Source organism: Diabrotica virgifera, chromosome 2, assembly GCF_917563875.1.
Source record: "Diabrotica virgifera virgifera chromosome 2, PGI_DIABVI_V3a".
NCBI lineage: Eukaryota > Metazoa > Arthropoda > Insecta > Coleoptera > Chrysomelidae > Diabrotica > Diabrotica virgifera.
Window position 1 is genome coordinate 254,187,091 of NC_065444.1, and position 72,089 is coordinate 254,259,179.

The 72,089-nt window shown below is 33.4% G+C and overlaps 1 protein-coding gene across 3 annotated transcripts; it reads right to left on the minus strand.

Moving 5' to 3' along the window:
• Positions 1–3,657: 3,657 nt before the first annotated feature.
• Positions 3,658–58,193, minus strand: LOC126880549 (flightin). 3 transcript variants are annotated; one of them, XM_050644482.1, is made up of 3 exons: positions 58,036–58,193; positions 54,095–54,345; positions 3,658–4,147 (listed from the first exon to the last, which is right to left on the minus strand). In XM_050644482.1, the coding sequence occupies exons 2-3, from the start codon at positions 54,328–54,330 to the stop codon at positions 3,856–3,858; spliced, it is 528 nt and encodes a 175-aa protein (XP_050500439.1). In that variant the 5' UTR covers positions 54,331–54,345; positions 58,036–58,193; the 3' UTR covers positions 3,658–3,855. The 3 variants fall into 3 exon arrangements, with proteins under 3 accessions (XP_050500439.1, XP_050500437.1, XP_050500438.1); XM_050644480.1 differs by lacking the exon at positions 3,658–4,147 and adding an exon at positions 13,681–14,266; XM_050644481.1 differs by lacking the exons at positions 3,658–4,147; positions 58,036–58,193 and adding exons at positions 13,681–14,266; positions 57,954–57,974.
• Between the last annotated feature and the right edge of the window lie 13,896 nt (positions 58,194–72,089).

Here is a 72,089-nt window from a genome sequence, read left to right on the forward strand (position 1 = left end):
TTAAGAAGAAAATGTAAAAAACATTTTTTTCCTAGAATCACTTTTTCCATCGAATTTCCCCCAAGGTTTTAGCGTATGATAGCGGCATGATATAGAAAATGATCCTTGGACTATTCCCTACCTTCTGTGAAAAGTTCAAGTAAATCCATGCTGGACGAAAGAATTGCGAGCCAAAATGCTTCATTTCCTCAATCGACTATTGGGGCCGACCGACCGGCTCTGTCCCGTCATACAGCTGTCCGACTATAATAACTTTTATTTATATTTAATTTAGAATGTGTGTCCTGATTTTCAGCCTTAGTAAATGGATTTAATTACCTTCGTAGGAAAGCAACTTTGATACCCTCTCAGTAAGCCCTGTTCTACGTTTCGCTTGACTGACCGAAGTATGTTTCTCTACAAACTCACAGCAATAGACTGTGAAAAATCTAGCTTTAGTAAATTCAAAGAGATTTTTCAGTGCTGCCTCTTGGTCTATAATGGGATTAAGTGAACAAGAGTGCCTGGATTTAATAAAATTTAATTTGATGAGGCCAAAGTATATTATGATCCCTTTAGTATAACGCTGTATTCTTTGTACTATGTAAAAACTTCTTTCTATCTATCGAATACAACTTACCATTGGTCTTGGCTTTCATAGATTTTCGCGAAGCATTCCTCCACGATAGAAATTAACAGCGTAATGAAAGAGTTGGAAGAAAGTCGGATAATTTATCTAGTACGTAGACGTAGATTATAACTATCGGTACTCGAAAGTGATCGGAAACATACAATAATCGACCATGACCAAAAGATTGTACAACGATACAAAATGTATGCCTAAAAATCAACAGAGGAATCAGCCAGGGTGATACGTTATTTCCCAAACTCTTTACCGTAGTTCTTGAACATGCTTTCAAACAATTTTAGTGGAACGCCAAAAGAGTCAATGTTGAAATTGCTCTCCAACCTATCATTTGCGGACGACATCGTTCTGTCGTCCTGAACTTTCTGTCAAGTTGATATATTTTAGTAAGGAAGTTACTAGCATGCGGGCCGAAATAGCTCAGGCGGTAGGATGTCTGACTTCCACGCAGGTAGACCGGGGTTCGAAACCAGGGGCGTAAAAGAGGCCCCCGCAGCCCGCAGCATGAAGCTTACGGTGGGCCCCATCTTGCTGTCTAATATATGTAAAAAGTGTTGTTATATTATTTGCATACATACCTTTTTTAAGCAGTCAAGTACAGTAGACTCCCGTAAGTTCGGCCACCTCGGGACCGGACCCTAGGCCGAACTTAAAAGTGGCCGAACTAACAGATGCTTATCTAAAAAACGCCCATTTATTGTTTGTATGGATCTAGCAAAAACAAAACACTTGTACATTAAGTAGAAGATAACACAGAGGAATACTCTGACATATATTTAACATAATAATATATGAAAAGATAGACCGTTACAAAAATACTATAAAACAATACTTACAGAACTCTAGGTCTAATAAAATTTAAAAATATTATTGCACCTTGGTGGTTTGGCTTCTTAAACACTTAAAGAAAGTCAGTAATTTTTTTCTGAATTTTCTTTTCTAATGATTTTTGATGTGCAAAGTGTGTGACTAATGCTCAGGGAGCCGGCCGGACTAAGCGGAGACCGAACTAACCGAGGCCGAACTTACGGGAGTCTACTGTATTGAAAATGAAGTTGTCCATCCGAATTAATAAAATTGCAGATATATTCGCTGATATAGTAGATAGTGCACGAAGAAAGATGTTCATAATGTAATCATTTAGTAATTTTTGTTCTATTTTATTCTATACCAATAAAGATGAAAAATGTAAGTGGTCATAAACAATGCATGAATACACCAATAGCTCAGTAAATGACAGTTTTGGAGTGAAATTATCAGCGTCACGACGGACGTATTTTCTTGACAATTTGGATTTAGTTTCTAGTTACACTCCACTTCAAAGTTGGATTTATGCCGTTGGTTGCTTTTACTTCGGGGGGTGACACCACTCCTTGGGGTGAAAAACATCCGTTTAAAATAAGTCCGGAAATGTATAAATTAACTAATTATGCAACTTTTGTTCTTCTATAGAGTTTCTTTATCTATGCTAATACTTTTCAAGTCCTTTGAGAGTGAAAATGTTCATTTAAAAAAAACAACGTTTGCAGACGGATTTTTTCGCAAATAACTCAAAAATAAGTATTTATCGAATTAAATATTAGATATCGAAAAAATATTTGGAGCAAAAATGTAGCTTATAAGATACAGAAAATGGTGTACTTATTCATGAAGTCTATCGACACAGTAAAAGTACAGTTGAAGCTCATGAAAAATTGTTCTTATTTGTCCAATTCCAAATCGAATATTTCAACCTGAAATAACCAAAAATTGAAGCAATTTTGTGGGAAAACTCTTAAAACTTTTTTAAATGTTTCAAAAAAAGCTTTATTTTTATTTTTTATAAAAGTTTCTAGCACCAAAATTATACGAGTTACGCTCAAAATAAAGTTGGCCCCTTTTTTGGTAAAAACAATCGTGAAAATCTGCTCCTATTTCGCACCCCAAATAAAATTTATCATTAGCGCTTTACCATTTACTTTAAATATTTATTGTTTATACGATCTTTAAGTTTGACCGGTTCGAAGTTCTTATTTTCGAAAAAATTTAAAAGTTTTTTATTTTGGAAAAATGCCTTTTTTTTTCAAAATAACTTAAAAAGTATTAGTGATACGAAAAATCTCAAAGAGTAAAGAAATGTAGCCTGTAGGTAGGTCTTGCTTTTATAAATATTATGGCTTTATTTTGTTTTTCTGTAAGACAAAAATGGGTTAAGACATGGCTGTTTAAAATTTGCATATACTCGTGATTAGTGACTCGTTCAAACCGTTCAACTAGAATCCTTTTAAAAATAAGCACTTTGAACAGGCGAAACTTACAGGTCGTATAAGTAAGTTAGGTAATTTGTAAGGCGATAATGATTAGTTTCATTTGTGGTGCTAAATAGGGGGAGATTTTCACAATTTTTTACCAAAAAGTGGGATCAACTATACAAAGTGAAACTGGTCGTGCTGTACGTTCCAACATGTAGTTTTTAGGGCTAGTATAAAGGGTAACAAATTGTGTAATGGGGTTCCACATATTATAGTCTTCCTTTTTTACAATGCTCTCATTTTTGAGCAAGTGCTTAATGCTCAACTATGGTTTGTTTTTAAACTAGGAGGAGTAAACTAAAAAGACAGATTCACACCCAAAAAAGTCACTATAAAAATCACCAAATACATCTTCTTTTTTGTTGATCATATCGGCTTTCGACGATAATCCATACATATTAGATTATACTAATACGTGGCTAAAGAGTTCTAAAAACAACTGTTTTTTTATATAAAAGGAGACTAAAAATCTAAAAATTAAATAAGTATCGCAGAAAACACAAAAAATCGCCGATATAACTTAATTAACCTATAAAAATGACAAGAAGTGTCAAAATTTCATAAACGTCATTAGTGTCAAAATTTCGTAGCAGTGGAGTAAACTTGCCGGAGGTTGGATCAATTCACGGACCAATTACAAACAAGCATTACGGCGCGGTAAATTTAAATGACTCCTCTTGGTTTAAAAACAGACCATAGTTCCGCTCACTCCTACTAAAATTGAACAAAATAAATAAACAGTGGCTTGTTATACCTTTAATCTTGCGGTTCCTGATTTCTACGAACAACACAATACAAATAATAATTTCTCTATTAATTTCACATTTTTGTCCATTTTCATTTTATTAAAAACTGTTTTATTTGCTTAATAGTGAAAGAATGTTACACAGTTTTTGAGGGTCTTATAAAATGGCAGTTAATTGTATCTAAATCGTCTCATTAATATAATAACTTCGAATATCTTTTATTAAAATGGTCTTTAGAGTAATAACTGTAAAAATGTCCGCTAATTTGAGTTCTAGTTACTAGTTTAACATCTTCTAGGTGCTTATCGAATTTGTCTAGCTTCCACAATGGATCACTTCGTTGTCTGCATATCCTTTCTGCCCAGGTTTGGGCACGTGGAATATCCCTCCTCACTCCTCGTTTGCGACTGTCGAGTACCTCCATCACATCATCGTAGTAGTTCCTTCTATATTCGTGGATGTATCTGTATGGTAAAAATTTGGGTCTGGAACAAAATAGATTTTAGTTAGATACCAAAGTTGAACAATGAAAAGCTAAAATAAAAAATAAAAGTTCCAAAATTTTTCCACATAGAAAAAATGCTTGAGCTCATCGTGAGCTTCATCAGATGTTCATACATTTTAAACAAGCATTTGATAGAGTATGCAGGGCTAGGCTGTGGACAGCCATACAAGAACTTGGCTTTCAAAAAAAAACTAGCCACTTTGATACGGATGTGTATGGAATGGTAACGATGTAAGGTGAGAGTTCGACAACAATATTCGAAGATATTCGAAGTAAACAAAGGACTAAAACAAGGAGATGCACTTTCATCACCACAACTCTTTAACTTAGCTCTGGAACACATATACCTAATCAGGAGTGCAAGAATCGACAAACCGACTACAGTATTTCATTGAAAAGGACCAAACTTACTGTTGGCTTTTGCAGACGATATCGATCTAATAGGAAACACAAGATTAAGGACGAAAGAACCTTTCGTCAGGTTCGAGAAGAAAACAGAGAAGATGTGGCTCCTATATAATCAATGAAAGTAAAACGAAATATATGTATATGAGCCGCAATAACCAAAGCAGAGACAGGATCGGTCAGAACAACACCATCGATGACTTTAAGTTTGAGCGCGTTAAAGAATTTAAGTATCTTTTAACAACAATAACTGAAAACAATAATAGATCACAAGAAATAAACAATAGGGTACAAGCCGGCAATAGATGTCTGTATTGTATGACCTTTATAACTTTGTAAAATCGAAACAACTAATAAGACATACAAAGATGCAACTATAATATATAAGACAATCATATGACCCGTAGCATGATGTGCAGCGAAACGTGGACCATAACAAAGGCAAACGAAGAGAAACTACGTGTTTGGGAAAGAAAAATCCTAAGTACGATCTTTGGGCCTGTGCTTGATGAAAGAGCAGGACAATATATAGGAAAAGAACTAACAAAGACCTCGAAGAACTATACCCAGACGCCATCGTAACAAAAGAAATTAAGTCCAGAAGACTCCAGTGGGCAGGACACCTCAGGACACCCTTGGCCAGCATTCTGACCAAAGCACAGTAAGACTGGTATGGAAAGAAGTCTCTACTGGAAGCAGGAGACCTGAAAGCTATGGGCGTGGAGAACTGGATGGATATTGCTCAAGACAGAGAAGAGTGGAGGCATGTTGTCGAGTCGGCTAAAACACATGAAGGGTTGTAACGCCACGGAGTAAGGATTACTCATCATTTGCGACTGTCTAGTACCTCCATTATGTCGTCATAATTTCGTGGATGTAATACCTTCTATATTCGTGGATGTATTTGTACGGTAAAAATTTGGGTTTGGAACAAAATAGATTTTAGTTAGATGCCAAAGTTGAACAATGAAAGGTTAAAATAAAAAATAAAAGTTCCAAAATATATTTGGATGTAATTATATTGTCTCGGCGTTATGCAATTTTGGCGAATGATCAGGAATCTGAATTAACATTTAGAGTTACCAAAAACCAATCGATGAAATTGTGATAGTTGCACAGGGCGATTTATAAGGGAATTTTATAACGGAAATAGATTTTTTTCATTACCTACTAAATAAATTTCAGGGTATAAATATATTATTATTGTAATACCTTTAATTGCGAAGTAAACGTCGAAAAAATTGATTCGTTTTTTTTTATTTATAACAAATGGCAATTGGGTTATTAAAAGACCAATGACAAAGCCTTTGAAAATGGTAAAAAGTGAAAAAATTAAATACTAAATGAATGAACGCCATTGTAAAAGGAAGAAAATGTAACAAAATTTAAAGCTAAACATTTCAAAAGGAAGTATATAGGTTGGTTCTAGGAAGTATGGTCATACACGTTGGTGGGCAAATAAGCTTTTGTACCGAATGCCCTTTTGATTTTTGCATCAGGTGCCTAGTCGAAAAATGGTTGAAAGAACAATGCTCAGTAGAAATGCTCAATATAATTCAGTGTTCATAGACGAACATCCCACTGAACCTCTAAAAATCATACGCACAAGCTGAATTTTGCCTAGAATGTCAATTTTGGGGCTCCAAAAAAAGGTTTGCCACTCGTACTCCCCGGCTTTCCACTAAAAACCCCTCTTGGGCGGAAAACATCGGCTTACCAAGAATATATAGGGGAAAGAGTTCTACATTCGGCTATAGGGAACATTCGGCTAACCTTAATAATTTTGAATTCTATTTGAATTTCGCGCCAGTTTTAGTATAAACGGTTGGAAGTATATCAGTATTTTACCGGGCTAGTTGTTCTCGGTGCTCCCACGATTTTTAGATATTTTTTCCGAGTGAAGTGTAATATAGTGTCTTCAAGGTAAGTTTTTATATAAATTTATTTTTTGACTCGTAGGCACAGTTTTTGTTTTAGATCTTTGATTTGTATAATACGTACTAGGTTACTATGTTACCTATATTATATCTAATGGCATAACATAACCTCAAATACTTTTTCTCCTAAATTTTTCTGCACAAAATAATTCTAAAATGCAGGTGGTGAACATTCAGCTGGATTGTACGGGTAACATTCGGCCACCAGCCTAATGGTTCCCACGTAAAAATAATAATTTTGTTTATTTAAATGTTTCTATAAACATCATTTAAAATATTTAACAAATTATTTGTTCATTCTAGATGCCTAAAAAGTATGTTAAAAAGACCAGCCGGTGTGACATAAGTGAAGAGAGAATGAAACTGGCTATTAAAGCAGTTTTATCTAAAAGCCTTGGTGAGTATAAAGCTGCCCAAGAATATAGTGTGAAACGACAAACAATGCAATCACCTATAAAAATTATTCTAGAGAAGAAATCAAAAGAAGAGATTCTGACTGCCTGGGATGATTCTGGTAGGGAAAGTGACGAGGATGTGTCGTTTTCAAGCAAATATACATCAAGACAAATATTTACAACAGATCAAGAAGAACAACTTGTATCTTACATAAAAAATTTAGTCCATAATGAATTATGGACTAAACTACAAGCAAATACGAAGTCTTTCCTTCGATTATGCCAATTCCATACCACGATGTAAGGTGCCAACATCTTGGAATCTTAACAAGATCGCAGGTTTGTGCCATATGATGATTATAATAATGGTTTTATATTAAAAGTTCCTCTTTTAGATCTTGACTGGTTAAGAGGCTTTATGAAAAGGCACAAAAAAGATATATCTTTACGCAAGCCAGAGAACACAAGCATCAGCAGATCAATGACATTCATAAAACCTGTCGTTGATGATTTTTTCTCCAAATACATATCCATTTTTGATAAGTCCATGTTTAGACCAGAAGAAATATGGAACTTAGATGAAATTGGCTTGACGACAGTGATGTCTACTACGAGGGCTGTTGCTCCTAAGGGTAAGAAGCAAGTTGCTCATATATCTTCTCAAGAGAGGGGGGAACTTGTTACTTTTGTTGGTATTGTTAATGCAGCAGGAGGAGCAGTTCCACCGGTTTTTGTATTCCCCAGAATAAGAAACCCAGTAGAATACTTAGGAGATGAATATCCAGCCTCAGCTATTGCTTTTGGAAACAAGAGGGGATAGATGAGATCAGAAGTTTTTCCTGGGGTAATAAAACATTTTGTCAGTCACGTGAAATGTACTCAACAAAATAGTGTTTTGCTGCTTCTAGATAACCATGAATCCCACATTTCTGTGGAAGTAATAAGACTGTGTCGAGAAAATGGAATCGTACTGCTGTCGTTCCCCCCTAATACCACTCACAGGTTGCAGCCTTTGGACGTTGGAGTGTACGGCCCTTTTAAAACGTATCTAGCGGCTGCGCATCATGACTGGTTGCTAACAAATCCAGCTAAGGTCATAACAATTAGACATTTAGGTGCTCTGGCAAAACGTGCATATGAAAGTGCTTTTTCTATTAAAAACATTACAAGCTCCTTCAAAAATACTGGACTTTATCCTTTAAACCGCCAAATATTTAACGAGGCGGACTTTATAGCAAACGAAGTGACCGACAAGCCACTAGCTGAGAATCAGTCAGAAATTAATGCATCCACTGAAAATGGTGATGGTTTTGTTCTCAAGTAACTCCCCCACCTCTTGTAGAGTAGAAAACTTAACATAGTCGTAACCGGGAGGGGGGTTGAGGGTTATAACCCCCCCATTGGGATCTATTTTAAGCTCAATACGCTTAACACCATTATGTGTTGTTGACAAATCAAGCCATTTTGAAGTTGTAACCCCCCCCCCTTAGGATCATCCTGGTTACGCCTATGAATTAAAGAGTAATTCTTCCATTGGATTCTCTGTAGAACCAAATACTCTCGTTCACAGAGAATCAACCCCAACAGCTCCGGCAGAAATGCTAGACCCTACTATCGAGTAAATGAGAGCTCCAGTACCCTCTTCTTCAAATCCTTTGTGTTTAGATAAAATCAGACCCTTCCCAAAAGCAAATGTCGAAATTAAAAAAAGTAATTCCCGAAAATCTAAGTCAACAATACCTATATACTGACTCGCCTGAGTATGAAAACAGGCAAATTTTATAAGAGGAGAGGAAAAGAAAAAAAAGAATAAAAGCGAAAAAATCAGTAAAAAGAGATTTGGTAAGAAACAGTGCCAAAAGAAATATATCCAGTTAAAGTGAATCGAGTATCGATCTTTTGTTAGATGAGTCGTCCGACGAAGATTTTTTGCCGGATATGAAGTTTATTTCTGACAAGGATAATCTTTCTATAGATGCCTTTATACTTGTAAGATTTGTTCCTAAGAAACTAGAAATTTATTACATAGGAAAAATTATTTCCCTACAAGATGCCGATTTTGTAGTTAAATTCTTACGAAAAAAAGGAAATAACAGTTTTTTGTTTCCTGATATTGATGATATTTCAGTTATAGAAAAAAAAAGGATATTGCACAGTGTTACCGACCCCGATCAGTAAAGGAACTTCAAGAACTTCGAATGTGTTTAAGTTCAATGTTAGCTTGTCGTCTTTGAACGTGAGATAAATTTTTGACCACATTAATGATGATTAATTTTAGTTTACTTACCTACTATACAGTATGGTGTTTAACGTAATGGTAATAAAAAACTTTTGTTGACTTATTTTAATGTGTTTTTTTTTGTATCAAATAAGCAACTTTTAACAAACCAGACTAAGGGCCGAATCATCCCTACATCGTAGATGAATGTTCCCCACCGGTGGTTATCATTCGGCAATATGTAAGACAATCTATAAATCGATTTTTCTATATTTGCTTATAGAAAATTAGTGAATTAGTAACATAAAATATGTTTAATATAATACCTCCATTAGCACTGAAAAGTGGATCAAATCATCGTTAGCTATATTTTAGATTTTGATCGCCAGAGTCAAATGTGCCGAATGATCCCCACTTTCCCCTACGCCGTAGAAAAATGTTTCAAACAAGAAATGTAGCTAAAATAATTTTGAATAAAAATGTTTACCATTTTTTGTGTAGAATGAACCGTCCTCTCCTAAATAACGCTTGAAGCGATTGGCGATTTTGACAGTCAGTTACGTGAGTAATATCAATTTTTTTAAATTAAATTTGTGTCAATTCCACGGGAAAAAATCGATATCTTTTAATCAAAGTGCCCTCTATCCGCAAATGTTATTGCTCTATCGAGAAACGTAAAAGACGGCAAAAATGGTAAGTACAATGATTATTTATTTAACAGCTTTATAGAAAATGACGTCATTTGCGGCAAAATGCAAAAATTTCGTACAAAATCTGCATTCTTCACGTTTAAAATACATTTTGATTTTTGTCGATTTTTTGCCACTCTGATCAAAATATAACGAATTTTTGGTACAGGAAACAACAAATAATACATTTTAAAGCCAATGGAAAATATACTTCGCTCATAGTCCTGTACCTGATCTGTTCTGTACTATTCGATAGGGCCCAAAATATCGATAATATACATGAACTAATATAGTAATGTTGATCATGTGAGTTGCTCTAAGATATAAACATGCATTGTGCGCATACTTTGGCAATCGTTAAAATTATTCTTTGTCAACAAGTGTAAAAAACGTTGCAAGAATTTAATGGCAACGCTTTAAGGATGCCTAGATTATAGTGGCAAAGATTTAACACTCAAAATATAATTTAAACGATCCTACTCAACCCTGACTTCTAGTCCAAGTAATGAAGCTTAAAATAGGACAAAACATCGCAATTTTTACAAAATGGATCGATTTGCTTGAAATTTTGAGAATAAGTAGTGGATAGCCCAAGGATCAAAATCTATATCATGCCGAAAGGCGCTTTTACCATGGGGGTGGCTGGTTGCCACCCCATCTCGGGGGTGGAAATTTTTTATTATATTTTAATCTCAATAAAAGTTGGTAAAACGTTCATTTAAACCAAAAAATGTTCTATACATTTGTTTGATAAAATTGATAGTTTTCGATTTATTCCCTATCGAAAGGGTTAGTTTTATATCGAAAAAATCCATGTTTTTAATGAGTTTTCTGGTAATAACTCCAAAAGTTTTCGTTTTATCAAAACAACTTTACTTAACAAAAATGTACCTTTTGAAAAGATAAAAAAACCCGTTTTTTTTTTAATTTTCTTGAAGACCAATAGAGTAATCGAGCTATACTTTATTATATGTTGGCTCTTCTTCGTCAAATGCTAAATATTGTAGTTTCAAAGTCAAAAACGGGAAAACTATGCATTTTTCGAGGACAACTTGTTCAAACTAATTTAAAGTACTTAAAATTATTTATCTCCAGAAATAAAAAAAGTCTCTAGCTCAAAAATTAAGTGACTTATAATGAAAAGAATGTCAGTCCCCATTTTTTTCAGCGAAAAAGTGATCGCAAGCAACCCCCTAATCACCAATCACCACCCTAATTAAAATTTGTCATTAACCTTATTTGGTCTTTTTTATTTATGTATTATTAATAGGTTTTAGAAGTTTGACCAGCTTAGAATGATTAGTTTAAAAAAATGGAGTTAAAAGCGAATAACGAATTTTTGTAGTTTGGAAAAAAATGGCCTTTTCTTCAGAATAGCAAGATTACCATCAGAGATACGAAAAAATGTTTAAATATGAAATTATAGCTTATTTAATTCCTAAGAACATGGTTTGCAAAAATATTTTTTACGGCAAAAAGTGAGTGAGCTATTGACAATTAAAACTTGTAATAACATGCAAAAACCACCTTTACCAACCCTTTCAAAGTCACCTCTTTTTGCGACTGAGGATTTTAAAAAGATTTAATATTAATAGGCGTATAGATCTAGTAAAATCTACAAAATTACTTTTTAACAAACTTTCTAAGATAAAAAATAAAAAAGTTACGGTTAAAACATCAATATATTTTTTTTTTGAAAAAAAAAGGAGAAATCCAATTGGAAGCCGTAACGCCGTAAAAATGAGTGGCGCATACGATATTCCAGCTACAAAGGATCTGATATGAATATTACGTGGCGCGAAAATGTATTTTCATTTCGATGCAAAATAAAATTCTAGTTTTATTTAAAAAGATTTTTCCATATTATTTGCCCAATTTGAAGTAAAACGCGCCACAAAAGAGTAATAGAGTTTGATACAGTTTGAATTCTGAAGCTCTTTTGTAGCGTGTTTACTTCAAATTTATCAAATATTATGGTAAAATCTGTTTAAATAAAACTAGAATTTTATTTTGCATCAAAATGAAAATACATTTTCGCGCCACGTAATATTCACATCAGATCTTTTGTAGCTGGAATATTGTATGCTCCACTCATTTTTACGGCGTTTAGCTGTTTTTTATTCTTGTATCAGGAGTTTTTCAAAGTTATTTATAAATTAAATGTATGAAGTTGAATGCAATGTTTCTCGATTTTACGTTAAGCTTTATAAATGGTCGCCTTTGTCGCATTATCTCCCAAATGATCTAGTGTCCATCGAATGTACACTAGATTTTTTTTCTATTCGAAATATTGGGATGGCCGGTAAATGAACTCGGATTGTCCGTTGCCAGATCAAATTTAGAGTCGTAACCACTACAACTACATAAACCATTTCGGGAATAATGGTTAATTGGATTATACTTTTGTAGCTTAATAACTTGTAAACGGCTTTACCGATTTTGATCACTAACCATGAGTTTGAAACGTATTGACAAGTAGTAACTGATGCATCTAAGGTCAAGTATTTACAACTGAAGGTATTACAGGAATTATTGAGCTTGAAAAACCGTTTTTTTTTTCTCATAGGAAATAGATTTGATCATACTTATGAAGCCTATAACTTAAAAATTCGAATTTTTCCGGATATGAGGTGTACACCGTTAGATTTGTCTAGAGTCCTTCTACAAACGCTCAGTTATTGGCGCAATTCGTAGGCTGAAATTTTGAGTAATTGTCGAAAAACCAAAATTTTCAAAGTTTAGTTTTTCAGTTTTTCGGCTATACTTACACACCATTTGAAAGCTTAACTCAAAACTATTGATTAGGTGTATTTGCGGTTCTCCTGTCTCTTCTTGAACCGAAGATATATACCGCCAAAAACCGCCATACTTATTGCGGAAACAGCAGAAAAATTGAAATATAACTTAGAGAAATGGAACATAGAAGCAAGCAAATACAACTTAAATATAAACAAAGAGAAGACTCAGATAATGAAAATAACAAGGAAACAAAGGACGGAAAATCAAATAGAAGTAATGGTAGATCAACAAAAAGTAATACAGAAAAATTCTTGCTAATACAAGCGAACAGTAATCAACAACAAAGGAGACATCGAGGACGATCTTCACAACAGAATGGAAAACACAGGAAAACTATTCCAAGCATTAAAAAGAGGATTCCTTAATAATAAAGAAATATCAACAAAGACCAAGATGATAATATACCAAACCATATATAGACCTATGGTGACATACGACGCCGAAAACTGGATCTTAAACAAAAGACATCGGAGCAGAATTCAGGCAGCAGAGATGAAATACCTCAGAAGAACGATTGGAGTAAGAATAACATATAGAATACTCAAAATTCAACCGATACTCGACTCAATTAAGGAGAAAAAAATATTGGCATGGTTTGGAGTTCGAACATCTAACCCGGCTGGACAATAACAGGCAAGTGAAATGAGTGTCGGAAGCAAAACCAATAAGGAAGAACAAAAAAGGACGCCACATTAAAGAATGGAATCGTGACATCTCGCAGATACTACAAAGTAAGTGGAATGGCAAGAAGCAACACATATGGCAACCAATAGGAAAGAATGGAGAACGTTCATTAAGAGCTAGATGCAACTCCCGACACCTTAGAAGAGGACCGATTAAGATTGAATGAATGGCACAACACCGAAAGGTATCAATGGGTCTACTGAAGTAAGTAAGTTTATATATCTTTTATTTTTATTGACTCTTCTAATTTCACAGTTTCTTGTATGTCGTTCTAGCTTGATTTAAGTATCTCAATCATGTTCTGATGTGACACATTGTCAAACACTTGTCCGTAAACAGTTTAGAATGTGCCAAATAAAAAGTTGAGGTGATGGAGCAAGAAAAGATTTTATTTTTAAATATTGGCAGTGCTTTATTTATAAAAGGCAGGGACAAAATGTTTTGTAGTATATTATGTATGTTATAGCCAAGTAATTAGTTAACAAATATTTCAAACAATTACACTAGATAAAGAATACATATGTATAAGTCTTGGTAACATAAATATTTAATATAAATATTCATACTTATTATTTAAAATAAAAAAGAAAAACAGACTAACGTGAAACACACTCTATTTACAATCTTTTTGATGGATATCCATTTTTTTTAAATGTTTTTAGTATTTGGTAAATTGTCTAATATAGCAGTTTTGAGAACTGTCTGTTAAAAGAATTCTTTACATGGTAGTAGTAAAATTGGCCGCTGGTCCTGGTCTTTTCTACCATTTCCAAGTCGTTTCTGATCCTTCTGGTGTACGTGTTATTTTGGGTGGTTCTGTTGGAAAATGTTCTTAGTACCCTCTCAGCCCATGTTTGAGCCTTTGGTATTTCCCTATCGATTCCTCTTGTTCTCTTATCTAGGTAATCCATGACGTCATCGTAGTAGTTTTGTCTGTAGATGTAGAGGTATTTGTATGGTAGAAATTTAGGCCTGAAAATACATAAGTTTTAGTCTATTTATATGGTGTAAGATTACATATAATATATACAAATTGTATAATATACTATTCCAAATTATCAATGCAGCATATAAAAATATATTTTGTATTAATTTTTAGAAGCATACGTTTAAAAAGTGTAGAGCAATAAAAACAAGCTTTAAAACAAATGGTTTCTAGGAATGTTAGAGGAATAAATGTTTATTCATTATATTTTAAATTTTATGTGCGAAATATTTAATCTTTTAATGTATTAATATACAATAACGTAAAGGTGGTGGTCTCCAATAAACGCCGTACGTCGCCTATAGCGTTACGCTGTACGTAGCGTCTGTATGATTGTACAGTAGTTGCAGGCTGCGTACGACGTATGGTGTAGCGCTATACGCGGTTTATGGCGTTTATTGGAGACTATTGCCGAACTACATATTATAGTTTTTACTACCCTAACTGGTTAAGCATACTAAAATCATGATCGTTCAATAAAGTTTTTTTAAAACTAATACAGAAGTAAAAAATTCAATTTGTAGATGCCTATATTGGTATAAAAAAATTTATTAAAACTTGGTTTTAAAAAATTAAAAAGTGTCGTTCAAATGGATTAAAGCATAACGTTTTCGATCTGATTCAGATCATCTTCAGTGCATCCCGTTAAGTACATGAAACTAGCATAGTAAAGTCGACTTTACACTACATGATTTATCATGTGATTTGTCATATGATGTTTCCCATGACGAGCCGCATGACAATGCTTATGACAAAACGAGCAGTATAACAATGCAAAAGCATATGACAAATCACACAGTGTAAACATGTAAATTCCAGTCCAAGACCAAATCATATGACAAGAATGGATTCAATTTTAATAGTCAAAGAGCAACATGGTTCCATGCTCGACTGAAACACGTGTTTCTTGCCAGTTCAAAAGACACAGACCAACTACAAATGTAATATGTAACCCATATATTTTGATATTACCACTATCATTAGTGTGCTAGTTTCATGTACTTAACTGAATGCACTGAGGATGATCTGAATCAGATCGTAAACGTTATGCTTTAATCCATTTGGACGACACTTTTTTAAACAAGTTTTTTATATAATACCATACAAACCATACAATATCATACCAATATACAAGTTGAAGTTTTTACTTCTGTATTAGTTTTTTAACTATGGTATACAGCCAGCTACTGAGATTTTCCCATGACTTTTGTAAAGTTTTTTAGTACTATAATGTTCTAGAGATAAAAGAAGCCAGAACAGATAAAAGGCTGTATATGGAACAAATGGCAGAAAAAGCAGAGGAAGCAGCGATAATACATGACACAAGGACACTTTACTCAATAACCAAAGAAATTAAAGGGGGCAAGAGCCAGCAAAGAACGAAACTAATGGGTAAAGAAGGAGAAACACTCATAACTTAAAAAGAAATTGCGCAAAGATGGACACAATTCTTCGCAGAACTCTATGAAGAAGGAATTGAATCACAAATAGAGATGGAAGAAATAGAGAGAAACGAAACATTAATAATAAGAAATGACGAATTTACGAAGGACGAAATAAGGTATGCTATAAACCTTTTAAAAACGACAAAGCGGCTGGTGTTGATGGAATTCCAGCAGAACTGATAAAATCACACTTAAACTTCTCAGTGGATATGTACTACTTACTATTTAAAAAAATTTGGATCGAGGAAAAGATACCAAAAGATTGGGTTGAAGGAGTTATAATAAAGCTACCAAAGAAAGGAAATCTCACACTATGCGAAAACTGGAGACCAATCACTCTTCTCACTGTAGCTACCAAAATAATGGCCAGAATAATATTGGAGAGAATTAAAGATCCCATAAATGAAAAATTAAGAATTAACCAAATAGGATTCAGACCGAACAGTTCCTGTATTGACCATATAAATACCCTAAGAATCATCCTGGAACAATCAGCGGAAATGAATCAGGAAGTTTATATTAACTTTGTAGACTTCGAAAAAGCGTTTGATTCAATAAATCGTAATATGATTTGGAGGATATTAAAACTCTATGGAATACCAGACAAATATATAAGAGTAATAAGGCTTTTCTACGACGAATGTTTTGCCAGAGTTGAACATGAAGGGGAACTATCCCAACAAATAAGCATCAAAAAAAGAGTAAGACAGGGGTGTGTCTTGTCACCGACGTTGTTTATAATAGTCATAGATTGGATAATGAAACAAACTGAAGATAAAAAAACAGGTATACAATGGTCACCATTTAAAAAACTAGAGGATCTAGAGTTCGCTGACGACATATGCCTCATAACATCAAACAGACAACACATGCAAAACAAAATCACCAGATTGAACAACATAGCAAAAACAACCGGCTTAAAAATAAATCCCAAAAAAACGAAAATACTATCAAATGGGGAAACGAACGGAAACAATATATATTTGGAAGGGAAACAAATAGAAGAAGTAAAAGATTTCTGTTGTTTGGGCAGTCTGCTAAACACAACAGGAGGCACAGAAAAGGACATAACACAAGGAATAAGCTTCGCACAAAACGCTTTCAACTCTTTGCGCAAGATATGGGCCTCGACAAACATCAGCAGAAGAACAAAGCTACGATTATTTGAAACTAATGTAAAGTCTGTCCTGTTATATGGAGCAGAAACATGGAAACACCATAAATAATTCTTTCAGGAAATACAATCCTTCTTTAACAGGTGCCTACGTATTATACTGAGAATATTTTGGCCAAACAAAATTACTAATGACGAATTGTGGAGAATAACAAATGAAGAAAGGATAGAATATACAATAAAAAAACGGAACTGGAAGTGGATAGGACACACCTTACGAAAACCAGCAACAAATATTGCTAGACAAGCTCTACATTACAATGCTCAAGGCAAAAGAAGAATGGGTAGACCATCTTATACCTGGAAAAGAACAATAGAGAAAGAACTCAAAGAAAATAATTTAACATGGAACGATGCAAAAAGATAGCAAAAAACAGAAGAGAATGGAGAAGACTAGTAAACAAAATTGGACGGAACTCAACAGATGATGCGTGGGACTAGCAACCTCACCATCATTCCTCATGCTACTTGAAACACCGCAAGGTGCCCTTTGCTCCACTTGGAGATGTATGATTATGATGATAATGTTCTAGAGAATATCCAACACTATCTAGAACATTCCGGTTAGGTATGTGTCAAATTTGTATACTATGTATAAGTAATTGTAATGCAAGACATTACGTCCTCAATTTAACAAAAATTGAGATCTCCCCTTCGAGAGCCATGATACTTTGTCGTGGTGGTGAGACTCTTCATGTACAGTTGTGATCGCTCATTTTCTGAGCACTGAGCACTACCAAAATCTAAGAACAGCTCAATTACTAATACCAAGCAACATTCGGATTTCAATAGTTTTCTCCCGGAAGAGGTTCACAAAAAGGGTCAGCAGTAAGAGCTAAAGTAAAATCACTAAATGAAGTGTAAAAATAATTGTAGTTATAAGAGTACTCTACTCACAGCTGGTAATTCAAAGAAGACTCTATTTGCAACGAATTCCACTACACATAAAAGACATCAATGTGAAGGACTTTTATGGTTAAGACACTTTTACCAGCGGAGCCTAGATACATTCATATTAGTAAGCCTGCTGGTGACACGGTTCGTAAAAAAATAGCCCTTTTTTAAAAATTCTGACCCCTAGACCTCTCTATGCAGGGCAAAATTAAGGGCAAAAGAAGTGTGGGAAGAAGAATAATATCGTGGCTTCGCAATCTACGTGAATGGTTCGGGTGTAGTTCGATTGAACTTTTCAGGCACGCTGCTAACAAAGTCTCAGTGGCTATGATGATTTCCAATCTCCGCTAGTAGTGGCACGTGAAGAAGAAGAACACCTCTCTCACCGAGATCTCTACTAGAAAAACTCACCCGATCTAGTTTTTCCCAAAACATATTATTATCTACTAATACTTGAATGTCCCGCACATCCAATAAAATCAATGATCACAATGTCACTCCCCGTGAGAACATTCATGAAACATTCATTATTAATACACAAGGACATCGTTATACTTGGTGACACTTATTAAAAATGTGTACCAGTCCAATACAACAGTATAATACTACATTTACAGTAGTATTAGTGTGGGGAAATGAAAAGATGATGAAGAGAGTAAGATGAATATATAACAGATGTACGAATAGATAGATGCAAACTGCATGTAGCTAGGCTAGCAAAATATGCAAGAGAACGACAACTTGATACTCAAGGATGGATACGGCCAATTTGCATGCCTGTCGAAGACAGTAGATCAAAATAGATAGTGATGATGACTAGAAAAGGAAATATGAAGATAAGAATAGATGCTCAGAAAATAGATAGAATAAATATAATAATATAATAAAAATAGAAGAATATAGTAGATTAATAAAATAGTAAAGTTACGGGCGCCAGAAGATGGTATCGACCAATCTTCCAGTTTTTCCTCCGAAAAATAATTTTTTTAGATTTTTCGGGACATTCTAAATAAAATAGGTTTCTTGTCATTATTCTCAAAAGTTAACAGTTTTAAAGTTATAAGCGATTTAAAGCGCATTTTCGGATTTTAAATCGTTTATAACTTTAAAACTACATATTAACTTTTGAGAGAAATGACGAGAAACCTATTTTATTTAGAACGTCCCGAAAAATCTAAAAAATATATTTTTCGGGGGAAAATAGGAGATTTATTTATTTTTTTAGATAATTAACAATTAAATAACAATGGTGTAAATTGAAGATAGGCCCGATCAGTCAGCAGAATCTTGAAAATGAATGTTTAAACTACAATTCAAGTACTTGGCAACCTTAAAAATACTAATTTAAATATGAGTTTTTAAGCCTTGAAAATGCGTATTTTTGCATTTTTCAGATTTTAAATCGTCTATAACTCGAAAACTATCAACTTTTGAGAAAAATCACAGCATACCTTTATTGTTTAGAATGACCCAAAAAACCTAAAAAAATATTCTTCGGGTCAAAAAAAGGTGATCTTTTGTATTTGTTTAAAAATATTGTTTAAATAATTTCTGCTCAAAAATTCCGCCCGGCACCCTTCAGATTTGTTTACAGGGGACATTTTTGAATAGGAATCCACAAAGAAATCGAATCAGAAATTTTTTCAGACGGGAGCAGTCTCACCACATGGACTATTAGGAGGATTGGAGGAAATCAAGATCTTCAGTAATGGGGAAACTACAAGAAACAAAGAGAGCTATTGTGTTGTGATACCAGTTATTCGTCATTTATTGTGCTTAAAATTTATGATTTAGTATCTTTATTTTTTAGTTTAGTATCAAAACCATGTATTATACATATAAAAATTGTTGAGTATGATTTTTTAACAATGGCACAATATTACATAAAACGTTACTAATGGTTAAACAAAAAAAGCATAACAAAGACACAAGCGAAAAGAAGTAGGTAGAATTTTTAATTCACAATTTGCTAGTTTTAGTTTCAGTTAAGAATTTAGTAAGCTTAAAATACGGCAGCCAATAGTTTCTTCACTTACCTTCAAGAATATTAAAAATCCTACCACGACGTAAACACAAAACACCGAACGATAACAAAATATGTATTTGTATAAATTTCATATTTAAGTTTGTACTAGAGTAACGCAAAAGTTTAATTACAGAATAATGATGGGTACGTATTTTCGGCTGCAATGCTATTCTAATGGGATTCATTTTTTTCGAATCCTGAGAAAATTAATAAGTATTTTTGAAAAATTTAAACGCAGAATGAAAGATTCCGTTATTAGCGAGGGCCGAAAGTCCCTGAGAACTTCTATAATGTTTATTTTAACAAGTTACAGGGGTGAAAAACTAAGAGAAAATTTACTGTGATTTTTAATTTCAAATATCCCATTCAAAATAAACTTTTTATTTATTCTAAGGGACTTTCGGCCCTCGGTAATAATTTAGTCCTTCATTGTGCGTTTAAATTTTTTAAAAATATTTTTTGGTTTTTTCAGGATTCGAAAAAATGAACACAATGCCCGTGGTAATATTTTCCAAATCTATCTTTGTCTTACAACGCACTCAGTCCAATAGAATATTGTCAGTCAGACAGTGACAATCAGTGACAATTTTAAATATTTGACATGGCATCGGGAATACTTTAAGTTGTTGATTAAATAATATTGATAGTGTATTTGATAAATAATTGATTTAAGACGTGAACTTAATAAATAGTTATTTATTGTGTATTATTTGTGGAAGATCCAAGCAGAGAATTCATCAGGATAATATATTCTGTGATCCAAGTATTTTGTTGTTAAAGATGTTCAAAATTGTAAGCGTTCCATAGTAACAATATATTATTAAAAAATCACTTTAACACTTTTCCTCTTTTCTCGATTGAGTATTAGTTTTTGTTGTACATATAAATTATTACAATCACTGAATACATAGTTAGTAAAAAAATTATCAGATTTATTAACTGAATTAATAATTTGCAAATATACAAATAACAGTTATCCAAGAACATTCAAAAGCAATCTCTTTAAGTTAATGATGACATTTTCAAGTAGAATGACATTCTAGTAATGTTTACATATCTATACCAGTGTGAATTTTACTACACGTAATTTGCCGTGTAAAGACAGAAAAAGTAGGGATAGCCATAAAATATTTGCGAATTATGTACCGATGGCCTTAACGTAAAGAAAAAATAATAATAAAAAATGAATTAAACTTTAAAATATAAACCTGTGCATAAATGATTAAAGACGTAAACATCAAAGTGTTTTTTTAGTAAATATCGCTACCTTGGAAAAAGACTGTCATACCTAAAAAAAAAGTAAAAAGTGGACTCTGTTAGTGAGCAGATTTGAAATATTCTATATTTTCTTATGTGATATTGCCATAAAGTTAGTTTATGCCTATGGCCGTCAGATGGCAGAAGTATCGTTATTTTAATTCCAAAAGTTGGTTCGACATTTTGAACCATATTTTCATAACTCAGTTGCTTCCTAAGTGGACGTACTTCTTTTGTGGAGGACTGCATATTTTGAACTCCTCGACCATTGCCGAAGTTTACATAATCACAGGTTCCGGGTTCCATATAGGCCTGGATCCCGCGTACCAAAAAAAAGTTGATTAATAGCAAGCTGAAAATTTGTTAATAGCTTAACGGTGTCTAGTCGGACAAACTTTGATGTACGGGAACACTGGAACAGGGGAAGTTTTAATTGTGGAACAGTTTAAAAATTTGGAACGTCAGATTACGAAAACGTCTTATGTATTTTGTCGGACAGAACATCCAATTGATTTGTTACCCTTTCATTAAACTCTCATGCAAAACTGAGACTGCTATTACTAAGAAACACCATTCCTGTCATTTGACATGTTCTTCGTGTTCCATTCATTAAAATGCCCAGTTGGTGATAAATACTAGACTGATTTTTGCCATGAGAGTTTAATGAAATGGTAACAAATCAATTGGAAGTGCTGTCCGACAAAATACATGGAACGTTTTCGTTGTCTGCCGTTCCAAATTTTTAACCTGTTTCACAATTAAAACTTCCCCTGTTCCAGTGTTCCCATACATCAATGTTTGTCCGACTAGACACCGTTAAGCTATTAACAAATTTTCAGCTTGCTATTAATCAACTTTTTTTGGTGCGCGGGATCCAGGTCTAATAGGTAGAGTGAATGAGCCCCGTCTTGCTTGAGCATCAGACCATTGGTTCCCTTCCGCCCCTGTATGTCCCGGTACCCGCGATATGAAGTTGACCCTATTGGTCAGCGCAACAACTCTCTTGCACCCAAGAAGCAGCTTCCAAAGCCCTTAGTGCTGCTTGACTGTCATATAAGATAAATATGGCATCGTCTGAGCAATTCCTATCTATTATCTCCAAAACACATAACAGGATCGCAAAGTGCTCGATTTGAAGGACGAATGCATAAGAACCGAAAGCTTGGCTAGACTCTAGATCTGATTCCGCTATCATATATTCTAGCACCTGCCCGCTCGTCCATTCTGGGCCCATCTGTGAACTAGTTAATCCCACTCCGACTGATCAATGCAGGTTCTCGTTCCATCCATTCATCCCGGTCAGAAAATTGAACCAAGAACGAGGATTAGACTCAAATTAAGAGACCATGATGTCCTGTACCATAGAAAGCACAGGACAACACTCGATGGCTTGTCACATTTAAGAAAAAAGTTCTCTTTTTTTAATAATGATAAGTTGAGCTGGTGAACGTCAGAAATAAGCTGGTATACGTCTGCTACACTTTGTTTTTAAAGCAGGAGGAGTAATTCAAATTTACCGCGCCGTAATGCTTGTTTGTAATTGGTCCAACCTCAAGCAAGATGTATTTGGGGATTTTTCTGGTGACTTTCTTGGGTGTGAATCTGTCTTTTTAGTTTACTCCTCCTGGTTTAAAAACAAAGCATACTAATTTTATATTTTTTTTTGGCAAGGGGTCATATAGTTACTATTATTAAATATTATTTACGAGTTAAGTCTTAAAATAAAATTAATTCCAGAATAATTAATTAGTACGAATATATTTAATATTTTAACTTCCACATATTTTATAGATGTTATGTAGACTTTTACAGCACTTACTTCTACAAAACAAAAAACATACCCACTACTAATATTAAGTTACCTATAAGCATTGTGCATTTTGTTTTTATTGGCTTGCCTTGTATTGGTTTTTCAGTGGTTTCTCTGAACAGTTGTTGACGATAACTCACAATACAAGTTTAAGTAGGCAAGTACAAATAAATTTCCATTAGTACATACAACTTTGATAAATGCGTTCAAATACGATTTTATATCCAGTGTTTACAGATATCGCATTAATAGAGGACATACTTTAAATAATTATTCAATGGCGTATACAAACAATATGGGTGCAAACCTACACAAATATATGTAGCTGAATTTTCTTCTTCTTCTTCTTGTGCCGTCTTCTAACGAAGGTTGGCAATTACTTCTTTAAACGCTTCTCTATCTTTTGCAACCTGAAATATCTATTTAACACTAAGGTTACTCCAATCTCTGTTAATCCTCAGTCAAGATTTCTTCTTTCTCCCCAAGCATTTTTCCCCTCTACTCTTCCTTGCATGATGACGTGTATTTATCTTTTCGAAATATGTGGCCCAGATACCATGTTTTCCTTATTTAAATTGTGTTCATAAGCAGTGGCGTACTGAGCATGCTTCCGCGGGTTCCGTGGAACTAGGGCCCGGGGCCCGCAGGGCCCAATTTGATGGGAACATTTTAAACTACACAAGTACACACTAGGAAATCTAACTGCTTAATAAATTTTAATTTTTGTGTAGGTACAATAAAAATAAAGAATACCTACCAATTAATCAAAAATTTAAAAATTTAAAAATTTAAAATTTAAAAATTTAAAAATTTAAAAAATTTAAAAATTTAATAATTTAAAAATTTAAAAATTTAAAAATTTAAAAATTTAAAAATTTAAAGTTTAAAAATTTAAAAATTTAAAAATTTAAAAAATTTTAAATTTAAAAATTTTAAAGTTTAAAAATTCAAAAATTTAAAAATTTAAAAATTTAAAAATTTAAAAATTTAAAAATTTAAAAATTTAAAAATTTAAAAATTTAAAAATTTAAAAATTTAAAAATTTAAAAATTTAAAAAATATAAATCTAAAAATTTTAAAAACATAATTTATTAAGGAACACATGGAATTGGATAAGTCCGGAACTGGATGAATTAACTAATTCTAAGCAATTTTTTTTGTACACCGTTTTTTCGCTAAGTTTCACTAAAAAAATTATAATTAGCAAAATATAGCTTCTGACAAAGTGAAAAAATGTTGTATGCAGGTATAAAGTCTGTAGACCCAGTAGAAGCGTACGAATATGCAGGTATAAAGAATATGCAGATATAAAGTCTGTAGACCCAGTAGCGTAATAATAGTACTAGTCAAATTCCAAATCGAATATTTCAACGTGAAATAACCAAAAAATCAAGCACTTTTCAGGAAAAACTCATTTTTTTAGTATTTAAAAATGCTTTATTTTTGTTTTTTAAAAAAGTTTCTAACATTAAAAGTAAGTACGTTACGATCAAAAGAGTGTTAATCCATTTTTTTTTCTTGGTAAAAAAAATCGTGAAAATCACTCCCAATTAGCATTCGAAATTAAATTAATCTTTACAGCTTCACAAATTACTTTACTTATTTATTGTTTATAACATCTGTAAGGTTCATTGGTTCAAAGCGCTTATTTTTGAAAAGGCTGTAGATAAATACGGCTTTAACGAGTCACTAATCACGAGTGTATGCAAATTTTGAACAGCCATATCTTAACCAATTTTTGTCTTCAGGAAAACAAAAAGTAAAAAGTACAAAATACAATAGCAAAACCTATATTTTTTTAATACTTGAGATTTTTGGTATTATCAATAACTTACAAGGGACCAACTTTATTTTGAGCGTTACATATTTCATTTTGATGCTAGAAACTAAAAAAAAAAACAAAAATAAAGCTTTTTTAAAGACTTTAAAAAAGTTGCGATGAGATTTTCCCAAATACGCTACGAGGACTGTGTTTGTATCGGTTCGGACGTACCTAATGACAATTCACAGTAACAAACAGACAAGGTGAATAAATATACAATAAAATGTTTTAATAATACTCATCTTACTCCTGAGGAAGACAAATCCAAAGACACAAAAATTATAATAAACATATTTACTAAAAACACTAAAATATTCTTTTCACACCTTGTCTTGGACTGATATATTTATACATAACTAGAAAGATTTAGCAACTAAACGTCATACTGTCTGTGTGCGCATGCGCGCAGTATTATGAAATTTTACTCTCAATCGCGCCTAAAGAAGTATAACTTCAAAAAGCAAATAATTCGCGAAATGAACGTTAGATAGAAAAACTAAAAAATACGTTTCAATATTTTTCAAAAATCTATCGAATGATACCAAACATGACCCTTACGGGGAGGGGTGGGAGGTAAATTTAAAATTGTAAATACAAATCCCGCGATATTTCGCAAAATAAACATTAAATCGAAAAACTGCAAAATACACTCAATCAATATTTTTGTAAATGAACTATAAATTAAATTGATAGACTAAGAGCCGCTATAGGTGAAATTTCTTAATCATTTTAGGCACGATGGGACCCTATAACTTAAATAGTAGAACCTAAAAGAAAAGGTTTGAACACTGTGCCGTCACTTTTCAGTGGCACATGCGTCGACAGTGGCGCATCAAACTTTCCCCTTATGGACGGGATAAATAAATTTAAAGGTACCCTCCCTTAATAACAGAATTCATTTTTTTTATTTTTTTAAGTTCTATGTGACTAACACATAAGATTCAGCGTAATTTTAACCCACCACCCCCTTCCCCCTGCCCCCACCATCAAAAACTTCATTTTTCGTTTTTATTTTTTTTGCTGGGATGCAATCAATTTTAAGATTTCAAAAAATTCACACACATAGTTGAGGCTTTTATAAAACATATCTATTTTTTACAGACCCGTCGGTAAAGTGTACAAAACCTCAAAAAATTTTAAAAAAATTTTTTTTGAAAAAAGCGTATAACTTTTTTTGGGAAATAGTTGCAGGTCTAATTTTTTCTTAATCTTGTGTGTTTTATCAAACACTATATTTCTAATTATTTTTAGATTTTTCCGTAATGCTCGCCACCTTCAAGAATCCGAAAAACTGCTTTTTGGGGGGTTTTGGGGGATTTTCCCTATTTTATAGACTTCATAGTATATCAAATCAATTTCGATTTTATAGGATATATGTAACTTGAAGTAAGCGAGTCCTTTAGAATATTTAAAAATGGGAGAAACACGTTCAAACCCCCCAAAACCCCCTTAAAAAACAGTTTTTTGGATTTTTGAAGGTGACCAGCGTTACAGAAAAATCTGAAAAAATTTAAAAATATAGTGTTTGATAAAATACACAAGACTAAGAAAAAATTAGATCTGTAGCTATCCCCAAAAAAAAGTTATATATTTTTTTCCAAAAAAAAAATTTCCTACAGGTCTATAAAAAATAGACGTGTTTTATAGAAGCCTTAACTATGCGTGTGAATTTTTTGAAATTTTAAAATTGATTGCATCCCACCAAAAAAAAAAATAAAATCGAAAAATAAAGTTTTTGATGGTGGGGGCAGGGGGAAGGGGGTGGTGGGTTAAAATTACGATGAATCTTATGTCTCAACCACATAGAACTTAAATAAATGAAAAAAAGTGAATCCTGGTAGTGAGGGAAGGTATTTTTTAATTTATGTATCCCGTCCATAAGTGGAAAGTTTGATGCGCCACTGTCGACGCATGTGCCACTGAAAAGTGACGGCACAGTGTTCAAACCTTTTCTTTTAGGTTCTACTATTTAAGATATAGGGTCTCGTCGTGCCTAAAATGATTAAGAAATTTCACCTATAGCGGCTCTTAGTCTATGAGTTTTTATAAAAATGTATATGATATATATTTTATGATATAATTATGCTGATTTATATTTAATGTTTATTAAAAACTTTTGATATAGGTACAATGTGTGTTTTTATTGGGTGAGCGGGGCCGCATCCCAACTGGAACCAGGGCCCGCTGATCTATCAGTACACCACTGTTCATAAGCTTGCTGCCAAGTCCAATTCGTCATAGCACTTCTTCGTTTGAGACTTTTGCAGTCGAAGGAATTTTCAGAATACGCCTACATTTCGAATGCCTCCAATTTTTTACGGATTGGGCTTTTAGAGTCCAAGGTTCGACCCCCATATAGTAGTTGCGATCAAACATAACATTCGACGAATCTCAATCTAATGGCCATACTCAATTTCTTATTTGTAAACGTTGACTTGTATTTTATAAATCATTTTCGAGCTTTTCCTATTCTAACCTTTATCTCCTCATCTTGATCAAATTGTGAGTTTATAACCGCTCCGAGGTATTTATACTTGTCGACCCTCTCAAGCGGTTTACCCTCCAATGTCAGATGTATGTTGTCAACAGGGTTTTTTGAGATCACCATGTATTTGGTTTTATTTATATTCGTTGTTAGTCCCATATTTTTGCTTTCTCTGTTAATGATTTCTAGGAGAATTTGTAAATCGTCTATATTCTCTGCCATGATTGCGGTATCGTCTGCAAATCTTATGTTATTAATGATGCTCCCTCCAATCCTTACACCTTCAGTTCTTTTCCATAGTACCTTTTAAAATATTAGTTGGGAGTATTCGCGGTGTGCAAGTACTTGGAAGGGATACGCGAAACGATCGTGCGCGAATAGCGCAATTGAAATTGTCAAATTGACGTACATTTCATATCTACTATCATTGAAGAAGAAAAATTATATGTTGCTCCACAATATTGATATGATATGCAATTATTATATAAAGGTAAATTTAATTAATTGTATTTTGCTTGCAGTACTGCATTTTAATAACTAATTTTATTTACTACATACAATTATTTACGTTTTAATAACATAACCTAAATCTTATTTTTTCTTCTTACTATTTTTTTTTGGACTATGGCCTTGACAATTATCCAGTAACCAGGACAATATAATTGGCCAATATAATTAAAAGTGCGAATAAAAGTGCAGAGCGTAGAAGCCAGGTGTCGCTTTTCCGAACTTGCACGGTCCCAATACATTAAATAATTGTGGCGATATCATGCATCCCTCTCTGACACCTCTTTGAATCCCCACCAGGCTGAATTTTACTGGGTAATAAACTATTAGTTTATACTTCCCTTAAAATTTTCATCCCCAAAGTCATGTCATCATCAAAATCATCAATCAGACAATCGTGTCCACTGCTGAACATATGCCTCCCTCATTTCTTTCCAATGAATTCTACACTAGACCGCTTGCAGCCAGTTTCCCGCTACTCTTTTTTAGTCGAGGAAATGAAGCATTTTGGCTCGCAATTTTTTCGTCCAGCATGGATTTAATTGAAATTTTTACAAAATGTAGGGAATAGTCCAAGGATCATATTCTATATCATACCGCTGTACGCTAAAATCTTGGAGATGGTTGCCACCCCATCTCGGGGGTGGGAATTTTTTATTACATTTTAATTATGTAAATCGATGTAAAAAGTAATTCCAAGAAAAAAATGTTTTTTACATTTTCTTCGTAAAACTAATTTTTTCGAGTTATTTGCGCTTGAAAGTAACAGTTTTTCGACGAAAAAATCAACTTCTTTAGGGGGTTTTTTGAGAATACCTCCAAAAATATGCATTTATTAAAAAAACTGTAGATATCAAAATTGTATCTTTTAGTAAAGCAAATCAAATTCTTTTTCTATAATATCTTTAAGACCAACACAAACCAAGATACGGCATGTTAAAGGTTAGCTTTTTTCGTCAAATGCATAATATTTAATAATTGATGGATTCGACCGTTACTTGATGGAAGTTCATTTTATCCTACAATAAAACACTGAAAACTTTTGTTTTCTATACTTCCACAAAATTTATTATTTACAACTATGTGACTACAGCTGTTTCGGCAGAGTGCCTTTCTCAAGTGATCTAATTTACAATGTGTTTGCCTTTTTAAGTCTCTAACTGAAGAGGTTGAGGAGTAAGGAGCTGTTTGTCTCGAGTTGGTCATTCAGAATTATATCTGTATTTTTCAGTTTATTAATTTTCATAGATTCTAAAAAAGATAGCTTAAGGCCTTTATTTTGGATATGCAGAATTTGAAACTCTTCATTGAAAGAATGATTATGATCTAGAAGGTGAAGTGCGTATGTAGAAGTGTCTGTTTTTCTATTGTTGAAAGCCCTTTTGTGTTCTGCTATCCGTTTGTCAAAAGTTCTGCCAGTTTGACCGATGTACGTTTTCGGACAGTCACCACAAGTTAGTTTGTACACACCACTCTGTAGTTGCTTTCTCTTTCGGCTTTTATTGTTCTTAATATATTTGCTTAAGTTGTTGTTAGTTCTGAAAGCTGGTATTATTCCTTTCTTTTTTATGTATCTGGCTATTTTGGTTGTTATCTTGCCAGTATATGTGAGAGACCAGAAGGTACTGGGTTCTTTCTGTGGTGGTGGATACACTAATTTCAGGGCTTTCTTATGGAGTTTTTGATTTAAAATTTTGTTAACTGTTTGTTCGCTATAGCCGTTGTTTACTGCTATTTGTTTAATGATGTTTAGTTCTATCTCGAAGTTATTCGAGAAAAAATAACTTCGAGATAGAACTAAACATCATTAAACAAATGCACCTGAAGAAGAAGATAATATGATAAGAGACTATAATACCAAAGTGGAAAGAGAGAATATCTTTTATCCTAACATGGTAACGAGAGCCTACACGCAGACTCAAATAACAACGGACTAAGACTAAGACTCATACAGGTAGCTATGATCAAGAATATTGAAATAGGTGGGATATGATTTCCCCACAAAAACACACATAAGGAACTTGAAAATCTCTTGATAATGAAAAGATCAACTAAATAGATTATTATAGTCATTAAATGTGCAAGACAATTTTCCAACCTTTTAGGTGTTAGGTCTTTCAGAACAAACGTGTAACCAGGATGATCCTAAGGGGGGTTACATCTACTTTTTAGGTCTCTGGAGGGTATGGAATAATAATAGTGTTAAGCGTATATAGCTCAAAGTACATCCAAAAGGGGGGGTTATAACCCCCAAAACCGCCCCCTGGTTACGCCTATGTTTCAGAAGAGCAAAAATAGTGAGCAAATTTTAGAAAAGTCACTAGAATATAGATATCATGATATATGATATATAGATATATATGTCACATAGATATATGTCAATAGAATATAGATACAGACCATCTCTTCATCGACTTCAAAACAGCTTATAACAATGTTAAAAGAACTGCACTGTATAATGCAATGGTCAACTTTGGGATCCCACAAGTTAGATAAATTGAGAAAACTAACAATGCAAAACGTTAGCTCGTGAGCTCGTGCGTTACAATTCATGGAGAAAGCAGAAAGCTCTTAGTTGTTTAATATTATTAATGGTATAAGACTGAGAAATGCGTTAGCATATCTGCTTTTTAATATTGTGTTGGAAACGGCAGTCAGCCTTTTCCAATGCAACAATTCCTCAGAGATAGTCAGCTCTGGAACGCTTGACTAACTCCCACCCTCAGCAGATCCTCATCCCAAACGACCTAAAAAAATCATAAAAAATCTAAAAAGATTCCATCCAAAATCTAGCAGAAAAAATGGCACATGCCAACCAAAAATACTAACAAAACATTAAAAAACAATGCCAGAGGAGCATTGGACTCGGATGATTCATCCTTGATCTACTTGGACCAAATCCTCCTTACCCCAATTATTTGCGTACCCAAATGTTCCTACGGGTGTGCAAGTCTCATTTAGATCGGGATTACTATTGTGTGTGTTATGTAAATACGGTATTTTAAAGGACGGTAAGATGTACGCAAAGCTACTGGGAGATACACAGGTGGCCACTTCTTGTGTGGTTCACTTCATCTCTACATATTTCTTGTATAGGGTATTTTGAATACGAATATTTTTTATCAATAAATCAATCGTCAGATATTTGTCACATTTTATATATTTCTGCCAAAACTTATAGTCTAAGAGCTGGGAGCGGATTTTGTGCGTGATAAGTAATATGGAAAAACGATACGGGGATATGTTGAATTAGTTGTGTACATGACTTTTACCAACGGCCGGAAACCAGAGTTGGGGCCGAGGGTAGTTATAAGGGGTCAAAGTCGCGGTTTTTATTATTTTTTTATGACGCTCATGATCGAGATAGTCCACCAAAATTTGGGAATAAGTAGGTCATGACGTACCTAAGTAAAATCTATAGAGGCTCAACGCTGCGTGGCCGACAAAGGGGTGGGGGTAGGGGTTTAAATAAAAAATATAAGGGGTTTTTTGCGACGTTCATGATTGAGATAGTGCACCAAAATTTGGGTATAAGTAGACCATGACATAAATAATTAAAATCCCCAGAGCCGGAAACCAGAGTGGGGAAGGAAGGTAGTTATAAGGGGTCAAAATTCCGTTTTTTATTATTTTTTTTTGTGACGCTCATGATCGAGATTGCGTGCCAAAATTTGGGAATAAGTAGGTTATGACGTAACTAAGTAAAATCTCCAGGAGTGGAACGCTGCGTGGCCGACAAAGGGGTGGGGCAGGGGTGAATATAAAAAAATGTAAGGGGTTTTTTTGCTACGTTCGTGATTGAGATAGTGCACCAAAATTTGGGAATAAGTAGACCATGACATAACTAAGTAATATCCCCAAAGGCGGAAACCACAGTGGCGGACGAGGGTAGTTATAAGAGGTAAAAGTCGCGGTTTTTATTGTTTTTTTTTGTTGGGCTCATGATGGAGATAGTGCACCAAAATTTGGGAGTAAGTAGGTTATGACGTAAATAAGTAAAATCTTCAGGGGCGGAACGCTGCTTGGGGTACAAAGGCGTGGTAGGCAGGGATGAGTATAAAAATATATGGGGTTTTTTTGCCGTCCGTGATCCAGATAGTGCACCAAAATTTGGGAATAAGTAGATCATGACATTACTAAGTAAAATCTCCAGGGACGGACCGCTGCGTGGGGGACAAATGTTGTGCCGGCCCAAAAAAATAATACACACTGCGGCTGATTTCTGGTTTCGGGCGCTGGGGATTTTACGTAGCTAAGTCATGGTCTACTTATTCCCAAATTTTGGTGCACTATCTCAATCTAGCACGTCGCAGAAAATCCCTAATATTTTTTATATTCACACCTACCCCAACCCTTTATCGGCCACGCAGCGTTCCACCCCTGGAGATTGTACTTAGTTACCTCATGACCTACTTATTCCCAAATTTTGGTGCACTATCTCGATCATGAGCGTCACAAAAAAAAATAATAAAAACGGCGATTTTGACCCCTTATAATGACCGAAATTGACCCCTTTGAGCCTCATGCCCAACTCTGGTTTCCGGCTCTGAGGATTTTTACTTAGTCATGGTCTACTTATTCCCAAATTTTGGTGCACTCTCTCAATCACGAACGTCGCAAAAAACCCCTTATATTTTTTGTATTCAACCCTGCCCACCCCTTTGTCGGCCACGCAGCGTGCCACCCCTGGAGATTTTACTTAGTTACGTCATGACCTACTAATTCCCAAATTTTGGTGCACTCTCTCGATCATGAGCGTCAAAAAAAAATAATAAAAACGTCGACTTTGACCCCTTATAACTACCCTCATCCCCAACTCTGGTTTCCGGCTCTGGGGATTTTACTTAGTAATGTCATGATCTACTTATTCCCAAATTTTGGTCCACTATCTCAATCACGAACGTCGCAAAAAACCCTTTATATTTTTTATATTCCCCCTACCCCCACCCCTTTGTCGGCCACGCAGCGTTCCGCCCCTAGAGATTTTACTTAGTTACGTCATGACCTACTTATTCCCAAATTTTGGTGCACTATCTCGATCATGAGCGTCATAAAAAAATAATAAAATCCGCGACTTTGACCCCTTATAACTACCCTCGGCCCCAACTCTGGTTTCCGGTCGTTGGTGAAAGTCATATACAGAACTAATTCAACATATCCCCGTATAGTTTTTCCATATTACTTATCACGCACAAAATCCGCTTCTATCTCTCCGACTATTAAATATCAATCTGAGTAATAAAATGTATTATGGATCACAAACGCATAAAAAACAAAATCTGGCTTCCAGCCAGTTATTAAGGAAAGCCAAATTCATTCAGATTCGTCTTGATTTAATCACGCTATTATTGTCATTCATTTTAATAACAGCCATATATTTAGTGAATTTATTCGAATTAATTATAAAACGAAAAACTCCCTTGTTTATTTCAAATTTTTGACATTTAAAAACCAACAGTGTTGGCTGCGAACTTCGTTCGTACTTGAGTGCTGTAATTTAAGTAACATACAAAGGTGTTCTAATTTTAACGTGTCCTATCGCTTCTCTATTGTCTTTTCTAAAAATACTTGTCAAAAGTGTTAAGAATGTATTACGTATGAAATAAGGCTTGTGCAATATTTTTTGTATTTCTTTTGGCACAAGAACGGGACTATTTTCTATCGTGGCTAATTTTTTAATCTGGTGGATATTTGTTTTATTTATTTATGGATCTTTGGTGAGAGTTTTTTTTTTGTTGGAGATTCCTTATGAAATTAATACAATGTAGAAAAATATAAATGATTGATGAACTTTGGTTCTTTATAAGAATATTTTTTTAGCAGATTCGAACTACCTATTTGTTTTGCTTTAAATCTTTAAAGACAAAATTACAAAAAGAAAGATTTTATCGACGACGCCGACGCTAAAAAAATTATTTTAATATCAAATTTTCTTTTGATGCTCATGTTTTGATGGTACCTCGTTTTTGTTTCGTTTATTTTAAGCCCTTTTCTCTTGTTTCAGGGTCAATTTCCTTGAACGTTTCCATTAGTCGTTGGTTGCTCCTAATAATAATAGCTACATCGCCATTGCCTACATAGGAGCCACTTTACGAGACAGGATTAGAAACGAAGATCTACGAGCTAAGACCAAAGTCATAGACGTCATTGAAAGATGCTGTAACTTAAAATGGAAATGGGCTGGAGACGTTGCCAGAATGAAGGACGGAAGATGGACTCGCAAAGTAGTTGAACGAAGACCAAGAGCCGATAAACGTAACAGAGGAAAACCACCAACACGATGGCCAGACGACTTACAAACGACAACAAAAAACTGTATAAAAAAAGCACAAGATAGAACACTTTGGAGACAAACAGGGGAGGCCTATGTCCAGCAGTGGATAGAGAGAGGCTGATGATGATGATGATGACATCGTCTGCATATACAGTAATTTGTTCTGTTTTGATATTTGTATGGCCCGTTACATTGGTTTATCTCATGACTGCCTCAAGAACCAGATTGAACACATGGCTGATAGTGCGTCTCTCTGTCTCATTCCCACCTTGATGTCAAATAGGGAAGTCAGTTCTCTATCTACTCTAACTGCTGCTTTTTAACCCTGCAACGCCATTTTTGTGAGGTTGATATCTTTGTTAGGTATAACTAGATTAATTGATGGATTCGACCGTTACTTGATGGAAGTTCATTTTATCTAACAATAAAACACTGGAAACGTTTGTTTTCTATACTTCCACAAAATTTATTATAACTATGTGACTACAGCTGTTTCGGCAGAGTGCCTTTCTCAAGTGATTTAGTTTACAATATGTTTGCCTTTTTAAAAGTCTTTAACTGAAGAGGTTGAGGAGTGGGGAGCTGTTTGTCTCGAGTTGGTCATTCAGAATTATATCTGTATTTTTTAATTTATTAATTTCCACAGATTCTAATAAAGATAGCTTAAGGCCTTTATTTTAAATATGCAGAATTTGAAACTCTATTAAAAGAATGATTATGATCTAGATCTAGAAGGTGAAGTGCGTATGTAGAAGTGTCTGTTTTTCTGTTGTTGAAAGCCCTTTTGTGTTCTGCTATCCGTTTGTCAAAGGTTCTGCCAGTTTGACCGATGTAAGTTTTCGGACAGTCACCACAAGTTAGTTTGTAGACACCACTCTGTAGTTGTTTTCTCTTTCGGCTCTTATTGTTCTTAATATATTTGCTTAAGTTGTTATTAGTTCTGAAAGCTGGTGTTATTGCTTTCTTTTTTTATGTATTTGGCTATTTTTGTTGTTATCTTGCCAGTATATGTGATAGAGCAGAAGGTACTGGTTTTTTTCTGTGGTAACATAGACTGACAGAAATTCCCATGTCAAAAAATAACTTCGAAATAGAACTGAACATCATTAAACAAATAGCAGTAAAACAATGGCTATAACGAACAAACGATTAATAAAATTTTAAACCAAAAACTCCATAAGAAAGCCCTGAAATTAGTCTATCCAGCACCACAGAAAGAACTCAGTACCTTCTGCTCTATCACATATACTGGCAAGATAACAACAAAAATAGCCAAATACATAAAAAAAAGAAAGGAATAACACCAGCTTTCAGAAGTAATAACAACTTAAGCAAATATATTAAGAACAATAAGAGCCGAAAGAGAAAACAACTACAGAGTGGTGTCTACAAACTAACTTGTGGTGACTGTCCGAAAGCTTACATCGGTCAAACTGGCAGAGCCTTTGACAAACGGATAGCAGAACACAAAATGCCTTCAACAATAGAGAAACAGACACTTCTACATACGCACTTCACCTTCTAGATCATAATCATTCTTTTAATGAAGAGTTTCAAATTCTGCATATTCAAAATAAAGGCCTTAAGCTATCTTTATTAGACTCTATGGAAATTAAGAAATTAAAAAATACAGATATAATTCTGAATGACCAACTCGAGGCAAACAGCTCCCCACTCCTCAACCTCTTCAGTTAAAGACTTTAAAAAGGCAAACACATAGTAAACTAAATCACTTGAGAAAGGCACTCTGCCGAAACAGTTGTAGTCACTTAGTTGTAATAAATTTTGTGGAAGTATAGAAAACAAACGTTTTCAGTGTTTTATTGTTAGATAACTAGATTACGACATTTTGTTTTTGTTCACGCTATTAAAAAGCTTATTTGAAGTCTATATACTGTAACGAAAGAGATAATTTCTACCGACCCCAAGTAACGGTCCCACTCGACAAAGCCTAGAATGATATGGAGAAAACAGCTAATGCATAATGTTATTCAAGACGCGACGTTCAGAAAAAACAGGAAGAGAGACGGAATTTTCTAGTATTTTGATATAAATTGGAATGATGTTGTTAGTAGAGTTTAATTATCAAAATAAAGTCGAACTGAAAAGTTGTTAAATAAATAGTTTATATAAATCTGAACCGTGAGCTTTATTTAGTTATTAAAATCGCTACAGTTGGTGTACGGTGTGTAGAGTAATAATTTAAATTAAATATAAATTATACAACGCCGTAGTATAAAACTCAATAGAGTCTACGGCTTGGTCTGGAATAAACTGGCGTCTGATCGGCCTATGGAGGAGCGGTACGGGAAGGGATAAGGGCTTCCGGCTTGGTGATACTCCTCCATAGATCCCTACCGAAGGGCGTTGACGCCTAAGAACGGTGTATACATACAAATATAAATTAAAGTGACTTTAAAAGACTTTTGAATATTGAAACGTCGGCAATAATCGGAGTGCATTAAGTGTTCGGTATTCGGAAAGACTGTGCAAGGACAATTTAAAAAGACTTTAAGAAAATTTAAAAAGTACGTGTGTGCCTCACAAAAGATGTTCCTACTAGAACTTTCAGTTAAACAGTTGCGGGAAAAACTAGAAGAACGGGATGAAGGTGTCAGCGGGTCCAAGAAAATCCTTCAAGCACGACTGAGGGATGTTCTCAATAAGAATGGAGATGACCCTGAGACATTCCATTTTCAGTCAGCAGAAAAAGTAGTATTAACGAAAATTGAATTGAAACCCTAAGAGTAGAGATCACTAGTGACAGGAATATAAGAACAGATACCACAACACAAGCAACAAAAGCAGCAAGAGTAAGTGGTTGCCTCCGAGAAACCATATGGAGAAACAAATATTTGACCACGGAAAACAAAATATAAGTATACAAGACAACAGTAAAGACATATAATAACATATGCAGCGGAGACAAGGACCGATACAAGAAAGACGAAACAACAAATCAACAATATCGAAATGAAAGTATTAAGATCAATAGCGGGAATATCATTATTAAGAGACAGACAAAGCAACAGAAGTATACGAGAACGATACAAATTTCAAAATATTAACAGGTGGATAAAAACAAGAAAGAAAAACTGGAACGAACATGTAAATCGAATGGAACCAGATAGATTAGCGAACATCTGTAAAAACAACAAGCCGTATAGCAGAAGACCCGTTGGAAGGCCGCCGAAAAGGTGGAAAGACAATGTACAGTCAACAACAACTGAAACAGAATAAGAGGCAAACAAACAGGAGTAATCCTAGTCGCACGAAGAAGAAGAAGAAGAATTGAAAACTTGTAGACAGATTAAAGAAACTTCCAAAAATAATTATGAGAAATTTGAAACTGTTTCTCAAATGATTGAAGAAACTCCTAGAAATAATTTCGATGAAACTTCTCAAATTATTTAAGAAGCAGCTAGACAAAACAGCGAGAAATTCGAAAATGTTGCTAAAAGATTCGACGAAATATGTAGACAGAACAATGAGAAATTTGATGAAATTTCTATAACATTCGATAAGATACAGAGAAATATAGAAGACGTAGAAGGGAAGATCAAACAATGAGAGAGCATGATAACCAAGAAGAGCATGAAATGTAGAAGACATAAATGGATTGGTGACAAAACGGAAACAGGAGTGGATCGAATACATTAGTAGAATGGCAGAGGATAGGATAGTACGAATAGAACAAATTAGAAGGCTAATATTAAAGAATAAACAGGCTTTAAAGCCTACATACAAGAAGCAAAAAGGAAGAAGAAGATAACGAGTACGAAAGTGCTACCACCAGTTAATGCAGTAGTTTTAGATCCTGTAGTGAAAGAAGAATCACCGAGAGACGAAACGTCACATCATATGAGATTCAAATTGCCACCATTTGATGGAAAGTCTTCTTGGTTCATATACCTTAGACTATTTGAAGCTATTGCTGCTCTACAAGGTGATGCTGCAGCTATATTAAGGTTAATCAATCACGCGGATCCGTCTGTAGAGGACAGAACATGTAACCCGTGCCCCGGAATCGTACGTGATAAATAGATTCTAACAGCGCAGCCAGTGGGAGAAGAAGACGGGGCAGATCAATATGAGAGCTGATATGAATAGACAGGGTCACACAGGACGTTAAGGTGATCGGTGTTGACAACTGGAAAACTGAAGCAAGGGACAGAGCAGAATGACGCAGAAAGCTAAAGAAGGTCGAGGCTCTTTCAGGACTGTACCACCGTGATAATGGTATGCAAGAGTATTTGTGGATAGATTATCGGTTAACTACAATAAAGAAGAAAATCAATGATATTGTTTTTCCATGTTTTTTTTTCAAGATGTTACCATCAGTTACAAAAATCTTAACAAGTTGACTGACATGAGAAGCATGCTGTTATGCTCGAGCAATTTGACCTTACAGCTTACAGCGAAAATCAACAATTAATTCGCGCTTGTATGTAAATATATAGGATAAAAATATTTGCAACTGTAAGGAACTTTTTTCACTACCTATTGTGGCAGTCGAAGACAATTAAATGTATCTATGTAAATGTAAAGTAAGACAATTATATGGTAAAAATGAATAAACAGAACCGAACAGTTTCAAAGTACCCCGCACAAACCTTATGGAAATTAGGTCCCAGTGGATTTAGTTCATAATTTGGAAAAATACTCTTTGAAGCATTGTGATGAAAAGTTCTCATGTGCACAACTCGATCGTATGGAGGATTTTCAAGATATAGAGGCACAAACTCGGAAAATTGTAAGATTTACTGGGTATTCCAATTCCCTGAGTTACTGTTTATCTGGCAACATGTAGAAGTTTGGATCAAAGAAAAGTACTAGTAGTCTAGGATTTTTGCCTGGCTATCCAATGGCAACCTTTACTTTGACCTTCCTTGACCTTCAACGGACGTCATCTTCTAGAGTTTTGAGGGTTTTCGGCGTTCAATTGATATAAACAGATTACTCATGAGTTTTTGCGATCGCTAAACAAGAAATAGACCATCAGAATTGACCACCGAAATACGTGGTGGCCAGGGCTACTGCAAGAGACGTCATTTTCTAGAGTTTTAATGGTTTTCGGCATTTAATTGATGCAAATGAATTACTGGAGGGTTTTTTGAGGTTTCCAAGGTCAATGAAAGGGGCTCCTGAAGTTTCGAGAGTCTTCGGTACTACATTAATGCAAACGGAATAGTTTTAAGTTTTTGAAAACGACGTGCCTTAGGCACCAGGTACCCCGGTGTCTGTTTTGATGGCGTACTTGTGTTCAGCAGCCCCAAAAACCCATGAGTAATACCCATCTGCATCAATTTAATGCCGAAACCTGTCGAAACTCCAGAAGAAGACCTGCCTTAGACACCAGGTGCTCCGTGGGTCGGATCTGATGGCGTATTCACGTTCAGCAGCCCCAAAAACCTGTGAGTAATCAGTTTATATTAATTTAGTACCGAAAGCTCTCGAATCTCCAAAGCATGACGTGCCTTAGACACTAAGTACTCCGATGTCTGTTCTGATAGGGTACTGTCAAAAATGACTTATTTGAAATGTAACATATAAGTACTTAAATTGTAAAAATTATTGTAAAAATGGATAAAAACATTCAAAAAGTAATGATAATTCTCTTAGAAAACGAAGTCCCGCCAGAAGAGTCCCATAGGAAATGCTTTACCATACTTTCCTAAATTTTATGAGATATTTTCGTAGGTCCGATAAACAACATCTAAAAGTAACTAAATTAGTAAGAAGAGGATCCCAAATTTGGAGACCAATGAAAAAGAATTTATTTATTTGATTCCTTTTTGTAAATTTTAAAATTTATTAGTGTTTAATACAATCAAAATTCAACTCTCACGCACAAGTTGTACCTACAACTTCAGTGAGAAACTGAGTTTATTTTGTTATGTACAATTTATTTGCTACGAATAAACTCCATATTTATTTATTTATTATTTATTTATTCAGCAACTCCAAAAACCTACGAGTAATCCGTTTGCATCAACGTAGTACCGAAGACCCTCGACATTCCAGGAGCCCCTGCATTGACCTTGGAAACCAGGTGCTCCGGGAGTCGGTTCTGGTGGCATATTCGTGTTTAGCGACCTCAAAAAACCCTCCAGTAATTCATTTGCATCAATTAAATGTCGAAAACCATCGAGACTCTAGAAGATGACGTCCCTTACAGTGACCCTGGCCACCACGTCCTCCGGAGGTCAATTCTGATGGCATATTCGTGTTTAGCGATCCCAAAAACCCATGAGTAATCTGTTTATACCAATTTAATGCTGAAAACTCTAGAAGATGACGTCCGTTGAAGGTCAAGGTCAAAGTAATGGTCGCCATTGGATAGCCAGGAAAAAATCGTAGACTACTAGTACTTTTAATTAATCCAAATTTCTATGTTGCCAGATAACCAACAACTCAGGGAATTGGAATACCCAGTAAATCTTATAATTTTCCGAGTTTGTGCGTCTATATCTTGAAAATCCTCCATACGATCGAGATGTGCCCATGAAAACTTTTTATCAGGATACTTCAAGGAGTATTTTCCCAAAGTATGAACTAAATCCACTGAGACCTAATTTCCATAAGGTTTGTGCGGGGTACTTTCGTTGCAACCCGAAACTGCAACCGTATTATATTCTAGTTCAATCAGAGAGTACAGCAAGTATCTCTACCGGTTTCGGGGATTTTTAGCTCATCATCAGGAGATACATATCCTCTTCTCTCTGACTGAACCAGGATAAAAGTCCGAGTGCAGTCACGTATTGCAACGAACGAAATGGCAGGGATGCCATAGCGATATCTGCTAGAAAAAGGCTATAAAAGTCCTTTTTTACAATTATACATAAGTAGTTATGATGAATGCGATGGGGAAAAAACTAGCACTTAAAAGTCCTACACTTTAGAACGTATTGTGCTATGTTTAAAATGTCAGTATGAATCAGGCGGATGAAACGAGATATTAATTTGATAAAATTAAAATACCACGAGCAAACACTGTCAGAACAATATTAATAGTTTTTTAGTCGTACGGTTAGGAGGCATGTAGAACAGGTGTGCAATAAAACTTTAAAATATTTTTAAAATAGACCAAACTCGTGAAGTAAACAATGTTAACCCGATTAGTTAATTACCCGAAGATATCACCAATAAAGATTATTATTTTAAGCGGTGTTCAATTCTATTTTTATATAATAATGCGTTTAGATAATTATTGTGTATCGTTTAAAAAATCATTCGACAACATCAACAAAGAAAACGTTGAGAATGTTGAGAATATACACAATAAGGCCTAATTTGAAGATAGAGTAAGTAAAACAAACACTACTATAGTCGGTTCGCTAAACTCAGACTCAGACACAACTGGCTAGTGATTTTAGCTGTAATTTTTTTGTTTTTTGCCAATTTTGCCAAAATTGGCAAAATTACGAACTATTTAGTAATTATTAACTATTTAGTCATTCTTTTTTTTGCCAATTTTGCTAAATTGGCAAAATTACTTACTAAAATCACTAGCCAGTTGTGTCTGAGTTTAGAGAACCGACTATATGATTAAAATTGATAATAAAGAAGTATATATATATATATATATATATATATATATATATATCAATCGGTTTTAAAACGTCTTGCGACGTTGTCCGACGTTAATAAAGAAGTACTTCCGCAATAAAGAAAAAAAAAACATAATGTCAGTAACGACTGTAAAAATAAAAACATTGTTAGGACTACACCAACTAGCTCGAGCAAATATAATTTCTCTCGGGACTATGATAAATCCAGGAATCTGAATTTTTTAGATACCTATTATACAGGGTGTTTCATTAACAATTGTTCATATCGTAACTACAGAAACCTTAGCACAAAATACAAAGATTTAACCCAAAACACTTAAATAAAATATTCTTCCTTACCGAGGTACAGAGCATTTTATTACAAATGTTCTAAAATGATTTTAGCCCATGGTTAAAGCACCTTTTAATATTTTTTGTTCAAACTTGACACACAGTTTACACATGCTATGGTACTTTAATTAGTCTTAAAAGATAGTTTTCTGCTGTTACCAGAGGCGTGCTGTAGGGATATATACTTCCTTTTCGCCCCTTTTCCCCCTTACAATCTACGCCACTATCATAATAATCATTTCATCCTGTCTCTTTTATTCTTCGTTACTTTTTACGTAAATAACTATACGATTTTACAATGCGATAGAGTAAGTAGATTTCAAGTTATTTGCGTTTTAATGTAGGTAATGTATTCAATTAGATTATGTATTTTAAACACATTTAAACAAAATGTTTTTTGGAAATCTGCATAATCAGGCAAGACCGCTAATTGTATATAGCCACTATAAAAATCAGTAACTAAAAAAAACAAATCCATTATAAAAAACCCCCAAAAACTTCAGATTAATCCATCAATAAATAGTTTAAAAGTTTTTTCTATTTGTGCATAGTGCGCCCCCATATGTGGTGGGGGCACACGCATTATAGAGGCATAAGATTTATACCTTCACAGCTGATTTTTTGTAGGATTGTTTGATAAAAATATGTATTTATGGTAGGGGAGCCCAAGGGGGGATTTTTGCAGTTACTCGAGCGCGTCAAATTATCACATAGTGAGAAACATTGTACCCTGTAAATGTACCCCTATCATTAATTGGATCCGAAAGTTGTTAAGGGGGGTCCGAAAAAAAAATCTATCCCTAGAAAAACTCCAAATTATCAGATTAAGATAATGTAAGTTAAGTACATACAGAAAAGTGTATATTTCAAAAATCTGACGATTTGAGCTGGGCGTAAGAAAATGGGCGAGTCACAAAGTTTCACAAGAAAAAAACGAATATTTCGAGAAATAAACGTCAAATCGAAGGACTAAAAAATACGTCTTCCATATTTTTTAAAAATCTATCGAATGACACGAAACACGACCTCCAACGGAGAGGGGTGGGGGTAAATTTCGCTAAATAAACATCAGATCGAAAAACTGCAAAATACACGTTTTCAATATTTTTGAAAAATATAGCGAATGACATCAAACACGACACCCCACGGAGGTAGGGAGAGGGGTTACTTTAAAATATTAAATAGAAGCCCCCATTTTTTATTGCAGATTTGGATTCCTTACGTAAAAATAAGTAACTTTTATTCGAAACATTTTTTGTCATAATCGGAAAAAACGATTGTTGGAAATGGAAAATTAAATTAAAAAAATGGAAGGTCCCCACTTAAATGGAACACTTTACTTAACTTTTTTTGGTTTTAGGACCTAATATTCACAACCCAATAGGTCCCCATAACGCTCGAGTAACTGCACATTTAGCAAACTTTCCTCCCCTACGATTACAATTGACAGGTAATATTGTTCGACAATTTTTTAAGGGTACTAAAGTTATCGGGCGCACCAAAGTTTAGAAACCTCTATATTTACAAAACGCCTCCTCCCGAAAATTATCCGTATTCTCAATTTTTTAAATTTATTTTTGTGTTCAATTAAATATTAGGAGAATTGAGTTACTCTAATTATGTAAAATAGTAATTACCTCGTTAGACGATGCATTACTAAATATATGTCGATTTAAATGTACCCGATCGTGTGGCACATTGCCTGATTGCGAAAACTTGAAGGAATTTGCATTAATTAGGCTAAAATATAAAGAATTGAATAATAAGTATTATTTTAATAAAAATAAGTCATTATATCATTTTCATTTACTCAATTTTACTTTAAAATAAGTTTATCTCGATGATTTCAACTTCAGAAATCGTTGACGCTACATATCCCAGAGAACGGAAGTTCTCGTCAGTGGTGCACAACCCCCGCACATACGACACTATATATACATGAAATTTTCGATTTTCTAAATCTGACTTAATTGGAAATTGAGCCAAATCCCATCTTAAAGTATAGGAAAAGACTCGCCCATCCATATGTCAACCATCCATTTTGGTCCAAGGGTGTGGATTTTACGGCCCTTCCCATTTAGGGTCTGCTTTTCGTTCTCGTCCGCAAAACTCCCAAAAATTTCAAAAATTTAAGTCCGACCTTTGCGGCTTCTGATAGTACTGATCATTACCTTTCCAACGCATGTTTAATTTTGGAAAACGGTTATACCATTCGGAAAATGTTTGTAGTATGTGTGTATGTTTGTGGAAAAGTTACAGCGATCTGATTTTTTTTCTTTGTTTCAAGAGGGGGTCAGGGCCGATTCAGAACCGGTGTAGTGTGTGACTCTCGACTAGTGTTGCCAGGTCCGATTTGTTTTTAATCGGTACATAAGCAAAAACAAATCGGGATTTAGGGTTGTAGATCGGGACAAATAAACAACAATAGCCCAGTAGTAAATAAAAGTCTCTAGCATTAGAATTAAGCGAGTTACGCTGAAAATAAAGTTGGCTCCTTTTTTTGTAAAAAAAATCGTGAAAATCTCCACCCTATTTAGCATTGTAAATAAAATTAATCGTTACCGCTTTACCATTTACTTTATATTTTGTGTATTGTTTATATGATCTGTAAGGTTTACCGGTTGGAAGTGCTTAGTTTTGAAAAAAATTGGTTTTATAGTAAAAACAAATTTCCTAAAATATTGGAAAATGCCCTTTTTTCAAAATAACTTAAAAAGTATTAGGGATACTAAAACTCTCAAGGAGTAAAAAGTAGGTAGGTTTTGCTTTTATAAATATGATATATTCATTTCGTTTTTCTCTTAGAAAAAAATTGGTTCAAATATGGGTGTTCATATTTTGCATACACTCGTGATTAGGGACTCGTTCAGGCCCTTTAATTCATGTAAAAAATACATAATGGTAGGGGAGCAAAGTATGCTAAATGTGCAGTCACTCGAGCGCTTTTCGGACCTATTCGGTTGTGAAGAGTAGGTCCTAAAACCAAAAAAAGTTAAGTAAAGTTTTCCATTTTAGTGGGCGCTTGCCATTTTTTAATTTAATTTTCCATTTCCAACAATCGTTTTTTCCGATTATAACGCCATCTATCCATAATTTGAAAAAATGTTTCGAATAAAAGTTACTTATTTTTACGTAAGGAATCCAAATCTGCAATAAAAAATGGGGGCTCCTATTTAAGATTTTAAAGTAACCCCCCACCCCACATCCATGGAGGGTCGTGTTTAGTGCCATTCGATAGATTTTTCAAAAATATTGAATAAGTGTATTTTACAGTTTTTCGATCTGATGTTCATTTCGCGAAATATCGCGGGATTCGTATTTAAAATATTAAATTGACCCCCCACCCCTCTCCGTGAGAAGTCGTGTTTGGTATCATTAGATAGATTTTTAAAAAATATTGAACACATATTTTTTAGTTTTTCGATCTGTCATTCATTTCGCGAAATATTCGCTTTTTTCTTGTGAAACTTTAAGACTCACCCATTTCCTTACGCTTGGCTGAAATCGTCAGATTTTTGGAATATACACTCTTTTGCATGTACTTAACTTACCTTATCTTAATCTGACAATTTCGAGTTTTTTTAAGAATAGATTTTTCTTTTCGGGCCCCCCTTAACGAACTCCCCTGTGTTAAGAGCCAATATATGGTAGAGGTACATCTGCAGGGTACCAGGTTTCTCCCTATATACTAATCTGACGCGCTCGAGTAACTGCAAAAATCCCCGCTTGGGCTCCCCTACCATAAGTAAAGTAAATTGTTTGTAAAGCGGTAACGAATAATTTCATTTGAGGTTCTAAGTAGGGGGAGATTTTCACGATTTTTTTACCAAAAAAAAAGGAGTCAACTTGATTTTGAGCATAACTCACTTAGTTTTGAATCTAGAAACGTTTTAAAACATAAAAATTAAGCTTTATTAAAAAAGTTTTAATTGGTTTTTCCCGAAAAGTGATTCATTGCTTGATTATTTCACGTTGAAATATTTGATTTGAAATTTGACGAATAAAAACGTATTTTTCATGAGCTAGAACTTTGCTTTTGTTGGATCTATAGACTTTACGAGTTCACAATTTTTTTCATTTTTTTATATTATGCTACATTTTTGCTAAGAATATTTTTTTTGATCAAATACTTTTTGAGTTATTTGTGAAACTCGACTGAAAACGTGTTTTTTTTCGAAAAAATTTTTTATTCCTAAAGTAAAACGTTTTTATTCGTAAATAACTCGAAAAGTATTAAGCAAGTTAAAATTCTATAGAACAAAAATTGCTTAGAATTAGTCAATTTATCCATCTCCGGACTTATTTTAAACGCGCGGTTTTTAACCCCCCAACTAGGAGTGAGACTGTCACCCACCGAGTAAAAGCAACCAACGGCAAAAGCCGTCTAAATTTTCATGCAATATGGAGTTACTCCTGAAAATTACACGGTATCGCCGTATTTCCCGTTCAGTTACTGGACTACAAGATGTTTCTATACACTGTATTTAATCCTGCATAATAATAATAATCAGACGAAATTACAAAAAGAAAGTAGATTAAGTAAATTATTTATTTTTTATTAAAATTATATTTTTCATTCGATTTTGCCGCTTTTAAGAGTGCCTTGTTTTTATAACATAGTTATAAAATTCACTGCAAGTCCTCCTGAAATTGGTTTTCGTGGGTGAAAATCGGGACATTTAGTGTCCCGATCAGGTACAAATCGGTACGCGTCCCAGACCCCTGAAAATCGGGACGTCCCGCGCAAATCGGGACACCTGGTAACGCTACTCTCGACTACCCATAAGCCAGCTAGGAAAACTGGGTAGGTACAAAACGGCATATATTTGGAGGTATATATCTTAGGTTCAAGGAGAGACAGGAAAACCGCAAATACACCAAATCAATAGCGTTGAGTTAAGCCTTCAAATGGTGCTTAAGCGGTTAGGATCAGACATACACACGGCTCAGTATAGACAAAAAACTGAAAAACTAAATTTTGAAAATTTTGGTTTTTCGACAATTACTCAAAATTTCAACCTACGAATAGCGCCAATAACTGAGCGTTTGTAGGAGGACTCTAGACGCGTCTAACGGGGTCTACCTCATATCTGGGAAAATTCGAATTTTTAAGTTATAGGCTTCATAAATGTGATCAAATCTATTTCCTATGGCAAAAACGGTTTTTCAAGCCCAATAATTCATGTAATAACTTCAGTTATTATACTTGACCTTGGATGCATCAGATACTACTTGTCAATACGTTTCAAACTCATGTTTAGTGATCAAGCTCTAAAGTATAATCCATTTGAACATTATCGCCGAAATGGTTTATGTAGCTGTAGTGGTTACGACGCTAAATTTGATAGGGCAATCCGAGCTCATTTACCGGCCATCCCAATATTTTTTTTCAATCTTTTTGGAATAGAAAAAAGTCTAGTGTACATTCGATGGACACTAGATCATTTGAGAGATAATGCTAGAAAGGCGACCATTTATAACTCTTAACGTGAAATCGAGAAACATTACATTTAACTTGATACATTTAATTTATAAATAACTTTGAAAAACTCCTGATGGTAGGGGGGCAAAGTATGCTAAATTTGCAGTCACTCGAACGTTATGGGGACCTATTGGGTTGTGATTATTAGCTCCTAAAACCAAAAAAAGTTAAGCAAAGTTTTCCATTTTAGTGGAAACTTTTAATTTAATTTTCCATTTCCAACAATCAATTTTTCTGGTTATAGCGCCATCTATCCATAATTCGAAAACAATGTCTCGAATAAAAGTTGCTTATTTTTACGTCAAGAATCCAAACCTGCAATAAAAATTTGGGGGTTTCATTTAAGATTTTAAAGTAAAGTAAACCCTCACCCCACCTCCGTGGGGGGTCGTATTTGATATCATTCGATAGATTTTTCAAAAACATTTTGAAAGTGTATTTTACAGTTTTTCGATATGATGGTTATTTTGCGAGATATCGCGGGGTTTGTATTTAAAATTTTAAATTTACCCCCCACCCCTCTCTGTGGGGGGTCATGTTTAGTACCATTCGATAGATTTTTGAAAAATATTAAAGATGTATTTTTTAGTTTTTCGATCTGATGTTCATTTCGCGATATATATTCGCTTTTTTTGTGAAACTTTTTGACTCACCCATTTCCTTACGCCCCGCTCAAATCGTCAGATTTTTCAAATATACACTCTTTTGCATGTACTTAACTTACCTTATTTTAATCTGACAATTTCGAGTATTTTTAAGGACAGATTTTTTTTTCGGCCCACCCTTAACGAACTTCCCTGTGTTAAGAGCTAATATATGGTAGAGGTACATCTGCAGGGTACCAGGTTTCTCCCCATATGATAATCTGACGCGCTCGAGTAACTGCAAAAATCCCCGCTTAGGCTCCCCCTACCATAGGGGGAGAATTACAAGAATAGAAATCCGCTAAACGCCCTAAAAATGAGTGAGGCTGTGGCGAATACATATTCCAGCTACAAAAGAGCTGATATGAATATTACGTGGAGCGAAAATGTATTTTCATTTTGGTGAAAAATAAAAATTTAGTTTGATTTTAAAACATGTTTCCATAATATTTACTAAATTTGAAGTATAACTAGCACAAAAGACCTTCAAAATACAAACTCTATCAAAGTTACTCTTTTGTGGCGCGTTTTATTTCAAATTTAGCAAATATTATGGAAACATCTTTTAAAACAAAACTGGAATTTTATTTTCCAGCAAAATGAAAATACATTTTCGCGCCACGTAATGTTCATATCAGTTCTTTTGTAGCTGGAATATTGTATGCGCCACTCATTTTTACGGCGTTTAGCGGTTTTTTATTCTTGTTCAAGTATCTACGACGATTCAGAAAAAGTCACCAAATGTAAAACCGAAGTTAGTGAAACCTTACGAACTAAGTCCTGTTGTGTTTTTTGAATTCAATAAGTCAGTATAGAACCTGTTGTAAGAGGAATTTTAAAAATTTCCATAGCTACAAGTTTTCTGCTAACCGTATTAAAAAATTATTAAGATTTTACTTTTTACTGGATATTCGAACTAGTGCGCAGTTAGAGAAATTCTCAAATGATCAACGTGATAGTCTATTTAAAATTCAAGCTCTTCTCGACTTACTGATTAACAACTTTTTGAAATTTAGTGTCTTTACAGAACACTTAGCATTGATGAACAAATGGTCAGATATTATGGCCACCATTATCTAAAACAATTTATTAGAGGAAAACTTGTCAGGTTTAGGTTCAAATAATTTTCTGTGTGTTGCTTTGAATTAGGCTATTACTTTTATATTCAAATGAATGCATATGAAGGTAAAAAATCAAAGTCAGATGAATCATCTCTAATGGGACTTGAAGCTTCTATTGTGACTGGGTTTACTATTATATCCACAAAACCATGAATTTTATTTCGATAACTTTTTTTCAGGTTTTAATCTAATTCTAAAGCGATTTGAATTAGACTACAGGTTTGACCCTGATAATGAAATATTAACAGCAATATGGAAGGATAACAACATTGTGAAGGTATTATCAAATCATGAGAAGATCGAACGACTATGTCATATGAATAGAAATATTCACAGACATATTCGCAGGAAAGAACCTTGGCGTAAATTTTTGTCAAACGTAGAGGATCAAAATGATGAATGGAGAAGCAGTATATTAGTACCTGTTTACAAAAACAAGGGAGATATACAACAATGTACAAACTACATTGCTATAAAACTACTTAGCCATACCATGAAAATACGGGAGAGAGTAATTGATAGACGGATACGTGAAGAAAAAAATATCCGATAACCAATTTGGCTTTATGCAGGACAGATCAACAACATATTGTTGATGCAATTTTCATTATAAGGCAATTTATGGAAAAATAGAGGAATAAAGAAAAAAAACGCTCATATGATATCCATTGATCTTGAGAAAGCATATGATAGAGTTCCTCGAGAGATTCTGTGGTGGGCACTCAATAAGAAAGGGGTCCCTGGTGAATATGTAAAGATTGTGAGAGATATGTATGAAGGAGTAACGACTAGTGTTAGGACAGGTGTGGGAGAGACTGATAAATTTCATGTGAAAGTAGAATTGCACCAAGGTTCGGTGCTTAGTCCTTAGTTATTCTCATTAGTTTTGGACCAGATAACAGCGAAACTACAGGGTAACATTCCATGGTACTTAATGTATGCTGATGATGTAGTGTTAGTAGGAAATAGTGAAAGAGACTTAGAACAAAAACTGGAACAGTGGAGACAAGCTCTGGAGGAAAAAGGTTGGAAACTTAGTAGGACAAAAACAGAGTATTTGGAATGTTCATTTAAAGATGGGGCTACTACAAATAACATTATATCTTTGGATGGTGAAATGATTGTGAAAAGCAATATTTTAAGTACCTAGGATCGATATTACAGAGTAATGGAGAAATAGATGGAGATGCATACAGTAGAATTAGGGTTGCATGGATGAAGTGGAAGGAAGCGAGTGGTGTGTTGTGTGACAGAAAAATTCCAATGAAGCTAAAGGGAAAATTCTATATAACAGCCATATGACCGGCTATGATGTACGGAACTGAATGTTGGGCAGTGAAAAGAAAGAGGAACAACGAGTGCATGTGATGGAAACGAGAATGCTTGTATGGATGAGTGGAGTGACAAAAAAGGATAAAATTAAAATTGATGCCAAAATGAGAGAGCACAGGTTAAGATGGTTTGGTCATGTTCAACGTCAAGACGTTAATCACCCAATACGAAGAATTGCTGAAGTGCAGATTCCTGGAAGGAGTAGGAAAGGAAGACCAAAGAAGACCTGGGGGAGACGATTAGGCAGGACATGTTAGTAAAGGGGATTAATATTGATATGACCCAAGATAAAATTGTGTGGAGAAATGGAATTAGGGAAGCCAACCCCGCATAGGGATAAGGCAAAGAGAATGATGACGTATAGGATCAAAATAAGAGGAAAAAAGTGATACTTCCCGATTTTTTACTAATGGTATAGATGTTGCGCTAACAAATGCCCATGTGCTTTATAACATTAGTCATGAAATGCAATTGTCTGTACTTGAGTACAGATGAAAAGTAGCAACACTTTATCTGTATCAATTTGTAAGATGTCGAAAACAATGTAGAAAGTGTAATGTCGGGCTCTATATTGAATGTTTTGTGAAATGGCATAAAAAGTAAATTGTAGATACCATGAGTTTACCAAAGAAACAGTTTTAATAAAAAAAATATTAAAAAATAATTCTTAAAAAGTTCCTTTATAAACGATATATTTATTAAAAAGAACCCTTTAGGGCTACTTCACGAAACATTTTCGGAATGACAATTCTTCAGTGCTGCTTCCTTGATAAAGCCTCAAAAAAACTATGTATACCTTGTAAACAGCACTGAAGATGACATTTTCATACCGAAAACGTTTTGTGATGTAGCCCGAAAGGTTTCTTATTAATAATTATGCCTTTTAGAGAAGCATATTTTTGATTATTTCATTCATAGAGATTCTGACCAATAGAAAGTTACATAAATAAAAATTCACGTAAATTCATAAATCACGTGCTTAATACTGTCCAATCAGATTATTATTACAGTGGTAATTGTCTACTGTACAAAATTACAGTGGGAATTTTTTTAAGTAGATTGATTCTGTATAATTGCAACCAGTTTTCTAGTTTTAACAACTGTCACATTTAAGAAAATATCCGTAATAAACTTTTAGTTCTGCATCTAATGTCAAATTGTGATGAGGGCAACATAGATCGGCAATTTTACTTCGATAAAATTATTTCATGAATAAAACTGTATTTATAAATAATTTTAACTAATATTTTATTGAGATCTTCGTCCGAATATTTGTTAAACTGTACTGTTTACTTTGAAAAGTTGAAAAATGTGTGTCACATTATTTTTGATCAATGTCACTGAATGTTTTTATACAAAGACTTGAATTTTATATGTAAGTATGTATTAAAAAAAACCTTACGAATATCACACGACTCTAAGAATAAATAAGAAAATAATGCTCCACTTTTTCTCAAACTTGTTGTCATTAGTTGCCACTCGAGTCCTGCGGGCCCTCGTGTCTATTGCCAGACAACAAGTTTTCGAAAAAATGTCGCATTATTGTCAATTTATTCTCACTCTCTTGTGATATTAATGCCGATAATTTTTGTTAATTTACCGTCGTCAAGTATTACGTCAGACGCCCTTCGTTGCTACGAAAACATGACCATTCAGTGACATTAATGACAATTAATGTTTTACAACTTGTCACAGATAACACCAAGAATCAGGTTTACCAAGTATTCCGGTGAAGATATCAATAAAATATTAGATAAAATTACTTAAAAAGACAGTTTTGTTCATGAAATAATCTTACCGATTTACTCTCGAGCTCTTAAATTATCGATTTGTTTTGCCCTCGTGACACTTTGACATAATTGCACTCTCACTCGTGCACCCTTCGGGTCGTGAAATTAAAATTGTCAAAGTGTCACTCGGGATACACATCGATAATTTTAAAACTCTCGTGTAATTACTACTGATTATTTCATTCATAGGAGTCATAGGAGGATTTTTGTATTCCTCTGTAAATGGGAAACTGTTGGGGAATAAAGGCTATTATTAAAGGCTATTATTATAGGAGATTCTGACCAATAGAAAGCTACAGAAATAAAAATTAAACTGATAATTTTTGATAATTTCCCGTAGACAAGTATATTACGTCAGATGCCCTTCGTTGCCATGAAAAAATACATTAAGTGACATTAATAACAATTAATGTTTTAAAAATTATAAAAGTGATGACTTTCAACCGTCAAATATTTATAACAACTCTGTGTTTAATTGTACTAATTTGTACTTACATAAATAAATTACAATAAAATTTTGGTTTTGAACAGTTTTATTCATGAAATAATCGCAACAAATTGCACTCGATCTCTAAAATTAATATAGAATTTTAGAGCTCTTGTGCAATTACTACTGATAATTTTTATTGTTATTTATGGTATACCTACAGCTGACTACAAGAAATTCATTTCCAAGTGGATTTTTTATACAAAAGATTGTGTTTTTCTTTAAAATCTGTTTGAATCCTGTTTATATAAGTATGCGCATTTTTCAACATGAATCACAAAAATAAAAAATTTGGCATTTAATGGGTTAAATTTATTTTTCTACAACCGTGTTAAAAGTACAATTTTTAGCACTCCATACGAGCTTTAGAAATGCTACTTTAAAGCAATTTTAAGGCACTGCAGTTCTTATTGACCGTATAGGCAATTTTGATGTAATGTCAAAAAAATATAAAAATGGAATGTCAGTCAAGTTCAAGTAAAAGCTTTTGTAGATATTGTCCTGTAATTACGTTTGTAGAAAAAATATTGTATGATATGCGTGTTGAAAAGTACATTTTTAAGGCACTCATGTGAATTGCAGAACTCGCTATCGCTCATTCTGCAAACTTTCACATGCGTGCCTTAAACGTGTACTTTTAACACTTATATCATAAATAACTATTATTTTCCAGAAAATTGGATTATATACAACATTGAGAAAATATGAACGGGAATACAACTAAGCAATAATATAAACAGTAGTTTGATGGTGAAAACGACTAGGTTAATAATTGTAGCAGAAATTTGACATTACATAGTTCTAAAAATAAGATTGTCTAATAATAAGGGTGACAATCGCGCAAAAGATGGAATGACAACCTTCCATAGAAGTATTAATCCTCCAATAAACAAGCAAAATTGCTTATAAAGAAGAAGAATAAGAAGAAGAACAGTAAGGATAAGTGTCCTACACTATGGAGTTAAATAATAAACCCTAAATCAAGAGGCGTTAAAAAGCCTTAACTCTATTGAGATGTGAGCTTATAAAAGCATTCTAAAGGCCTCATGAATAGATTACTTCACAAACGTTAAAGTTAAAGAAGAACGAAGAAAGGAAAATTCAGTATCTTGGATATATAATCTGGAGAAAAATATGGCATTTTACTTCTCATATTTCTAGCAAAATATAGGGTAGAGGGTGTAGGAAGAAGAGGACCATTTTGACTGAAAACTTTAAGAGAAACACTATGGCCATAGCACCAAACAATTATTCAAAAGACTTGCCAACCTCCACAATGGAGCTGACTCTTGAAGAAGAAGCCTCTCTAATAATAATATTGACAAGATATTTTCACAAATTACACAAAAATGTGTATCACTTACCTAATCCAGTGTTTAAACAATATCAATTTGTCGGGATCTAAGTATTCTTCTTCGGCTTCTGGTCTTTCCTCCTCAGCAGCTCCCTCTGCAGGAGCTTCTCCTTCGGCTGGTGCTTCTTCCGCTGCTGCAGGGGCTGCTTCCTCCTCTGCTCCAGCTTTCTTTATAAGTGATTTAACGGGTGGTGGTGGTGCATCATCATCTCCACCTGCGAACCAGCTGTCTTCTTCATCTGCCATATTATTTCAGGAATACTGAAATAAATAATTTTTTGTATTAAAAAATTATACAAATATTTGTTAAGAGAAAACTCTTATTCGATGTAACGTTCTTGTGAATTAAAAGCGTACTGTACCGTAATAAAATATTTCTCTCCTTTACCAGAATCGAGATATCACAAAAAATAAATGACATAGTAGAATATTAATGTGGATTCAGAACACGACGCAGTACAGTAGCTCAAATGTTCCTGCCGTGCGAAATGCAAGCAGACAGCTACGAATACGGGAAATCTACACTAACTTTATTCATTGACTTTGAGCAAGCTTTTGACAGAGTAAAACAGAAAGAAATATACAAGGCACTGTGTGTTAAATTGGAATGAGTGAAAAATTAGTAAAAATGTTAAAAGTGACACTCAGAAAAACCTAGAATAGGGTTTAAATAAATGAGAAAAAAACATATAAGTTTGAAGTCTGTAAGAGGTTGCGACAGGGGGACCCACTTTTGTCACTGTTGTTCAGTATTGTTCTTTAAATTGTCGTCAAAGAAGCCGGAATCAACAGGATAGGGCTAAATACACTCATTTTTTTCGAATCCTGAGAAAAGTACTGTATTATTGCCAAGAGCCGAAAGTCCCTTAGAATAAACAAAAAGTTTCTTTTGAATGAGATATTTGAAATTAAATATCACACTAAATTTCCTCTTTTTTCTTCACCCCTGTAACTTATTAAAATAAACATAGAAGTTTTCAGCCCTCGGTAATAACGTAATCTTTCATTCTGCGTTTAAATTTTTCAAAAATACTTATTAGTTTTCTCAGGATTCATTTTCATCGTTTTTATTTTCAACAAATTTTGTATTGCTATGAAAATTTGATCACGATGTCCGTATTATGTGAAATATTTGTTTGTTTATTTCTACTAATGCTGGGGCCACAATAGCATCTAATGCCGTTAATTATCGCATTATTTGCCATCTCTATGCAAATATTGCGATAATTAACGGCATTAGACGATACTGTGGCTCCAGCGTCAGAGTTATATGTAAATATTATTCTACGGAAATATTAATGCGTTTTTTCTCTTTTAAATCTCCTCTTTTTCAAAAACATTGGAGACCAGTTGCATGATTTTACTTTGCCAGTAGCGAACATAAATAGTATCGTGGTGTGGACTTCATATTACTGACGGAGGTTTTTGAGCCAGTTTGTCGTCCAGTGACACGTGTATGTTTTATTTTTCACTGAATAATTACGTGTAGTAGTTGATATTCTCCAAAAATGTCACAAACAACGTAAATATATTATGTAGCTTTCATCGATTGCGAAAAGGCTTTCGATAGCGTACAGCAGGAACGATTTTGAACATATTAAGGCCAATGATAGTGTCCCAGTCAGCAACCTATGGAAAACAATGAAAAATGAAAACAAACCCTATTTAAACTTTATACAGATGATACACTAAAAAACTGAAACAAGAAATGTGGACAGCTAGGAGTAAAAATTGAGGAAAAATGTATCCATAAGTATATCCATATATCGCCAATGATCAATTAAATTTAGCAGAAGACAAATATGTCATCGTCTACATGATAAAAAGGTTGGAAGAAGAAATTTGGAAGTTGTAGTTTGGAAATTAATTATGATAAAACAGAATACACGGTCATTGAAAACAGCGGAAAAGACTGGTATGTAAATCATTGGAAACAGCGCAGAATGAAGACCTGGATGTAAATAGATAGCAACTGAATAAAACAAACAAATGAATATAAATACTTGGGAATAACAAATATAGGATCAGATGAAACAGGTATAATAAATAAAATAAAAAAAGAAAGACAATTACACTCGATTACATAGAGCGACGATATTACAAACAAAACTAAACACCAAATCTTTAAGACTTTAAGACAATAGTGGAAATATGCTGACCGTATGGCCCAGAGAATTAGGTGACAAATAAAAGATTGAAAAACAAAATAAATGCAATGGAAATAATGAAATCTGTATTCTGCAGATTAACACTAATGGATAAAGTGAGAAATGAAGAAATTAGAGAAATTATGACTATGAAGGAGACGTTAAATGATGAAATAGAAAAACGAAAATTACTCTGGTATGGTCATATGCGAAGGACAGACGAGATAAGAGTACCGCTAAGAACTTTCAATTGAAAACCAAATAGAAGGACGAAAAGAGGAAGCCCTAGATTACAATGGAAAAAAGAGTCCTCACTAAAGAAAATATTATATGATAAGAAAAAATGACGATTGTGATGTGGTAAACAGAATATGCTGTGTAAAGCCACTAATAAATAAGTAAGTAAGTAAGCAAGTAAATCTAAAAAATTCAATAAAATTAGAAGATATTTTATTTTGGAGAATGACATATTGCTATTCCTAGACCCATGCACAATGAGATTAACAATTAATAATCCACAAGTAGAACTCTAAAAGCTATTCCAGAAATGGTAAACCCAATAAATAAAAGTGAAATGAAAAAGATTAAGGAATATTTAGAACAACCAAGAGACAAAAAAGAAAAAAACAAACTATTTTTTTCCAAATAAATTGGGAAATTTTAAATATGATGAATTCAAGAAAATATGTACCTAGATATTGTATTCTGGAAAATATTACATGTTTCCACAAATCGATATTAAATGGACTGTGTAATTTTTTTTTATTTAGCTAATGCCTCGACAACAACTAATAGCCATTGGTATGGTAGGTACGGTGGACTTTTACAGTTAGGTACCTAGTGTAATGTGTAGTGTATGTGTTGAGTAAGTGTCTTGTTACTTTGCAAAGTCGACGTCATTGTCTTTGCAAAGAGACGCTAATTGTATCCGAACGTCTGCGGTCCCTCCGGTGAGTACCGATCCCACAAGGACAGAAATTATTTTCATTTATTAATTTATAATAAACGAAAAATCCTTGACCATGGTGAGATTCGAACTCACGACCATTCGGACTTTTCGTTCCAAAGGTAGGCGCTCTTACCACTGAGCCACAGAGGGGTGCACTGTGTAATTAACAATTAATGATAATGCACAAATGGATTACCAAAAGCTGTCATACCAGAAATGGCAAAAGTTAAAAAAGTAAAAACTGGTCAAAAATCTAGAATGAAAATTACGAAAAATCCCAATCACAAATCTTTTTCAAGGATTCCTACTTGAAAATTTTAAATTAAGAGAGTCAAATTGTTACTCCTAAAGAATGAACGATTATGCACAAATAGAATACCAGCAGAATACATCAGAACTAAGAAAAGCAGTAAAAATGAAAAAGAAAGTTAAAAGAAATTGACAGGAAACGAATAAGACATTATTTCAATTGCACAAACAGAAAATTGTAATCGCACCCCCAAGATAGAATAAATGCATTCAAAGAAAACAAAAATTAGAGTGGCAATTTGGTAAAAAAAATGAAACTGTCTTTAAAATGACATTTGGTAACTGATATAAAAACCATTAATAAATTTGCTGAACGAAGAGTAATATAGTAACAGGATGAAGTTGAAATAATTTAATAAATCATCAGTACATAGATTTTATAAAAGAGCATGTATGTAATCTTCGAAAAAAAAACTATAAAACACAAACACAAAAACGCAACAAACAACGATAAAATTTATTACACAAAACACAGAGGTTCCTGTCGACTTCCTTATGTAATAAATGATCACAACAGTCACAAAAGTTTGAAAAGTTGACACCCACCTATAACTAGAACAATTCGAATAGTTGAACTTGGATGGTGGACTAGAAATAAAGTTAAATTAACAACAGTTTTAAACGCACTCGACTTCTCCCCACTTCCCCTTGTACCTTGCCAATTAATGTACAAAAAATAAATTAAAATCGCGGGCGAAGATATTTCACTTTATTGATTGTTGCCAGTGGTGGTGGAAATATTTTTGCATTTTTAAATTCTAGATAAAAATAAGACTACGTCAAAAACGTTTTTTTTTATCTAACTCCATTTATTTTAGCAATCTGTTCCTTCCATTTGAAGACTAAATTAAATGTATGTCTATTAGCTAACGTAGGTAGAACTTCCAATGAAGTTTCACTTTAAGGTACATTCCATATCAAATCACTCAGGCAAAAAATTTTGGATCTCCGATTTGTCTGAAAATTGGTATATAGCTTCTGCGGGACGTAAAAATAAGATATTTAAGGTCAAAAAATCTTCTTCTTCTTATTTTCTCAAAATGTGATTTTATGCGATTTTACAGTGATTTGGTGTTTATTTAAACAAATTTGCATTTTCTGTCGTAAAGTATCAATGAAAAACATAATATTTTAATAGAAAGGACTCAAAAATGTCATTATATGGCATTATAACAAGTTATTTTTAATAAAAACAAGTTTTTGATCAAATTTTATAGTGTAAAAAACGTTAAAATACCGTTTTTTACATTTTCCTCCATTCCCAAAATACGTCATCATCGATTTGGCTGAAAATTTGCCCACAGATATCCACTCATGCAAATTTTTAAAACAATTGGTACAGTAATTTTTATTTTAGAAATTCCCAAAGAAGTATATGAATTTCGTACTTTTACACTAGGATAGCCCCTTAATATATTTTAAGTTCTTTTCGGTTGTTTTTCAGCGTTTTTTGATCTTAATTTCAGTATTCTTAGTCTTAACTTACTTTGCTCTTCTTTGTCACAGTAGCTATTCTAGATTCTCTTCTTTTTCTTTGGTTTTGTCCATCTAATCGTTCAATGCTTGTTCGTAATTTCTTTTTTCATTTCCTGTCATTAACCTCGTGGCCCTATTCATTCTTCATTTTTCTGTGCTAAAGTTCTTCAAAACCAGTATGATCTGTTTTATTCTCGTTCCTACCATATAGCGGTCAGAGTTTGCGTCCGTTCCTCTCCGGTATGTCCTGATGTTAATAATGCACTTTTCTTCAATAAGTACATGGTCGATCTGGTTGATTACTTTTCCATTTGTAGATTTTCATGTACCATTATGTACTGGTATGATCTGCTTCATTCCCGCTCTTACCATAAAGTGGCCAGAGTTTGCGTCAGACGCTTTGTATGTCCTGATATTAGTAATATACTTTTCTTCAACATTTTCAATTAATTACTTGATTCCTTTTCCATTTGGAGATTTCCATGTGCTTTTATGTATGTCTTTGAGCTGAAAGTAAGTGCTCTTAACAATAAGATTATTTTCTTTGGCGAAGTCTATTAGCACTTAGCAGGTGGCCATTATTATGTGTCCTCTGGTGCAAACTATATTTACCTGTCGTGAGTATACATGTAGATTTCTTCCCTGCCAATTGTTGCGTTTGTGTCCCCTAGTTCCACTTTCAGATCTTATTTAGGTATTATATCTTCCCATAATTCGCTTTCTCCGAATCATCGTAAAATTATTCTTTCATTTCTGCATTCTTTTCCTCTGACTCGTTTATGTTCACAAGTGAAATCTTCACAAATTTCCCTCTTATCCTTAGAATACATAATCTTTCTGAAATTGCTTTACACTCGACAATTAACCCCTGTAATTTGTTGTTTATTAGAAAGCCTGTTCCGAACATTCTATTTGTACCCCCACTAATAAAGAAGATATAGTTTTCTATTTCAAGTCCAATTTGACCTGACTGCTTAGTTTCCTGTAAAACTTATAGTATGAATTTCTATTTTTATGTAATTCTGCATAATATGCATATCTATAATAATTATGTATTTTAGTTTTCCTTCCTCAAACGACCCTCTGATATTCCATAATTTTTATGTTTCCTTTGCTAGACTGTTTTTATTTTTTGCTACACTATGTTCTTCTTGTTTTACTTTTCCATGCCTTACCGTTGCTTTATTACGTTCTATTTTATTTGCTAGATTTAACTATATTTATTTTTTTCAGTCTGTATTTTTCTCCATTCTATTTCCATATTTCATTATCGATAAATATCGTTTGATATCTAATCTTAGCATGCTTTCCTTTTGTTCTTTCGACCTTTTCATAGTTTCTGATTCTTGCTTGTAAGTATATCTTTTTCTACTTTGGTCATATCGACATTTATACAGATCTTTGCTTTCATGTTCTTCAATTTAATTTTCAAAACTACCATTTTTTCGTCTCTATTACTTAACTCAACCAAACATGTTTTCCCTCCCAATTATTTCGCTGCATTTGTGTTATTACTGTTACTACTGTTATTTCAGCTCCTATTTTTTTCTTCATTATCTCTTGCAATTCTTCCCGTACATTATTTTTTTATTGTGAGTCATTGTAGTCTTTCCTATAACGCTACAGCCCAAGTCGGGCCCTGGCCTCCCCCAGCATCCGCCTCCAAGTGTCTCTATCCCTATCTGCTCTTCTCCAGTTGTCTACCCTCAATCCTTGTAGTACTATATCTTTATATACATATACATATTTTATATAGCATTATATTATGCAGCTATTTTTTGTTAAAATAACTGAAGGGAAAATCAAATTCATCATCAAATATCAAGTCCAAATGTTTTCACTTCATTTAGTACTTTATACGTTTTAATATCATTTAAAATCTTAACAATTATTACTTTTATAACGCGAAACTGAAGATAAATAAATATACAGTGCATTCATAAAGTGTGGAAACGGTCTATTATCTCATGACATAATTATTATTTTCAGAGTTAAAGCTCTGACAGGTCGATTTTTATTTTTAAATTATGATTTTTTGACGTATAACCCATAATAGTGACGTCATCGATTTGGCCGTGATGACGTCATCAATAATTTTTTTGAATAGGAATAAGGGTCGTGTGGTAGCTCATTTGAAAGGTGATTTAATTCTCTATTCAGTAATATAAACAATAAAATTATTATTTATACCGGGTGACCAAAAAAATAATTTCTGGATTAAATTAATTGCCGCAAAAAGAAGAATACATATGTATGTATATGTAATTTATTTAACTTAAAATATATTTTACTGCTGCCCGAAAAGAGAAAAAATGTTTATTTGAGAAATAAGCATTGCTTTTCGCTTAAATTAAATGTTCAAACTGCCAAGATGCAGGTGTGTGCCTGTTTGACATTTAATTTAAGCGAAAATCAATCTTTGTTTATAAAATAAACATTTTATTTTATATTATGTGGCATCAGTAAAATGTATTTTGAGTTAGATAAATTACATACATTCTTCTTTTTACATTCACCCTGTATAAGTAATGATGTTAGTGTTTATATTACTGAATAGAGAATTAAATCACCTTTCAAATGAGCTACCACAAGACCCCTATTCCCATGTAAAAAAATCATCGATGACGTCATCATGCCCAAATCGATGACGTCACTATTATAGGGTATACGTCAAAAAATCAAAATTTAAAAATAAAAATCAACCTGTCAGAGCTTTAACTCTGAAAATAATTAAGTCATGAGATAATAGACCGTTTCCACACTTTATGAATGCACTGTATATTACTTCCAACCTTCCTGTATGCATTAAGCCTTGATGGTCAGTTTGAACACTTTCTAAGCTAAATTTACTGTGTTTTATTTTTGTCACTTAGTTCATGTTTGTTACACTAATATCATCTGCAATGTGAAAACAGCTGCTGTAAATAATTGGAATTTCAATGTTAAATGACATTTTAATATAATTACTTTGTAAACACAAAATAAACTAGATATGTTTAGATTACGCAGAAGAAACGAGTGTTATTATAAGAAGTAAATCATTTGTGTTGATTATGATTAGGAATATGATTCTTCCTTGGCGTGAAGGAGAATCGGTTCTAATCTTGCCGAAACCGGGGCGAAAAATTCAGAAATGAAATAATTAGTAAAATAATATTACAAAACAAACAAAAATACTGTAAAAAAAGTTTAAGTATTCCGGTCCACTCCTTTTTGAATGGATGAATGTTGAAGTTGACACAGCAAAAAAGGAGTGGACCGGAATACTACATACTTCATTACTATCTTTCCACGGCCTCGTCCACTCCGTTCCTAAGTGATATTTGTGATCTACAACTTTTTTTTTGTTCATTGGAATTCATTTCGAAATTTTTGATATGCATCCTGATTGGTCTGCTCTTCTTATGAGCCTATACCAAATTAGTCGTTTTCTTCTATTTCAGGTCAGTATAGTTTGTTCCAGTACCACCCTTCGTTTTATCTCTTCATTTCTAATATGTCTAGTCTCGTTAATCTACAGCTTCTTCTCATAAAATCCATTTTATTTGCTGCAATTTTAACTTGTTAAGTTTCTTTACTACCTCATCTTCAGTCCCATACGTCATTATATTGCCTACTGTAGGATCATAAATTTTCACTAGTAATACCAATAGAGGTCAAATTATTTCCGGAAATTTTTTTGAGATCATGAATATTTTGAAAATTTCCCGAGTCGCAGACGAGGGAAATTTTCTAAAAATATTCATGATCAAAAAAAAATTTCCGGATATTAATTTGACTTCGCGTGGTATTCGGTAAGAAAATTCCACACCAAATTTGCATTTGAAAATCCAAAGCTGCATGAACAGATTAATAGCGCGCCATAGCTTTGTCAGCAATTATTTAGGCTTTCAAATTCGTAATTTCTACTCATTGTAGTTGCATGGGAATACCATTTCAAGATAGAAAATAGTATATTCTTCAATTTTACATAAGTTTTGAGTAACTACAAGTGATAGAAAATAAATCAAAACTAAATTATGTAAACAAATAAAAACCAGTCTGTCAAAAATGTTCTGTTATTGTAAACGTCAAAAAATTTCCACTATAATTCGCTGTTGGGTACCCCACGAGCAAAAAATTTCCGATAAAATACCTCCGTTGCCATGGTGATCTGTCAAAATAACGTATTTTGATTGGTTCAAAATTACAGGTGTGGAATTTTCTCTTTTATATTTCTGGTGATCTGTTTATTCCATATACACCATTTATTTGTACATTATTTTACATCTTCCTGTCTGCGATAATTTCCTGGTTATTTATTCCTTGGTCCGTTTCATAGGTTTATGAGTCCTAGACTTTTCAGTGCTTTTAGTTTCCTTATTATCATCAAAACAGGTTTTTTTTTTACTGGCAGGTGTTCGGTTATTTCATAAAATCCTTCAGGTTTAAGAGAATTCCCCTATTTTATCCGACCGCCAGCTTCAATTGGGTTCGTTAGTCCTTCTTCTACTTTTACTTTTATTGTATTGTTCTGGTAGATATTTTTTATCGTTTTTATTATTCCTAGAGGTATCTCTTTTGCGTACAATCAGTGGAAAACGTTCTTTAATTTGACCCTATCAACTGCCTTCTTAAGTCCCACGAAACATAAATATGCCGCTTTGTTTTATTTTAGTGATTTTTCTTCCACTTGCCTCATTATAAATATAGCTTCGGTGCATGATCTTCTCGGACTAAAACAGAGGTGGATCCAGGGGAGGGCGATCGCCCCCCCCCTCCAGCCAAGTTATAGTTGGTTATAATAAAGATTATAAAAGCATTCATTTTTTAATTTATTTTTCATAGAAATTTAACCAATCGCCCCCCCCCTTGAAGAGGCTGGATCCGCCACTGGACTAAAACCTTGTTGTTCTGCTGGTGCTATAACTTCATTCAGTTCATTCGTTATCACTTTGGCAGTTAATTTTAGTTTTGTGTTTATTAAATTAATTCCTCTGTAATTCTCAAGCTCCAATTTGTCTCCCTTTTTGAAGAGAGGATACTTGATCTTCATTCTTGTGGTATTCTGTTTTGTTTTTTATTTTTTAGATTAGTTTTATAGTTGTTTGGTCAAATCTGGTCCCTCGTCCGATGTTTGTTCAGTATTCTGACCTCCCCTGGTGATTTTCTATTTTTTAATTTCCTTAATGCTCCTTTTACCTCTCCCACGTCAATGTTTATTTCTTCGTTTGTAGTCACTTCTGGTGTTGATGATCCATTATCGTCACTTTTAATAAATATGATGGGTCGAAAGTAGTCTGCTTATGTTTCCGTCTGAATGTGTCTCGTTTTTATTGGTTCGTTCATCTCTTTTCCTTGTCCTCTAATCATTATCCATATTTCTCTTTGTATTCCGTAGCAGTTGTGTTTGATCTGTATTGAGAAGCTATCCCAGTGTTTCCTTTTTATTTTTCTGAATAATATATTCATTTCATTTCGGATTCGTTGTTTCTTTTTGTTTCCATAGGTAATAGTTATTATAAAAGAACATCAGGAATAATTCAAGATATTTGAGAGACAGATATTGAGGGAGGTATATCGTTCGGTACAAGACGACCATGCTACATGGAGAATAAAAAGAAACAACAAGATTAGTGAATTAAATGAAGGATCAATAGTGTAGGACGTAGGCAAACGAAAAAAAGGAAAATCTGGAACCAAATGGGTGAATGGGGATTCAGAGAGATCTGAATGCAAGGAAATATATACATACAAAAATCCAATTAGGGTTATATAGCCCAATAAATGACCGTTTTGGAGTGTAATTTCCAGGGGCAACTCCGAATTGCATGAAAATTTGGATTTAGGTTCTACTTACCCTCCACTTCAAAGTTGAATTTGTGCCGTTGGTTGCTTTTACTTGGGGGTGACATTTACCCCTTCTCGGGGGATGAAAAACGCTTGTGTAAAATAAGGCCGGAAATGGATAAATTAACTTATTTTAAGCACTTTTGCTCTATAAAGCTTTTTACGTAAGTCAATACTTTTCGAGTTATTCGCGATTTAAAATGTTGATTTTTCGACAAAAAAACTACGTTTTCAGACCGTTTTTCCCAAATAACTCAAAAAATAAATATTTTATTGAAAAATATTTTTGCTTAAAGTGTAGCCTATAAAAAAACGAAAAAAATGGTGTACCAGTAAAGTCTACAAATTAAGTAGAAGCAAAGTTGTAGCTCATGAAAAATACGTTCTTATTCGTCTAATTCCAAATCGAATAATTCAACGCGAAATCACCGAAGAAAGAAGCGTTTTTTGGGAAAACCTTATTAACATTTTTAAAATATCGAAAAAAGCTTATTATTTGTTTTTTTTTTACAAAAGTTTACAGTATTAAAAATAAACGAGTTACACTGAAAAAAAAACTTGGCCCCTTTTTTGGTAAAAAAAATCGTGAAAACCTGCCTCTATTTAGCACCCAAAATAAAATTAATCGTTTGGCTTTACCATCTATTTTAACTGTATGTGTATTGTTTATAATATCTGTAAGTTTGATTGGTTTGAAGTGCTTATTTTTAAAAACATTTGGTTTTATAATAAAAAAAAATTTCTAAAAATTTTTGAAAAATTTAATTTTTTCAAAATAACTTAAAAAGTATTAGTGATAAGAAAAATTTTAAAGAGTAAAAAAATGTAGGTTTTGCTATTATAAATATGCTAGTTTCATTTTGTTTCTCCGTAAGACAAAAATTGGTTAAGATATGGCTGTTCAAAATTTGCATATACTCGTGATTAGTGACCCATTCAATCTTTCTCAATTATAACCCCTTCAAAAATAGACACTTTAAACCGGTGAGACTGACAGATCATATAAAAAATAGATAGGTAAGTAAATTGCTTGTAAAGCGGTAGCGATTAATTTCATTTGGGGAGCTAAAGGCGGCGAGATTTTCATGATTTTTACAAAAAAAAGAGGGCCAACTTTATTTTGAGCGTAACTCGCTTATTTTTAATGCTAAAACTTTTGTTAACAATTAAAACAAAGCTTTTTATAAACACTTTTAAAAAGTTTAAATGGGTTTTTAGCGAAAAGTGCTTAATTTTCGGTGATTTTACCTTGAAATATTCGATTTGGAATTAGACGAATAAGAACGTATTTTTCATGAGCTACAACTTTGTTTTTGTTTGATTGATAGACTTCACTGCTACACCATTTTTTTGGGGTTTTTATAAGCTACACTTTTGCTAAGGATATTTTTTTCGATAAAATATTTACTTTTTGAGTTATTTGCGAAAAACCGTCTGAAAACGTATTTTTTTTTTGTCGAAAAATCAACATTTTCAATGGCAAATAACTCGAAAAGTATTGACTTACAAAAAAAACTCTATAGAACAAAAGTTACTTAAAATCAGTCAATTTATCCATTTCCGGTCTTATCTTGAAGGTATGTTTTTTCACCCCCGAGAAGGGGTGACTGTCACCCCCCAAGTAAAAGCAACCAACGGCACAATTTCAACTTTGAAGTGGAGGGTAAGTAGAACCTAAATCCAAATTTTCATGCAATTCGGAGTTGCCCCTGAAAATTACACGCTATCGCCGAATTTCCCGTTCATTTACTGGGCTATATAAAACCAAAAAGAAAAATAAAAAATACAAGATTCCATATAATCTTAATATTTTTGTAATCATTTGGCATTAAATAAGTTTTCATCAAAATTTGTGCTGGTGCGTATAATTTAACTTTCATATTTTCTTCTTCTACTTGCAGTGCCTATTCGTTTAGGATATTGGCGACCATCATGTCAATCTGTACTTTGTACACTGCTGCTCTGAAAAGATTTGTGGTTGTTGTGTTGAACTACGTACGTAGATTTTTCAGTTAGGAAATTCTTCGCATTTTATGATCATGAAAATCATCGGTGGGTATAAATAAATACATCCGAGTCCAATTCGCAGCGAGCTGGGAATTTAAAAAAATATACTAAAAAAATATCTCGAATATTGAATTTGATACGCCTATGTGTATTTACAATTACTATTGCATAAGTTAAACCACGAATTTTTTGTCTAAATATATACAGGGTGTAAATAACAGCCAGGAAGTTTTGTTATGAAAGACTATAATTTTCCATGGTTTATATCGCTTGCCCATTAAGTTAAAAATATGTTAAATACAGTCTTTGACAGGTACCTACTAAATTCTTAATGCTGTTTACAAACGAAATATTTAGATGTAGTGGGTACTATACAAAACACTCCAGAGTATTTTCATATAATTGCAATTTGATCAGTAAGATAAATTAGAAATTTTATTCTCACCTAACTTATGTATAAATCTTCAAGATTAAGGTACCGACTAATGTACACCTGGTTCCAAAAAAAACTGATACGACTCTTGAAGCGTATTTTGTAGAAAATTGAGCAGTGTATTTTGAAGGATAAATACTTAATATTTACATACTGTCAATGTCACTGCCAAATCTTAAAATTTGTCAGATAGCTTATTCTGTTCCACGGTTATTATTATTATTAATCTTTATTATTAATACTTTCTCCGCAACTGAGGGTATCTTATCAACTGTATTGTTTTTAAACAATAGATGATAAAATAAAAATATTGACAGTTCAAAAATGTGAACAATATTGCATTGTGTGTGGCCTAAGTTTGGGCTGAAAACTGAAATGTATTACATTTTTACAAAATATCATGATTAAATAAATAAATATTTTACAAAATACATTTGGAATATGTTTAATTACGTAGACCAATTTTAACAGTTGTTTTTAATACAGATTTCAATCCTCTACAAACAGTTTCTAATGTCTTTTGATGTAAAATAATTAGGGAAGCTGGAATTCAACAGTTTAGAATTTTACATTGGGTTAATGCAAAATTGTGACGCATGTCCTCAATGTATTTTAATTGTATTCATTTTTTTCGAATTCTGAGAAAAGTAATAAATATTTTTGAAAAATTTAAACTCAGAATGAAAGACTACATTATTACCGAGGGCTGAAAGTCCCTGAAAACTTCTATAATATTTATTTTAATAAGTTACAGGGCTGAATTGAATATTAATTTGTTTTATTGTATAATCCACGTTTACAATAATTATGTGATCTGTTTGATGTAAAAACTATCATTTATATACTCTTTATAAAATACAGGAATTCAAAATAATATAAACATTTAGACCTTAATAATTAGTACAATTTATGAATTAACATAATATGTAATCAGTTGTTTGTTGTTTGTTTATTTTATTATTTGTCTGTCATAATAAATATAATGTCAGATCAATCAAATACACTGCTCAACATGATCAAATCTTACTAAGAGTCGTATCAGTTTTTTAGGAACCGGCTGTACCTTGGAATCTAATTTGTACTAAGGCTAACGGTCATGTGTTATACAAAAACTGCACAATACTTTGATTTTAACTTTTACCTTGCCAGAATGGCACGCCTCAAATTACCTATGTTCTTAGACCAGGGCATTTAGCACAAAATAAATCGATTTTTAAATACCTCCCCTAGAGACAGAGCCGTGCCGTGCTATGATGCGGCGAGGCAGTCGCATCAGGCGGCATCACAAAGGGGGCGGCATAATCAGTAAAATAAAAAAAAATGTCAGATTGTGTAAAAATGTTGTCAGAAACTATAGAAAAAATTAAAAGTTAGAAACAATATGGCTAATGGCCAAATAAAAATTAAATGAAATTACAGAAAATTTTGATATAAGTTCCGAATTTCCAGCTGAAAATGAAATTAGAGAAAAGAGAAAAAAGCGTTTATTTGACTACGAAAAATATGTGGAGGAGCTCTTAATAGATGAAGCTAAATTTAAAATAAATTTGTTCATCTATACTTTAAACATTGCCGTTAATTCTTTGATTGATCGATTTTCGCTTCTAGAAAGTCATAATAAAAATTTTAAATTTTTATATGATATTTTTAAATTGAGGGAAATAGAGATGATGAAACACTAGAAAAATATTGTATGAATCTTCATTGAATACTCTCAATAGAAAAAGAAAAAAAATCTGATATGATATAACAATCTTCTAGAAGAATTGCGTGATATATTTCAAATGATACCATACTCCATGAAACCTTTATAGAGGTTTTGAATTATTTGTGCCATAATTTTTGTAAATGTTACTTAAGAGCATAGGCGCAAAATTTGCTTGCAATGCTTTTTAAATGCATTTATTTTTTTTTCGAATTCTGAAAAACTAACAAATATTTTTGAAAAATTTAAACGCAGATTGAAAGACTACATTATTACCGAGGGCCAAAAGTCCCTTAGAATAAACAAAAGGTTTCTTTTGAATAAGATATTTGTAATTGAAAATTACACTCAATTTTCTCTTTTTTTTTTCACCCTGTAACTTATTCAAATAAACATTATAGAGATTTTCAGGGACGTTCGGCCCTCTGTAATAATGTAATCTTTTAGTCTGCATTTAAATTTTTCAAAAATACTAAATAGTTTTCTCAGACTAGTTTTTTCGAAAAAAAAAAATTAATGCATTTAAAAATTATTGCAAGCAAATTTTGCGCCTACCCACTTAATGTAGTGTTAATACATATTTCATTTAATTTAAAGTATGTTTTGTTTTTAAAATAGAAGTTTTTGTTCATTTTGTGTAGTTCCTTTTAATAAAAATAAAAGTTGGGTAAGCTTCAATAATATTTAAGAGGCGACATTTCGAAAACTTGCATCATAATGAAAAGATGTACCGCACGGCTCTGCTAGAGAATTTCAAATTTTGGCAATGTGTTCAGAATGATGTCAGGAAAAAAGTCTACTATAGAATAATGCGTAGAAATGCATAGTTGCATTTTAAAATCCATAAAGTGCATACAAAAGTGCATAGACATGTTAAAATAAGTATTACGGACCAGACTTTGTTACTCGGGGATTTTTGGAGTCAATGCGGACGAATATGCCATCAGAACCGACCACCGAACCACCTGATGCCCAGGTTTACTGCTAAAGGTCGGTATCTGCAGTTTCGTGGGGGTTTCGGCATTAAATTGAGGCAAATAGATTACTCGAAGGTTTTTGGACTCGCTGAACAAGAATACTCTATTAGAACTGACCCCCGGTGCACCTGGTGCCCAAAAACCCTCTAAACTTCAGAGGATAACATGCCTTAGCAGTAACCTTGGGTACCAGGTGGTCCGGGGGTCAGTTCTGATGGCATACTTGTTTTCAGCAACCCCAAAATCCTCCCGAGTAATCTATTTGCATTATTTAATGCCGAAAACCTTTGAAACTCCAGAAGATGACGTGCCTTAGCAGTGACACTGGGCACCAGGTGGTCCGGGGGTCAGTTCTGATGGCATACTTGTTTTCAGCAACCCCAAAAACCTCACGAGTAATCTATTTGCATTATTTAATGCCGAAAACCTTTGAAACTCCAGAAAATGACGTGCCTTAGCAGTGACACTGGGCACCAGGTGCTCCGGAGGTCGGTTCTGATGCTGCAGTCGTGTTCAGCGACCCCAAAAACCCGTAAGGGATAAAATCTGGCCCTTAATATGCTTATTTTGACATGTTTATCCAATTTTGGATGCATTTTTTACACTTTAGAATGCAATTAAGCATTCCTACCCATTTTTCTACAGTAGACTTTTTTCTTGAGATCATATTGAACATAATGCAAAAAGTTTCAAATCTCTAGGTGCAAACCTCATGCTATGCGAAATACCATGTTTTCAAATGTTTTTGGAAGTTTTTAATGGATTCTTGCATTTTTAATCATCTCTAAATAATATTAAGCCGCGCATTTCAAAGAAAGTTCTAAAATAACCCAAGAAAATATATTTTACAGCCTTTAGATAAGTATAAATAAAAACTAATCTGTTACGAAAAACCAATTTTTAACATATTATGTATATTATAGCCCAGTAAATGAACGGGAAATACGGCGATACCGTGTAATTTTCAGGGGCAACTCCGAATTGCATGAAAATTTGGATTTAGGTTCTACTTACCCTCCACTTCAAAGTTGAATTTGTGCCGTTGGTTGCTTTTACTTGGGGGGTGACAGTCACCCCTTCTCGGGGGTGAAAAAACATACGTTCTAGATAAGACCGGAAATGCATAAATTGGCTGATTTTAAGCAACTTTTAATCCATAGAGTTTTTATGTAAGTCAATAATTTTCGATTTATTTGCGATTGAAAATGTTTATTTTTCGACAAAAAAAACTACGTTTTCAGACGGTTTTTCGCAAATAACTTAAAAAGTAAATATTTGATCGAAAAAAATATTCATACCAAAAATGTAGCTTATAATAAACCGAAACAAATGGTATATCAGTAAAGTCTATCAATCGAGTAAAAACAAAGTTGTAGCTCATGGAAAACACGTTCTTATTCGTCTAATTTCAAATCGAATATTTCAAGGTGAAATCACCGAAAAATTAAGCACTTTTCGGGAAAAATCCATTCAAACTTTTTAAAAGTGTATATAAGAAGCTTTATTTTAATTATTTATACAAGTTTCTAGCATTAAAAATAAGCGAGTTACGCTCAAAATAAAGTTGACCCTCTTTTTTTGTGAAAAAATTATGAAAATCTCTCCGTGTTTAGCTCCCCAAATGAAATTAATCGCTACAGCTTTACAAACAATTTACTTACTTATATATTTTTTATATGATCTGTCGATCTCACCGGTTTAAAGTGCTTATTTTTAAAAGGGTTATAGTTGAAAAAGCTTGAAAGGGTCACTAATCACGAGTGCATGCAAATTTTGAAAAGCCATATCTTAACCAATTTTTGTCTTACGGAAAAACAAAATGGAACAAGCATATTTATAATAGCAAAACCTACATTTTTTTACTCGTTAAGATTTTTCTTATCACTAATACTTTTTAAGTTATTTTGAAAAAAGGAAATTTTTCAAAAATTTTTAGATTTTTTTTTACTATAATACCAAATTTTTTCAAAAATACACTTCAAACCAATAAAACTTACAGATCATATAAACAATCCACATAGAGTTAAAATAAATGGTAAAGCGGTAACGATTAATTTTATGTAGGGTGCTAAATAGAGGCAGGTTTTCACGATTTTTTACCAAAAAAATGGGCCAATTTTTTTTTTTCAGTATAACCTGTTTATTTTGGATGCTAGAAACTTTTGTAAAAAAC

What these genes read in the sequence shown, in the direction of transcription:
- LOC126880549 (XM_050644480.1), bottom strand. Translation starts at nt 54,330, where the DNA reads ATGGCAGATGAAGAAGACAGCTGGTTCGCAGGTGGAGATGATGATGCA. An exon ending in TTGTTTAAACACTGGATTAG is followed by an intron (nt 14,267 to 54,094) that starts GTAAGTGATACA and finishes ATGTATTTTCAG; the next exon opens with GCCTAAATTTCTACCATACA.